Source organism: Rosa rugosa, chromosome 2 (genome assembly GCF_958449725.1).
Source record: "Rosa rugosa chromosome 2, drRosRugo1.1, whole genome shotgun sequence".
NCBI lineage: Eukaryota > Viridiplantae > Streptophyta > Magnoliopsida > Rosales > Rosaceae > Rosa > Rosa rugosa.
Genome location: NC_084821.1, coordinates 52517508 through 52581823, shown reverse-complemented (window position 1 = coordinate 52581823; position 64316 = coordinate 52517508). Strand labels below are relative to the sequence as shown.

General features: G+C 39.0%; 7 protein-coding genes and 1 long non-coding RNA gene across 24 annotated transcripts; 4 read left to right on the top strand and 4 right to left on the bottom strand.

Annotated features, from left to right (window-relative positions):
* Positions 1 to 15613: 15613 nt before the first annotated feature.
* LOC133730978 (beta-galactosidase-like) lies at positions 15614 to 19617 on the top strand. The gene is made up of 17 exons (XM_062158466.1): positions 15614 to 15709; positions 15931 to 16043; positions 16120 to 16186; positions 16285 to 16377; positions 16492 to 16635; positions 16751 to 16839; positions 16936 to 17041; positions 17148 to 17235; positions 17334 to 17452; positions 17557 to 17718; positions 17821 to 18038; positions 18129 to 18235; positions 18317 to 18426; positions 18514 to 18747; positions 18847 to 19058; positions 19137 to 19416; positions 19510 to 19617. The coding sequence occupies exons 1-17, from the start codon at positions 15614 to 15616 to the stop codon at positions 19615 to 19617; spliced, it is 2346 nt and encodes a 781-aa protein (XP_062014450.1).
* Positions 19618 to 20841: 1224 nt separating this feature from the next.
* LOC133732200 (uncharacterized) lies at positions 20842 to 23801 on the bottom strand. 5 transcript variants are annotated; one of them, XR_009856979.1, is made up of 8 exons: positions 23720 to 23801; positions 23479 to 23544; positions 22989 to 23163; positions 22748 to 22861; positions 22521 to 22584; positions 22086 to 22124; positions 21438 to 21557; positions 20842 to 21186 (listed from the first exon to the last, which is right to left on the bottom strand). It is a non-coding gene; the product is annotated as an uncharacterized LOC133732200 (long non-coding RNA). The 5 variants fall into 5 exon arrangements; XR_009856977.1 differs by lacking the exon at positions 22086 to 22124 and having other exon boundaries at positions 23479 to 23588; XR_009856980.1 differs by lacking the exon at positions 21438 to 21557.
* Positions 23802 to 24563: 762 nt separating this feature from the next.
* Positions 24564 to 27507, bottom strand: LOC133733827 (vesicle-associated protein 1-3-like). 9 transcript variants are annotated; one of them, XR_009857921.1, is made up of 6 exons: positions 27374 to 27507; positions 27120 to 27270; positions 26978 to 27028; positions 26635 to 26853; positions 26382 to 26478; positions 24564 to 25576 (listed from the first exon to the last, which is right to left on the bottom strand). XR_009857921.1 is itself a non-coding variant. In XM_062161467.1 (5 exons), the coding sequence occupies exons 1-4, from the start codon at positions 27423 to 27425 to the stop codon at positions 26470 to 26472; spliced, it is 228 nt and encodes a 75-aa protein (XP_062017451.1). In that variant the 5' UTR covers positions 27426 to 27507; the 3' UTR covers positions 24564 to 25576; positions 26382 to 26469. The 9 variants fall into 9 exon arrangements, 1 of the variants encoding a protein (XP_062017451.1); XR_009857927.1 differs by having other exon boundaries at positions 26382 to 26436; XR_009857922.1 differs by having other exon boundaries at positions 26635 to 26848.
* A 10448-nt stretch (positions 27508 to 37955) lies between these two features.
* On the bottom strand, positions 37956 to 39230 carry LOC133729262 (uncharacterized). Its single transcript, XM_062156759.1, has 2 exons — positions 38714 to 39230; positions 37956 to 38184 (listed from the first exon to the last, which is right to left on the bottom strand). Exons 1-2 carry the CDS (start codon positions 39047 to 39049, stop codon positions 38161 to 38163), a joined length of 360 nt encoding a protein of 119 aa, XP_062012743.1. The 5' UTR covers positions 39050 to 39230; the 3' UTR covers positions 37956 to 38160.
* Positions 39231 to 41831: 2601 nt separating this feature from the next.
* LOC133728234 (ras-related protein Rab11D) lies at positions 41832 to 44411 on the top strand. The gene is made up of 2 exons (XM_062155637.1): positions 41832 to 42186; positions 43699 to 44411. Exons 1-2 carry the CDS (start codon positions 41966 to 41968, stop codon positions 44132 to 44134), a joined length of 657 nt encoding a protein of 218 aa, XP_062011621.1. The 5' UTR covers positions 41832 to 41965; the 3' UTR covers positions 44135 to 44411.
* Positions 44412 to 46340: 1929 nt separating this feature from the next.
* On the bottom strand, positions 46341 to 49648 carry LOC133730977 (cation/H(+) antiporter 15-like). Its single transcript, XM_062158465.1, has 3 exons — positions 49553 to 49648; positions 47724 to 48794; positions 46341 to 47576 (listed from the first exon to the last, which is right to left on the bottom strand). The coding sequence occupies exons 1-3, from the start codon at positions 49646 to 49648 to the stop codon at positions 46341 to 46343; spliced, it is 2403 nt and encodes an 800-aa protein (XP_062014449.1).
* An 877-nt stretch (positions 49649 to 50525) lies between these two features.
* Positions 50526 to 55754, top strand: LOC133728233 (uncharacterized). Of its 5 annotated transcripts, none has more exons than XR_009855690.1 (6): positions 50548 to 51137; positions 51270 to 51553; positions 51874 to 53451; positions 53842 to 53907; positions 54723 to 54903; positions 55342 to 55754. XR_009855690.1 is itself a non-coding variant. In XM_062155635.1 (2 exons), the coding sequence occupies exons 1-2, from the start codon at positions 51247 to 51249 to the stop codon at positions 51996 to 51998; spliced, it is 441 nt and encodes a 146-aa protein (XP_062011619.1). In that variant the 5' UTR covers positions 50526 to 51246; the 3' UTR covers positions 51999 to 52780. The 5 variants fall into 5 exon arrangements, 2 of the variants coding, with proteins under 2 accessions (XP_062011619.1, XP_062011620.1); XR_009855691.1 differs by having other exon boundaries at positions 50551 to 51553; positions 51874 to 53167; positions 53382 to 53451; XR_009855692.1 differs by lacking the exons at positions 54723 to 54903; positions 55342 to 55754 and adding an exon at positions 54162 to 54623 and having other exon boundaries at positions 50546 to 51553.
* A 2082-nt stretch (positions 55755 to 57836) lies between these two features.
* On the top strand, positions 57837 to 58451 carry LOC133730976 (uncharacterized). The gene has a single exon (XM_062158464.1). It carries the CDS (start codon positions 57837 to 57839, stop codon positions 58449 to 58451), a length of 615 nt encoding a protein of 204 aa, XP_062014448.1.
* Positions 58452 to 64316: the final 5865 nt, after the last annotated feature.

The window sequence follows — 64316 nt, the reverse complement described above, 5'->3', positions numbered from 1 at the left end:
ATGCATACTACAAGAACCAATGAGCAAGTTCAGTAATGTTTTTAAAAAATGATTTTAATAAAATAATTTTTTAAAATAAAAACGACAAAATGAGATTGTATTATAATACTTATTAAAAGTAGTGTACTCTTACACCCACTTTGTTTTGTAACTATATAATCTTGTTGAATTACATCTAAATCTGTATCCATAAGCATATGCAACATTATTGAAAAAACAACACATTTTTGAAGGTTATCGAATTTTTTCATGGCATATAGTTTGTTCTAAATATCTAAACAATGCATGGACATCACAAAACAAATACAAGAATAATCTCACAAACTCACCTGAGATACTGTTGATTAGAGAAACAATTATGAGGAACTAAAATGGAGCAAATCTAAGTAGGCAAAAGCATATTATAATTCTAAAAAGATATTGACTCCATTAACTAAAATCATTTATTACAAATAGATGTATACACTTAAATTAATGTATGTTTAGCTACCTTTTTAATTAGGAAAATTGAAGGCCCGAAAGAAAGCCGATTGGATTTGGATTAGGTTTATAGTTTCAAAATTATTGTACTATAAATTGTCAATGAGAGGAGCAACGTACTACACCTGCACGACGAACGAAGAAGGTTTTTATCTTTAATTGGGTACAAATCAGCTATATCTTTTAAACCTTATTTTTTTTTGGGTAAAAAGAGGTCATCCCGATATTGTATTTCAGCAAGCAGTACCAACACGACACACCCCAAGGGGCCGTCAGAAAGAGCCGTATTACAGAGTACCCTAAAAACCCATTCTAGAAGCAGAATAAGAACCCAACATACCCCAAGTACACCCACCTTTTAAAAATTAAGCACCTTTATTCTAACAAAGATCTAGCAACTCCGAAGCAAACATAAAAAATTCAACGAAGCAGCTGATCTTTGCGACCTGAAAATAAATCAAATAGAAACAAATGAAGTAGGCGAGTCCTCGCCCACTCCCCCTTCAACTGAAACCGAGGCCACAATAGGACTAGCCTCCTCAACTTGCACCCCTACCACCTCAATGATATTGGCATCTGCAGTCTCAGAAGCCTGACTATGAGTCTTCCATTTTTTCGGACGTTTGGGTTTCACATCAAGAGTCAAATCCCGAGCTAGCTTGGACTTATTCTTACTGCCCTTCGGTCTTCCCATCTTCTTCTTCTTGGGAGATATCAGAAGATGACCATGCTTATGTTTCAGAGCCAAAGTTAATCCATCCTCAATTGAGAGTCCCTGTTCTGGAAGAGCCAAGAATCGCTTCCCGGTTCGACCAGATTCATTCAATACCTTCCATTTCTTCCCAGACAGAGAAGCCAACTCCTGAATAGTCACATCCTCATCCATAATAACAGGTGAAGGAGCGACAACCACAAGCATTTCCATCTTCTTCATAACATCCATAACAGGAGGGGAGGAAAAAGTACTCACCCAATTCTTCAGTAATGCATTATCTAGCCCCGCTAGACCTTTCTCCACTAAGCTGGGATTTCCCACACCCTTGGAGTGCAGCGATGCCTGTCCTTCCACCGAAGCCATGTCGATCAGTTTGGCACCGCAATCTTCCTTAGAACCAATAATCATGGCATTGCTCCCAGTCCCGATAGCCCCTGCGCCAGACAACGACACCACACCCTTGGGCATCGAATCACCAGAACCCCGGGACGAGCTAGGTGAAAAAATAGAGAGATCCGCCAATGCCGCCGCCGGCGGCTGAAGCATGAACTCTTCTCGTTCCTTCACCAGAAGCTGATCGCAACCCGTTGCATCATGCTCAAAGAGCCCACAATCTCTACAGAATCCCTTCACCTTTTCAAACACTAGATCGAGTTCAGGTTCAACCGTGGGAGCAAAGGTAAAGACCCTCCAAACCCTAACCCTATGCCTCATGTCAAACACAAGCCTAATCCTCTGTTCTTCCTCCTTTCGGCTAAGAGCCGTTTGGTCAAACTTTATGACCCGCCCAATGGAGGATCCAATCAACGCCAAGGCCACCTTATTGCGCAGAGCCGGAGGTAATCCCTGGACAGCCACCCAGGTCTCCAAAGTTTGAAGGGGAATAGCCTCCACAGCACCGAAACCATCATACTCCCCCACAATCAACATGGTATTCCTATAGAACCAAGGTCCACCATGCAGGATCCGGTTTCTTTCCGCCTCCTGAGAAAACTGGAATACATAACGATCGCCAACATCGCGAATGGTAAGCCCATTCTTAATCCTCCAAATAATAGGAATAGTACCCTTGAACCCTGGAAATTTCGCTTTCGGACCAAGCAAGCGCCCCACCATATACCAGTGATCATCGTGAAGAGCAGCTGCTCCCGCCGATCCTAGATCAACCCGAGCGGAATCAGCCAACTGGAACGCAGCAGCTAAACTAGCAATGGCATCTGCCATGGATCTTGAGTTGAGATTTGGGAAATTTTGTCGAAGTAAGATCCTTGAGAAACCCTAGCACAGAGCGGCTATTCTACTTGATAGTTTTTAGTTTTCTTTATTTTGCTTGGTAGAAAGTACGAAGATATTGTGGAGTTCCTTGCTTTCCTACTTTCTGGCAGTTGGTTTATTTTCTCAAAATCAAATATTATTTATGTATGTAATTTTAAGATTGACAATTTAACATGGGAAGTGAAATTCACACTCTTCATTATTTTACAATCCACATTCCATGTTTCCCTTTTTCGTATCTTAGGTTTTGTCTTTTTGTAGTGTGGATTGTAAAAATGTGATGTTAAGATACTAAAAGAGGAAAAAAGAAGTGTAGATTGTAAAATGAAGAGTGTGAATTTCACTGCCCTTAATATTTCTAATTTCCCCTTCCTCCTCTAGGCACGTCGTCTTTAGAAAGAAGAAAAAATTACTAGATCTAGTGGATCCAATGTTGGAAAGAAACTTCCACAGCAAAGACACAAAGCGGCTCAGTTGAGTGTGCAACAAATAGGCCTATCATGTCCACGATGGTGAGCATATATAGTTGAAGGCAAGATACATGTCCCTTAGTTGGTTCCAATGCTTCAAGAGATTAATACAATATAGTTTAGACCCTTGTTCATGGAGATATAGGTGGCAACTCCTTATATAAACATCTAGTTCTATTTTAATATATTATTGATGGTTTATTACTTTTTGATCTCATATTAGAGGTGGCAAACGAGCCACTTAGCCCGAATACAACACAAGCCCGACACTTTTAAGAGTGACCTGACACAGTCCAAGCACGACTAATGGTGGGCAGGGTCGGCGCGACCCATTCTTGTGGACTTGTAGTAAGAGACAACCGCATATATGGTCTGTATGACAGTTTTAATGTTTAACGTTTTAGTAAATAGGCCGGCACGAATTCAGACAAGGTAATAAACGGGTCGGCCCAAGCACAAAACGAAGCACGAATGGGCTTCCTCTAGACCCAAAAACAATTACACAAGCAAATCGGATCAATAAAATTATGATAATATATTAGACTTAATTTGTGTATGAATGTAAACTAAGCAAGATATAAGTCAAACCATTACAAAACACTATTAGAAATAAACATAACAAGTTTTTTTTTTTTTTTTTTTTGGCAAAGGTAACTAGGAAGGAAAAACAGAAACAAACAGACCAGACCTCAACCCCTAACAGGCGGGGGAGGGGGTAAACCATCATACAGTAAAATACGAGAAAGAGAAGAAGGAGGTCGTTGTAACCAAGTGACCGGGCACTTCTTCTGTCTAGCAAGCGAGGCTACTAGGTCAGCAGCTCTGTTTGCTTTTCTGCTGGTCCAACACCAGCTGAATGAAGGTGAGGCCTGCGCATAGATGCGGAGGTCGCCGACTAATGGTTGGACTTGCCAATCCACTAGGAAAGAGTGATATGTGATTGCTTTTATTAAGGAGAGGGCATCTGATTCTATTGTGATTAGTGCATCTTGAGGGAGAGAAGAGCAGAGGGGCCGCACCAGTTGTAAAGCTAGAGCTTCAGCCACGCTTGCGGTCGGGGCAGAGGAAAGCAGAGAGACTCCGTTAATCATGGACCCAGATCTATCTCTAACAATTGCCGCCAAACCACATTCAAGAGTGTTCATATCCCAGGAAGCATCAGTGTTTATCTTAAAAGCATTTGGATTTGGAGGGGTCCAATGGGCTGATAGAGGATCATCCATCGTATAGTTACCTGCTGCAATATGCTTTTTGTTGTGAAGCTTAAATTCAGAGAAAGCCTGGGTCGCTTTGAAAATAACTTCGGCAGGGGAAGGGGAGATATGGTTAAAAACAACGGAGCACCGATGCTTCCAGATTTCCCAACATAAAAAGCTAATAGCAGAGCAAGTGTCCCTATTATAAGCAGAGGTGTTACCCAGATTGTCATTGAGGTGGTGAATCCATCTATCAAAGGAGGTTAAGGATGCATTGTCGACTTTGTAGCTTAGAGGGTGGCCAAACCAGACTGCCGACGCCCACGGGAAAGAGAAGATTGCATGTTCTAGTGTTTCTGACTGGGAATTGCAGATGGGGCAGAGAGGGGTCCGTGCAAGATGTCTCTTGAAGAGATTAGCCTTTGTCACAATCGCATTTGTGACAGCTCGCCAAAAGAAATTTTGGATCTTGGGCAGAGTGTGAAGTTTCCAAATCCAATTCCAAACCAGTTTCGGAACAGAGTGAGATGATTGAGGGGGAAAATCCTGTGGGGGGTGCATTGCTCTCTGTAGATGATAGGCTGAGCGGACCGAGAACGTACCGTTTTTTTCATAAGGCCAGATGAGCTTGTCTGAATGGGAAGGAGAAATTAAGGGAATAGCCATTATTGCATTGGCTTCACTTTCAGTAATGTGCTCCTGAATATGTTGTAGGTCCCAAGAACCTCTATTCCAATCGATCAGAGAGTCAACATTGCCAATTAGGGGCTGTGAAGGAGAGGACAACTTGAAGGTGGGAAGCGATGGAATCCAACTATCCAACCAGATAGAGGTGTGAGAGCCATTTCCTATCCGAGAGAACCGACCTCTGTCAACAAGGCAGCGGCCTGCAAGAATGCTGTTCCATATCCAAGAAGGTGATGCTCCTTTTATGGCTTCCATGAAGGAGGAGGTTGGGAAGTACCGAGCCTTGAGAACACGAACCCAAAGAGCTTCAGGGTTATTTAGGATCTGCCATGCCTGCTTAGCTAGAAGGGCTAGGTTAAAGTCATTAAAGTGACGAAAGCCCAGACCTCCTTGAGATTTGGCTAATCCAAGGTGTTGCCAGTTCTTCCAATGAATACCTCTTTCCCCATCCTTTCCCCACCAGAATTTGGCAATGATAGAATTTATATCATTACAGACAGATTTGGGAAAGAGGAAGCACGCCATCGGGTATGCCGGGATGGTTGAAATGACTGATTTGATGAGGGTTTCCTTTCCGGCCTGAGTTAGGGAAGCCTGCTTCCATCCTTGTAATTTACTTGAGATAGTATCTCTGATGTATGCTAGAGCAGTTCGTTTGGACCGACCCCAAACTGTGGGAAGTCCGAGGTATTTCCCCGGGTTTGTGACCACAGTCATACCCAAGGTGGTTTGGAGCTGGTTGATTAAATTCGGAGGGGTATTGGGGCTGAAGAAGAGGGAGGATTTGTCTTGGTTGATCATCTGACCTGAAGCTGCACAGTAAGCTTGGAGGATGTGTGAGAGATAATTATAATTGTCTTCAGAGGCCTTGATAAAGAATAGTGTATCATCAGCAAAAAGAAGGTGACTTATCACAGGGCCATGAACTCCAATTGACACCGGGTTGATCTGATGAGTCAAGCAAGCCTTTCTCACAATGTTTGAGAGAACATCACTCACAAAAAGAAAGAGAAAAGGTGAAAGTGGATCACTTTGGCGTAGACCTCTCGAGGGAATGAAAGCTTTAGAAGGTTTTCCATTGATGAGGATCGAGAGAGAAACAGAGCGCACACAATTCATAATTAACACAACCCAATATTCCGTAAAACCCATCTTGATCAGCACTGCTTCAAGGAAATCCCATTCTAGCCTGTCATATGCCTTGTTCATATCTAGCTTGATGCCTAGCTGGTAGTCAGTGCCATGTCTTAGCATTTTGAGATGGTGAAAGATCTCGTGAGCAATGATAACGTTGTCATAAATTTTCCTCCCAGAGACAAAGGCAGACTGTTGTTCCGAGATAAGGTGCGGCATGAGAGGTTTGAGTCTGTTGGTGAGGATTTTTGCCAAAATTTTGTAAGAGAAATTGCACAAACCAATGGGTCTGAAATGTGAGGGGAGCTGGGGGGCTTTAATTTTTGGGATCAACACAATGTGAGTTTGGTTGATAGAAGGTAGGATAGAGCCCGAGGACATGAAATCAGAGGTAGCTTCTAATATAACCCTGTTGATGAGGTCCCAATATTTCTGATAAAAGATTCCTGAAAAGCCATCAGGACCTGGGGCCTTTAAGCCTCCCAGTTGTGTAACAGCATCATGAATTTCCTCCATAGAAACCTGGGCTAGGAGGGAGGAGTTCATTTCCGGAGTAACTATCGGATCAACTAGGTACAGAACGTCTTCCCAATCTCTCGGACCGTCCGATCTATAAATCTGTTGAAAATAATCAATGATAGAGTCAGAAATTTCAGGTTCCGAAAGAATCCACTGATCAGTTGAATTTTTCAATCTCAGAATTTTGTTCCTTTGTCTCCGCTTGATTGTGGACTGATGGAAGAAATGAGTATTCCTGTCACCGAGATTAAGCCAATTGATCCGAGATCTCTGGTGCCAAAAAGTTTCTTCTAAGCCCCAGAGGAAGTTAATTTGTGAGGAGATATCTTGGAGTCTTTCTCCATCATTGGTTGGTTAGGATGTCATCCATTTCAAGAGATAGTTATGCAATTTTCTCCTTAAAGTCAGGAAAAGCTGTTTTGCTCCATTTTTTCAGAGCAATCTTACAAGAGTGAAGATTCTGGCTCCACTGATTCATCGGTGGTCGAATCGGAGAGTGGTGCTAGTTTGCAGCGATGATTGAGGCACATTCCTCATTCGAAATCCAGGCATGTTCAAAGTGAAACAGGGCAGGTCCTTTTGTTTCTTGTGGATCAGTATCCAGGAGGATTGGCCGGTGATCAGAGCCTATCTTAGGCAAGTTAAAAGTCTGGGACTTCTGTTGGTTTGAGCACCAGTGGACATTGCCCAAACATCTATCCAAGCGTTCCTTCAAGGTCACTTTTTTATCTCGAATGCAGAACCAAGTGTGCATAGGACCTTGAAAGTGAAGGTCTCTCAATTCAGTTTGAGAGAGAAAGTTTCTGAAGAGATTCGTTCTCCATTGGTGAGGAGGAGCCCCTCCCCATTTCTCTGAACCACACAACACTTCATTAAAATCCCCTAAGCAGAGCCATGGTATGGTTTGGGGGGGGAAAGTGTCGAAGCATCGAATAGCAGAAGGATGTTTTTTCATTGATGTGAGGGCTTCCATACATCCAAGTTATTTTACAAAGGAAGTCTTCAGAAACAAAATGCACAACAGTATTAACATAGTTCTTGCAGCTAGGAAGGATATCAACAACAACTGTATCCTTCCAAAAAAGTGCAAGACCGCCACTACTACCAGAAGGGGAAACAACAAAATGATTAGCACAGTTTAGATCTTTTTGCCATTTAGAGATGACAGCATCAGGTTGCTTAGTCTCCATCAGAAAAATCATATCGGGGTTGTGTTTTCTCTGTAGCCTTTTCAAAGCCTTCCCTGTCAGTTTAGACCCCAGTCCCTGACAGTTCCATGAGAGTAGCCTCATGGGGAGCCCGTAGCTGCATGAGGCCAGCTACCAGAGCATTTTTCAGATTGCTGATTGAAGTTTTCAGTTAATTCGTCCATCGAAATCAGAGGATCAGCAGGGTCCTCAAGAGATGAATGATCATTTGGCAGGACTTGTAGGGACTCCTAGAATTGAATTTGGACCTCATACAGATTGTCAGTGTCTGAGAAAGAGCTACTGACCTGGGTTGTGCAAATAGTTGCGACTGAGTTAGTCATCCTGCCACGGCCTGAACAACCTCTCCTACCACGACCTCTAGCTCGAGGGGTAGCTTGACTGTTCCTTGATCGACCTCTTCTAGTATGAGGGGCCGGAAGCGTCTCCGAGCCATCTGTGTTGTCTTCGATTTCAGAAATGGGCTTATTTCCAGATTTGGGGATGGGTGGCATCCCAGCTTCAAATTTGAAAGTGGAGGCATCATCAGTGCGAGGTTTCTTTGAGGTTGTGCTTGATTCCGGTTCATCGGAGGATTGGCGTTTACGAAGCTGCAACTGCTGGAATTGGTAAGACAAGATTCGGAGGGGACCCTTTAATGGTGGGGTGTTTTCAACGGAGGGAGGAGAAGGAGGGGATAGGATATTGGAGGTGGGGATGTCAATAATGGTTGGTGTAGAGGTGACAATCTCCCAGAGTGGGGAGTCAGCGGTCTGGGTTTGCAAAGGGGGCTCAAAACCCTCAGGTTGTTGGGGTGAGGTAAGCTCGGACGGGATGATGGGGTTTCCAAGATGGTATGAGTCTGCAAATATGAATGGGAGGGGAGGGGTTGTGTATTCAGTCTGGGATGGGATCTGAAGGAGGGCTGAGGGGTCTAATATCATTGGGTCCAGGAAAGGGTATATGGGTTGAGAGGTGGGCTCAAGATGTGGGAGTTGGTTGGGAAGATTCATGGTTTGGATAGCTAATGCTATGGGCTCAAAAACTTCCATCGAAACTTGTCCTCCCATTTCTTGAAGTGATAGAGCAATGGCTAGATCTAGGTCTTCCACATCAACTTCAGGTTCAGTTGGGGACATTTCTGGTGGTGTAACTGGGAGGTCGGGGTCCATTGGGTATTCAATAATGGGTTGTTTACCTTTATCTGTGGGTGGAGCAGGGTTGCTACTCTGACCCGTCTCGAGGATCTGAAGAGGCATATGGTTGTGGGGTGGGTTTAGGCCCATCTGAATATGAGGTGGGGTTGTTGATTGCCTGGGGTGTGCCTCTTCATTTGCATGGTAGCCTTGTTCCCATACCGCTTCATGTTGCCTGCTATCCCACCGCCTTCGCCTATTATCGAAACGCTGATTTCCAAACCTTTCCCAGCTCCGCTGGTTTGGAGTAAGGGCCGGAACCACTCTGCGTGCAGTTGGGGTCGCCATCTAAGGACCAAGACGATGGGCAGAAGGGTGCTAGCACATGTGCAAGAGTTTGCTCCATGGCCCAGCCGGCCACAGAGATAACAGAAATCAGAGAGGCGTTCATACCTCATCTCCACCCAGATGTCTTCCATACGGGCAGCGGCCTCTCCCGAAATAACGACAGTGTTTTCTGGTGTGTGCCAGAAACCAGGGAGCAAAGGTTGGCTAGAGTCAAACTGAACTTGCACACGTACAAATCCTCTCCATCCCTCTAAAGTCAGAGGGTCTTCAACATCCAAAACTGTACCAACTTGGGAGCCAATGAATCGGGCTATCGAGACGGTCATCTCGATCGGGGAAAGGCCATGGATTTGGATCCAGTAGTTGATCATTTGTAACGGAATCTGATCAAGGCGGCTGGCTATGGGCCATTGATGAAGGCTCAGAGGGGCTCCGTTGACGCACCAGGGGCCAGAGGACAGGACTGTTTGTGCTGCTGCTGCAGTGGGAGCCATGATGGCATAAATCCGGCGATTTCCAAAGGGTTCAATGGTGAAGGTCCCAAAGTTTGCCCATGCACGATGAAGTTGTCCGATGGTTGTGGAAGGGTGCATGGTTCTATCTGAGATGATGAGGCCCACCAAGAGAGTGTCGTTTCCTAACACATCTCCATTAATGGGTAGGTGCAGGTGGAGCTCACTGTTGGGTTGCTGGGCCATGTGTGATCGATCAACTATAATATTCATGTATATGCAACTAGGCTTTTTCTTTTTTTTGTTGGGAACTTGTATGCAACTAGCTATTTGACTATTCTTCGATGATAGTAATTATATTGGTTCATGAAAATTGATTTCTATCTTTGCACCTGTAGTAAGAGGCAACCGAATATATGGTCTGTGTGACGGTAAGAATGGTAACAACAACCACGCTTGATACCAACCCATAATAATCATGCTTGATCCATGCTATCCATCTCCGTAGCCAACGCCTCTTATAATAGTTTCTCACTCTCCAAGAAATTTTTGTAAATGACGCAAAAGAGGTGGAGGTTGTAACAGTACTATTGCAAATGTCGTAGAAGAAACCATCCATGTCCTCCTTGCTGATGAATAATTCCGAAAGAATGCATTTTTCGGTGAAAATCTCCACATCTTTGGTTGATTTAATAAGGTCATTCATGATCCTGCAATAAGAGGTAATTTGATACCGATGGGGACCCCTCGATTCGCACTCTTCCATCGCAATGAGGTTTCCCAATAGACATAAATTAAATATGGGTGAAATCTCCATTACTCCGTTGACGAAGGTTATGGTGAGGAGATTGTCATCGCTCTGTCTACATTTGAAGTCGACTCCAATTTGCATAAGCTCCATTGCACAAAGGAGCGAGACCCAATATGGTAAAGCATGTATATCGTCTATGTTGTCTGGTTCAACTCTAAGGAGTCGATAAGTGTCAAGTAAATGTCGGTTGTTGGATGTCCACACCTATATAAGATGACGGCTGTTATTATTTAAAAATAATTTTCAAAAATAGATTGTATTATAGTTACCCACTTTGTTTTGTAACTACATAATCTTATTGAGTTATATCTAGATCTGTATCCATAAACATATGCAACATTATTGAAAAAACTGTTTGGCTCCAATTTTGTTGCAGCTGGTCAACAGTCTCTTTTCTGCGCGGGCGTGCCAGCACCGTTCGGGTGCGGTCGTCGGGGGTGTCCCTTGACCTGACTTCTATCAAGCGATTGTAGACGAGGAGAGCACCAACCTCGTCGTGGGATTCTTTATGCCTCGTGGTGAGGACTTTGCTGAAGTTTCTTCTTGTTCACAAGTCGATACTCAATATTGCAGATTGAGCAGAGCGAAATCACCGGGAAGTATTGAGATCTTGCTAAAGCGTGACTTTAGCTTGGCTGGGTTGTTAGGGCGTTACCCTTGCTTGGCTGGTTCTGTAACCGTTGTGGTCGCGGCACTACCGTCGGCTCCCGAGGAGACTAGGACCGAAGCACGTTGACAGAGGGTTTGGTGGCACTGAAAGTCGGCTTCTGAGAAGACTAGGACTAGGAGTGTGATCACCGATAAGAGAAAGAGAAGGAGAGGAGTTGCTCTTAGAGAGGTTGCTCTAGAGAGAACTTAGATCATCTTAGAGATGTTGTTGAATTGTGTTGTTGTTCCTTGGTCGCGGCACTACCGTCGGCTCCCGAGGAGACTAGGACCGAAGTACGTTGACAGAGGGTTTGGTGGCACTGAAAGTCGGCTTCTGAGAAGACTAGGACTAGGAGTGTGATCACCGATAAGAGAAAGAGAAGGAGAGGAGTTGCTCTTAGAGAGGTTGCTCTAGAGAGAACTTATGGCACGTTTACTTACTTGGAATGGAAAATAATCATGAATTGGAGACAAGTGGAATGGGAGAAGAAAGGAATCGGTATTGATTCCGGAGGAATGATTCCTAAACCCATCTCCCCCCTTCGTAATCGAATTCCTGAGTATTCAGGAATCGATTCCTGATAAATAGGTGGGACCTACACCAATTCCCATTCCTTCATGTGTTAGTAAACACATGAATTCTTTTACCTGGAATCATTCCGATTCCTTTATGTGTTAGTAAACACAGGGGTATTTTTACTCCGTAATCATTCCATTACATTCCATTCCATTCCAAGTAAGTAAACGTGCCCTTAGATCATCTTAGAGATGTTGTTGAATTGTGTTGTTGTCCTTTTGATACTTGTTGTAGCCTCTATATATAGGCTACCAAGCAACACTATTTGGCCTTAAACAACTCATAATGGGTTAGGTTTTAGCACTTAAACATTAATGGAATGTTAGGTTTAAGCACTTAAAACACTAATGGAATGTTAGGTTTAAGCACTTAAACACTAATGGAATGTTAGGTTTAAGCACTTACTGCTCCAATTTTGCTGCAGCTATATCTCCACCAAGAACTCAAAATGGGACTTCGACCTCTTCACATCAAATGATCCACAATGAGTGTAGATCATTGTGGCAAATTTTTAGAGCTTTCTTCCATGTGGTTGGGCCGGAAACGCTGCTGGACCTCTTACAGGTCCAGTTTTCCAGTTTTGCTTCTGCAGAAAATTGGACTGATTGTTTGAAGGCCTTCCACTCAAAACTAGCTCTGGAACTCTTCATAATAAATGATCCTTGAGCTGTCTAGAATGGATTTGCAGAGTTTCAACTCATTTCGAGTTCATTTGATCAGTCTGCCACCCCTCCTTCCTTGTTTATCTCGGTTTCTCCTAGCCGAAGTAGGAAAATGTGCTAAAGTTGACTTTTCATGCTTCCATAGTAGGCTTTATTTAGCCTCTAAATATATATTTCGAACTTGTCGACAATATATAGCTTGAGCCACTGACTTTGGCTCAATTTCTCCAAGACGTGCCTTGTCAGGCAAAAATGCTCATTTTGAGTCCAAACAAAAACAACACATTTTTTTAAGGTTATCGAACTTTTTCATGGCATATAATTTGTTCTAAATATCTCAACAATGCATGGACATCACAAAACAAATACAATTATAATCTCACAAACTCACCTAGGATATTATTGTTATTGAAACAATTTTGAGGAACTAAAATGGAGCAAGATCTGAGTAGGCAACAACACATTAGAATTCTAAAAAGATATTAACTTCATTAACTAAAATAATTTAGTACAAGTAAATGTATATAGTTCTATACTATATTAATGTATGTTTAGCTACCTTTTTAATTATAGGAAAACTGAAGCCTCAAAAGAAAGCCAATTGGATTTGGATTAGCCAACCACACAAACAATCTATATTGATCGAGAAATAGATGGAATCAAAATTTCCTAGCCAAGTCACAGCCTTAGTCTAGGTATAACCGTATAACGATAGGTTAATTTGGCATAACTCCATACGGAATCAAGAATAAAGATATTAAACAAAATATCAGATTTTGGAATGGCAAAACTTGATGAAGATGATCAAACTAACAAAGACAACAAAACTACTAGAACTTAGTAAGTCTCGTTGTTCTCAACTTATTATCTTAGTTAAATATTCGACTAAAAGACCCTAGATTTGTATGTTAGTACGGATTAGACCTTATTTTGTAGGATTCAGTTAGAATAAGACGCTAGTTATCTGTGATTCATTCGCAATTAATACAACATTCATTACAAAACTACTTGAATGATATTCATTACAATGTCAATTTCACTTACACAGATAATGTTTATAGTTTCAAAATTATTGCATGTACTAAATTGTCAATGAGAGGAGCAACATACTACACCTGCATGACGAAAGAAGAAGGTTTTTATAAAGCAGCTTCATCTTTTAAACCTTACTGGTATCGTCTATTCTATTTGATAGTTTTTAATTTTCTTTATTTTGGTTGGTAGAAAGTACGAAGATATTGTGAAGTTCCTTACTTTCCTACTTTCTGGCAGTTGGTTTATTTTCTCAAAATCAAATATTATTTATATATGTAATTTTAAGATTGACAATTTAACATGGGAAGTGAAATTCGCACTCTTCATTATTTTACAATCCACATTCCATGTTTCCCTGTTTCATATCTTAGGTTTTGTCTTTTTGTAATGTGGATTGTAAAAATGTGATCTTAAGATACTAAAAAGGAAAAAAGAAGTGTAGATTGTAAAATGAAGAGTGTGAATTTCACTACCCTTAATATTTCTACTTTCCCCTTTGTCCTCTAGGCACGCGTCGTCTTTAGAAAGCAGAAAAAATTAATCTAGTGGATCCAATGTTGGAAGGAAACTTCCACCGCAAAGAAACAAAGTAGCTCAGTTGAGTGTGCAACAAATAGGCCTAGCTAATATGTCCGCGATGGTGAGCATATATAGTTGAAGGCAAGATACATGTCCCTAACTTGGTTCCAATGCTTCAAGAGATGAATACAATATATACTGTGTTTAGACCCTTGTTCGTGGAGATATAGAAACATCTAGTTATATATTAATATATTATTGATAGTTTATTATTTTTTAGTCATTTTAGAGGTGGCAAACGAGCCGCTTAGCCCGAATACGACACAAGCTAGCCCAACACTTTTAAGAGTGACCTGACACAGTCCAAGCATGACTAATGGTGGGCAGGGTCGGCACGACCCATTCTTGTGGACCGAGCTAGGTCGACATGGCACGAGCATGACTTATAAGATATTTCATCCATAAAAATTTTGTAATGTTTCTAAAGATATAAGAGATTTTACAATGATGATTGACATTTTTATTCAAATCTCATAACAATTCCACCTATGTTATTCAATTAGTGTTGCTAAAATTTTACAATAAAATATTTATATCCTTATTTATTGGCATAACACAAGCATGACCCGAAACGATATACGCTCAGGCCAGGCCGGTTTTAACGTTTAATGTTTTAGTAAATAGGCCGGCACAAATTCAAACACGATAATAAATGGGTCGGCCCGAGCACAAAACGAAGCACGAATGAGCTTCCTCTAGACCCAAAAACAATTACACAAGCAAATCCTTTTAACATAGCCTATTTGGGATCAATAAAATTATGATAATATATTAGACTTAATTTGTGTATGAATCTAAACTAAGATATAAGTCAAATTATTACAAAACTCTAATAGAAATAAACATAACAAGTTTGATCGATCAACTATAATATTAATGTATATGCAACAAGCCTTTTTCTTTTTTTTGTTGGGAACATGTATGCAACTAGCTATTTGACTATTCTTTGATGAAAGTAAATTATACTGGTTCATGAAAACTGATTTCTTATGAAACACTCAAGTATTGAATATTAATTACATTCCAATTCTATTTCCGCAACAATGCATGATTACAATCGTTAATTAAGATGGTAATTTGTATCCACCTACATATCAATGGTAATTTGTATCCACCTACATATCAATATACAACTACGTACAATTAGAACTCCACTATAATCAGTTCCCCGGTTGCAATATATAAACTGCCCCCTGATCGGAACGATTTCTTCACACCATCTTCACCCTGGGGAAGTTTTGTGATTCCTGCTAACTTGGCAACTATGCATTCATATAGATTTTTGTTTCTTGCTTCTAGTCTCTTACTGTGTCAACTATGTTCTGCTTTGCCGGTGGAGGTCGATCATGATGGAAGAGCCATCACAATCAATGGTGATAGAAGAATCATAATCTCTGGCTCTATTCACTACCCACGTAGTACTCCTGAAGTATGTTCTTGTGACTTATATGTTATACAAGCTATTTAAAGTTAGTTAATTGTATTATATTTTGGGACCTTTTTGAGTATTAACACATCCATATGATACATTAGTGTATACCAATAACATACCCCTATGTACTGCTAGACTGCGTTTCTACTAGTTTAAGTACTGCATGCAGCATGGAATAACTAACTGTTTACTATTCTATTGCATGGAACCGATCTACTTTATTTACTATATATGTGATTGAGACTGACAGCAGCTTGTGTTTTCTCATAGATGTGGCCGGAATTGATCCAAAAGGCAAAAGATGGAGGCCTTGATGCCATTGAGACTTATGTCTTTTGGAATGCACATGAACCTCTGCGTAGGCAGGTAATGAATTATAGCCACTCCAATCCAATACGACAATAATAGGGGTGTGAGTTAGATTGCAAAGTCCTATTCCAACAAACTTCGATTCTGTGAAATTTTGGATTGGAACCGAAGCAAATACCTTATTCCAATCCAACCGAACCAAAACGTACATAGCCCTAGCTATCTAGTATCCAACCAGTCATAACAATCATATGTTTTTTGCCTTTGGTTTTGTGTAGTATGACTTTTCAGGAAACCTGGACCTGGTGAGATTCATTCAGACCATCCAAAAGGCAGGGCTGTATGCTGTTCTTCGGATTGGACCATATGTTTGTGCAGAATGGAATTATGGGTAATGCAATATTCTGTGTCTAATGACCTACTCACATGGCTTAATCATATAGTTAATGTTCTCTCTTTGCCTACAGAGGTTTTCCTGTGTGGCTGCATAACGTACCAGGCATCAAATTGAGAACAAACAATGATATCTATAAGGTATACGTGCATCTGACGTACATTAAGTAACTCACGGTTTTATTTGATTTGTTTTATTTTGTTCAGTTTCTAATTAATCATCTTAAACTTATTTTCAGAATGAGATGCAAAACTTTACAACTTTGATAGTGGACATGATGAAGTATGAGAATCTTTTTGCTTCACAAGGGGGACCTATTATACTTGCCCAGGTTTTGAATTTATTTACAATTGTAAATTAATTGGTGATTGCACACTGTGTGACTACAATTGTATCCCGAATTAATGTTTATCAACATTTTTTTTTTTTTTTTTTTTTTGAGTAGATTGAAAACGAGTATGGGAATGTTATGCGGTCGTATGGCGACGAAGGAAAGAAATATATACAATGGTGTGCTGATTTAGCTGAATCTTACCAGATTGGTGTACCATGGATTATGTGCCAACAGGAAGATGCTCCACAATCAATGGTATGATTAAGACTAATATCAAGTATGAAATATGTGACAGTGAACACAATAGTCTTGTGCATATTCATATCAATCGATATCTCCAAATTAACTATTGTCATTGTTTTATCTGCAGATTAATACTTGCAATGGCTGGTATTGTGATCAATTTAAGCCTTCATACAACACTAGCCCGAAGATGTGGACAGAAAATTGGACTGGATGGTTAGATAATAATTCAAGTCAACTATTCTATCTGCTTATTCGTGCTAATCTTTATGACTTGTAAAGGAAATTCATAACTGCGATTTGTTTTTCTAGGTTCAAGGATTGGGGCATGCAAGATCCACACAGAACTGCAGAGGATCTCGCCTTTTCTGTTGCACGATTCTTTCAGTTAAATGGTACCTTCCAAAACTATTATATGGTAATCAACAGGCACCCTGATAGCTAAACTTTTCTGTACTTACTAGCTTCAAAGCTTTCAATCTGTGTTATGTGATATTAATTGTGTTTATTTTATATGCCTGTAGTACCATGGAGGAACAAATTTCGGTCGTTCAGCAGGAGGTCCTTACATCACCACATCATATGATTATGATGCACCATTAGATGAATATGGTGAGATATTTTCAAAAAGAAGCAATTATATTCCAGATTTTTTTTTTCCTCCAAAGGGTTATTCATCTTAGAGTGATGCTTATGTGAAATGACAATAGGTAATTTGAATCAACCCAAGTGGGGGCATCTTAAAGAGCTTCATAAACATATAAGATCAATGGAGAAAGTTCTGACTTATGGTGACGTAAGACAGGTTGACTATGGAAACAGCTCGAGTGTGAGTAACATTTCTGCTGTCAATAAATATTTCTAAGTTCTCATGATCACTACTTATATCTCATACTCTAACAACATGTTTTGATTCTCTAATGTACGTTGCAGGTGACAGAGTACAGCTACAGAGGAAATCGATCCTGTTTCATTAGTAACGCAAACACAACAAGCAATGTAATAGTGAACTTTGAGAATAATAAATATTCTGTTCCTGCTTGGTCTGTTACTATCCTTCCAGATTGCTATACTGAAGTCTACAACACTGCAAAGGTGAATATTGTACTCTAAGAAATTAACTAGGTTTGGGTTTATATATAAGCAATATATTTATCTACAGTGAAATAATAACAATCATTATTAAATCTCATACAGGTTAATGTGCAAAGATCAATAATGCAGAAGGTGCTAAATGAAGCCGATGCTAACGATCCAGAGGAACCTTATGGTTTAGTTTGGGGCTGGAGGGCTGAGCACTTTACACACCTCAAGGAAAATGGATCAGTTCTGCATAGCAATCTCACGACTAATCAACTCCTTGATCAGAAAGTAGTAACAAATGATACCAGTGATTACTTGTGGTACATTACCAGGTAATTCCTTCTTCTATATATCATTTTTTTTCGTATTATGCTCTGCTTTTTTTTTTTTTTACCAATTCTGATTAAAATTTTATCTGTTAGTCTGGATAACAATGCAACTGATCCCAATTGGTCCGGCAAAGAAATTACGCTGAGAGTGAATACCAGTGGACATGTCCTCCATGCTTTTGTTAATGGAAAACACATAGGTAACCTTGAATTCAATCTGTTACTACTAGTTTTCCCCTTTTATGTTTCTTTGGTATAACTTTTATCCTATCTAATTTCAGGGACTGAAGTTTCTGGACAACATTTCAATCCCTTCACTTTAGAGAGAAAGATTAAGCTAAAGCATGGAAAGAATGATTTATCTCTACTCAGTGTCACGGTTGGCTTGAAAGTGAGTATTTATGAATCAACACAATTTCCAAATTGAAATCATTGAATTTCTGTGCTCACAATCTAACCTTGCTTTTGTTTGTTTCAGAATTATGATCCACTCTTTGATGAAGACAATGTTGGGATTCATGGTCCTGTTCAACTGATTGGCAAGTACAAGAATGGTACTGAGGTGACAAAGGACTTGAGCAAAAATGAGTGGATATATAAGGTTGGACTTGCTGGAGAAGAAAAGGGCCTTTACCAAATTACTGGTCATGCTGCTAATTTCCACTGGCCTACAGATAAACTTCCAACAGAAAGAATGTTTGTTTGGTACAAGGTACTACTACTAATTAAATTTGTACGATTCTTCAAGATAAGATTTGAAACTTCAGTATACAATCTAAAATTTTCTTTTTGTATTCTAATTTTTCTTTAGACAATCTTCAAAGCTCCTCTTGGGACCGATCCAGTTGTGGTGGATTTAATGAGTTTAGGAAAGGGTCATGCTTGGGTGAACGGTCGAAGCATTGGCAGGTATTGGACAAGTCACACTGCAGATGAAAATGGTTGTACAGCAAAATGCGACTATCGTGGAACTTACAGCAATAAGAAGTGCTTGACTAATTGTGGGAAACCTTCCCAAAGATGGTAATCATATGCATGTTTTTCTACTGCAATGTTACAGATAAAGATTTTATTGGTGAACTACTGACCACTTTTGTCCAGGTACCATATACCGCGATCTTTCCTCCAAGATGACAATAATGCACTAGTTCTCTTTGAGGAGTTTGGAGGCCAGCCGTTCAATGTTGAATTTCAGACTGTAACAGTTGCTAAAGCTTGCGCAAATGCTTACGAAGGTAATGTCTTGCACTTGTCATGCCAAGGAGGAAGAGTTTTATCCGATGTTAGATTTTCCAGCTTCGGTGATCCACAAGGCGCTTGTGGGGCATCCTTCACAAAAGGCGAGTGTGAATCCCCCACAGCTTTATCATACATCCAAAAGGTATCTTATTAGCTGTTATCATCTAGTTAGCATTTGGCGCTGCGTATGTTTTCTTAGTAGTAATACTAATTAATTAATTTTGCAACACTGCAGGCATGCATTGACAAAGCAGAATGTTTAATCGATGTCTCTGAAATGACTCTTGGACCAACAGGCTGCAGAGACATGAATCGCCTTGCCGTCGAAGTCGATTGTTCTTAGAATATCTCAAGCTCAAAACATTATAGAGTTAATATTCTTAATTAAGTGCTAGGAGTATAGTCAAACAAAATTGTTTGATTGGGAAGAGTAGTTCATATGTAGGAGGATTAATGCAGTTACTCTACATAGGGTTTTTTTATGATCACAACTATGTTTAGTAAATCAGTTCTAAATACTTCTCTTGGTTTCAACTTGGCGATGATTATGGTGATCTATAGCTGCATACATTTGGTGCTTTTATCCGCATATATATATAGCTAGAATAAAATCAAAAGCCACTTTCTGCAAAAACCAAACAAAACATTAACCATGCATGATTGAGTTAGAGCATTAAGAGATTAGAGAAAATACTAAAAAGAGATTGGATTATCAATCATCACAAATTCCACTGAAAATGGCAGAGCAAATCCTAATTTAAGAGAAGCGGTTAGAATTGATTTCTAAACATAGTTTCTTCCACCTTAATCATCTCTTCATTTCATTGCTACCAACTGTTACAGTCTTTCAAACACTGGACTTTGGCTTATCTTTTCGTGGATTCTTGAATCCTGTCACTCTATTGTGCAGAAGTGTCAAACAAGTATGAAGTATCAAAATAGGAAAAAGATAAATTAATAGAAAAACTCCAGAACTAAGAAAATACATGGTTCCCCCCAAAATCAAAGGGCTACATCCAGGAGCAGAAATAGTAAGCAGGGTCGGTCCTGAGATTTGGGTGGCCTGAGGCGAATATGATCTCGTATAAATAGACATTAAAGGGTGTTCAAGTAACTTTTTTTGGGTAACTAGTAATACTTTATTCATATTGGTTTATTCTATTGTTTATTTGGACAAAACAAAGGAGAAAATAAGAAAAAGTTCAATGTGTATTTCTTTATTCTATTAATTAAATAAGTCGTATATTTGGACCCAAAAAAAAACTCTAGGCTAGCGACTTTGAATATACTAGAAATTGGCAACACACCATATGAATTATGTGAGTTATGTAATCAAGATCTCACTCTCAATACTAATTTAATTAGGAGGGAGGGGCAAAATGATAAATCAATATTGCTATTAGGATGGCAACTTCGTAATAAATAAACAAATAGGGGCAAATGGGTAAATCAATATATATGGCCGGTACTGTTCATAGAGCTTTAGCGCTTTAGTATATACTAGCAATGACCCCCGCGCTTTGCCGCGGGATTTGTGGTTGCTAACCATTTATAATAATAAAAAATATGAATGAAAATGAGTTGATTCTTGATCAAAGTGATAGAATAAGAGTTTCTTGCCTCTAAAAACGTTTTCGAGTTTACAAAGGATATCAACGCTGCAGGTTTGCTTTTTTCTGTTTTCTCAAATGTCGTATGTAAAACAGCCACAATCATAAGCTAAAAACGTAAATTGAAAATGTTATAACCGTACAAATTACAAAAGTGATGTTTAAACCTGACGTATATTTACAAATTGCAAAATTGAAGTTAATCTCTGGAACTGCAGGGAGGTGACTTATGACTGACCACCACTTGATGTGCCTTTGGCAATGATTTTAAGATTCGAACTTCCCATTGAAGCTCCAACAAACTGTGAAATATAAACAGTTAAAAGTTTGAACTGAAATTTTTTTAATATATGGAGAAACTACAGTATTTCATCTTAGCTTGGAAAAACTTTTGGGAACTACTCTAAAAGGCCAACATTAGAACAGCCAGAAACAGGTTTAGTCATATGAAAAATGCATCACATTTATGTGTTAGAAACTGAAAGGGTGTGTGCTGTTATATGACATTGCATCATACATTCTGATATGAAAATTCAATAGATATAACTTTTACCTTCGAAATATCTGGATGGTCAAGCTTATGCCAAACAACAACAACAACTTGCTGAAACAACGCCCCAGGAGCAGTAGTTGCAGCAGCAATGGCAATATTGTTCTCACCCCAATCCAATATCTATAAGCGAAATAGCTCACCATGAGAACATTAATAAAAACAAACACAATCACCTGGTGCCTGAGGTTTCATTATATAATAATTCAAATACGACCACTTTCTTGCATATTTTAAAGCTGGTAAATGAAACATTAGACTTACACCACACACAATCACACAAAAGAAACATCTTGGATGGCTGTAATCAAGACTCAAGGTACACCATGGGATAATAAATATTAGCATTATGCAAACAACCTAGTTCAATATGTTCTGCAATGGAATCCCACAAAGTTATTTGCTTATTTACTGGAAATTAAAATTTCAATGCTTTCTTAATCGGAAAATCTAACAAACCAAATCTTCTACTAATCCTAGCCTGATAGAGATAATTTGACTCAATTTGGAACAAACAGACCAAAAATATATCTATCTTTGTATTTCATCTTTGCTTTGATTTGTAAGAGCACCCTAAGATGGTTGTTGAGAATCAGAAGTTTAACAGAAGTGAGAGGCTAATTATATAGGGTATGGGAACTACAAACTTACAAAATTAAAACTAAAGTATCGCCAAATCCAAACAAAGGCCTGCAAATCGCAAAAACGTAGACGTAACTCAAAAGTTTACTCATTTTAAATACCAAAGAAAATATAAAAAAAATAAAAAATAAAATAAAATAAAAAAACCATGAAAACAAAAATATGACAAAGATATGGTTTGACATGAACAATGTAACAAAAAGTGTGAATATCGATCAGCATTTGGCAAATCAAAGAAAAAGGGATAAAGAAAAGCAACAAATTTGACGCAGAAACTAAAACTAAAACTAAAACCAAGCATAAAATCAAAGTTGAAAAACAATAAGAATGAAGACCGTCCATGCAATTACTAAAGCATTAACAGTTCCACACCCAATAAAATCTAAGATATCAGTAAAATCCTGAAACAGAAAGAAGCAACAAACTTTCAAGTTAAAAGAGTACCTTCTGAAGCTGAAGAAAAACTCCTTTTCCTACTCATGTCCTTGAATCAGCAAAGCTAGGTGCACTGCAGAAAACACTGCATTTTGTTTAGGGAAATCAGATAGAGAAAGAAAAATGCCAAAGAACCAACTATCCACTCACCAAAACTCCAACACTGAAAAATTTCAATCAGCAAAGCTGAGAAGTATCCAAATCTACACAGAATACAGAAATCCATATCAAAATACCTTTCTAGGCCAGCAGAACACCTTGGTATCCACGATCAAGCCTCCGATGGCAACTCCCCCCCCCCAGTGATGGACCTCGACACCAAAGGCTTCAGCTTCAGCTTCAGTTCAAACCTAATGTCAATTGTGAAGCTGAATGTTAATGCATCATTTTGTAAAGAAGTGATGTTCTGGTGTAAGTGTTACTGGACCAAAACTAACAAACTAATAGGCAATGAAATTAGAAAGCAAAAATGATTACACTTTGAGAGCCCGCGCTTTGCTGCGGGTAGTATAACTGCATTAAGTGGTTCTTGTCACTACTTCCAAAGCCAAAAGCCACGCTGGTTTTGATGTGTCTGGATGTTTGTGGACATCTTTAGTAGGTTTGTTCTTTAGGTTAACTGTAGGATGGCCTTAAGAAGGTGAAGCAGCATCTATATATAACAAACAAAAGAAAAGGTCACTAAGTAATATGATCAGAAGTGAATATCAAAAAACTAATAAACCATTGAGATGACAGAACTTTTATACTACATTTTCAAAGAAGCTACTTTAGAATCACCAGATTACTATGATTAGATATTAGGATGCTCAGGCTCATTCAAAAAAGAGCATACAACCCTTGTTCACACTTTTAGCATATATATTTTGAAGCTGATCTGGGACACAGAAAAAATGGTTTTAAATTTTTTCTTTCTACTTAGATTACTATAATTTTCAATGAAAGGGTCTATGGAAAAAATAAATACCTTTTTTCATATCTGCTAGAGCATCAGCCATGCCTTTTCGACCTGCTGTGCTACTCCCAGCTCCACCTACAGCAGCACAAAAATGAGCTTCTTTATATTTTGGGTGAGAACTGAAAAGGCCAAACAAAACAATGATGAAATTCACACATCATAAAGCTAGTTACAGATAGGTGTTCAATAATCAAAAACCAAGATATAAAAGCTCTTTTGGGCAAAAAATCTAATGAACCATATAACTTACCCTTCTATATACATTAATATCAAGGCCAATCTTGAGAAGATCAGCAGCATGTATTCAGTACAGCGTTCCTCTTCTTCTTTATGCTCCTTATATCAGATTTGCTGCAACAAAAAGACCCAAAACAAAACTTAAAAGAAACAGAAAACCAAACTCTACATAAACTTGGACAGAAAGACGAACTGGGTTTAAATTTATCATTAAAAGCCACAGTCACAATATATGCTGACGAATAACAAAAAGAAAAGGGAGTGTGTCAATAACATCTATGAGGTTCCAATATCTTATCTAATGCGTACGCAAATCACTATGGTTGAAATTTAAACTGAAATATGTGTTTCTGGGTTTACAAATCCTATTCAAGCTTAAATTCAATTGAAATAAGAGACCCACAGTTTATCAGATTCATGTTTTAAAGAGAAAAAGCCAAAAGAAAGTGATTGATTGATGATACCAACTCAGTTTCTATGGAGGTTGACGTTGATCGGAGATCGCAAATAGTGGAGGAGCTGGAGTCGACGTAAATGGAGAGTTCCCGAAGCCACTCGTGAGCCGATGTTATATACCCAGACTACGAATGGTACGAAGGTAGATTGCCAGAACAGTGATTAGATAGATCTAGAATCTGATAGATATTCTTGGCCTTTTCAGTCTCTTCTACTCAACAACATGAGTCTGAAAGTATAAAAAGACCAAAGCATAAGAACACAATCAAACGATGCAAACATGGCAACCCGTAATTTTTAAAAAAAGGAAGGGCAGAAGCGTCATTTAATTAGGCCTCGAATGAACAGTGCCACGCGAATGAACAGTGACGCGCCAGTGAACAGTTGACGCGCTTTAGATAATAGATAACTAGAAGGATTACCGCGCGATGCCGCGGGGCAGAGTTATTACGTTAAGATTAGGGAAGGGTGTTCCCACTGTCAATCAGCAGACCAATTTATATCCATTTTATTTGTTAACGTTATAATATGAAACTAAAAAATTGGTTCGCACAAAGTTGATATGAAAAGGGCGTTCATATGTACAAACCATTAATTTATCAAAAAATAGTTGGTCTCATATTTGCAGAGTATAGAGTATTTGGTCAGACTGGAAGACATACAGTGCAAAGTCTGATCTATGGGTCTACTATGATCCGATGGTCTAATAGTTTCATTTGGTTTGAGATTAGAGCATATGCAGCAGATGGATGAAGCGCACAGTGAACAAACTAAAATACACTAAATAGCTTCAGGCTTTATAGGTGGAAACCCAAAAGTAATGAACTATCTGCATTGATGAACAGTACGTGTCACTTTTACAACCTAAATCTTAGTTTAGCTTTTAGATTTTAGCCTCTAAAGGTGCAGATTTCTCTCCGGTTTTTGTTTTGATTACTAATTTTGGGAACCCACCACCTAAGAGTAATAACATTAATTATCCTTGCATACTCCAAATCATCCACAATTCCAAACTTGTAAGACATAATTCCCAAGCATCGAAATCAATTTAGCATAGATATTGATCAGCACTAAAAAAAATAAAGAATGTTTGCTAAATGCTTAGCATACTCATGTGCACCAAAACTATGTCATATTTTTCATCATCAGGATCAACATTCTCATTAAAAAAAAAAAAAAAACAACAAATTTCCAACTCTATCTTCAGCTAAAATATCCATAAAATTAGGTCATTCAATGAGGATTATTGTTTAGAAGGAAACTATGATTAGGAATATGAATATATCATCATCATAGAACTGGGAATCATATGAAAATAGCAGAGAAGCTTACCTAAGCTCTGACTAAGTTATGACCAGAAACTTCGATTGAAAGAAATGCGCTAAAGCCTTGGCGAGTATTTGATGATAAAATTCTGTGGCAATTAAACACACATTTAGATTGGCTTTAAGGAAAAATTGAAGCATAATAATGTCAATGCAAAATAGGATTGCAAATCAGACACAGAAGCAAATCAAAGAAGCAATTAAGAGCAGTTTACTGAAAAAGGAATGGCTTTTAACAGTTGAATATAGGCAATGCTGTTATGTTTTTTTTTTAACAAACCCAGTCTTCAAACCATGTTTCATTATAGCCAATAGAACTCCGTAAAACTAATAAATTTAGAAGGGAAGCAATTAAGATATAAGCTATCAAATTTTAATTTTAGAAGGCAAATATAAGAAGTAGAACTCTGACCAAAAATTTTGTTTGCTAATAGGCATGGCATTCAAGCAATTCAGAAGGAAAGAAGTTCTGGTTTTTAATTTCAATCAAAAGCAGAAAAGGACAGGGATAGCTATGAAAGAAATGACTAAAATGCACAATAAGAAATTAAAAGCTCGGAGGTATTAAAACCGAGTCTATTTTTCCCAAGCTTCAGAGTGTCTTCATGATTAGATATAAAAATTTGACAGCAATGAGAAAAGCAAGTTTGAAATACCATAATAACAATTTAAATTTTTTTACAGAAGAAAGGCAATTGGCATGAACAGAGACAAAATCAAAACCAATCCAACTCTTAGGAGAATAATGTTATCCAAGATAAACAATACATGAAGATGCATATGAATATGAAATGTGATTGATTGAGACTGAGATGAACCAATGGTATAATTATTAAAAAAAAAAATTAAAGCTTTTTTGGGAGGTGAAAACCCAATGTGAAAATAGTAAATTACCTGCAAGTTTTTTTTTATAAGCTGTTGCTGGTTCTCCAGGATCCAAGTTCATGATCTGTTAGGCCATCAAATTGAAAGTGAACAGCAATCACTTCATCTGTAAAAAATTGATTGATGTGTTACATTTAGGAAAAATTGTATGCATATGATAGCCATGATCCCTGTTTAGAGGCTTAGCATAAGAAAAATCAGAAGAAATCTGATCTGAAAATTGAAAACGGTACCATGTAACGCAAAGCTGTTCATAATTTACCTCTCCATTCATTTCATATGAATTTGTTGCTTAAATTAATGAAATTGATGACTTATAAAGTCCCCCTTGAAATCATCAGATTTTGAATCCATTGATGCAAGTGAGGGTTAATGAGGTGTGGGAGAGAGTTAGGTTCTTGTCATCCTCATGTGCTTCCATTTCTTTAAAATTCAAAAAGTACACCCTCTCTTCTATTGTTCAAAGTACCAGATATCTGACCTAAAAAAATGCAAATCAGTCTCTCTTAATTGCAAAGAAAAACTCAGAAACAGGATGAGGTATATGTGACAAAATAGTAAACACATAATGTAAGACTTTAGTTTCTGCACATGAAGGCATTTACCTCTGCAGATCTCTCCAGAGCTTCAAGCTGCTCCAAAAATCCTTTTGCAGCCTGAAATCACCAACAAACGGCAAACCAATCAATATCTTTTTTCTGAATACGGAAATTATTCATTATATAGCCGTATAATTAAAGTACTCACACATCAGTATCCACAACATTGTGTAATGCAAGTACCACTTCTAGAGTAATTTTCTTTATAGTTGCACCATCATTGGTTTTTACAAGCTGAAGGAGAAACTTGTCCTTGCATTGCATGTCTGGAGCAGCCTCTTTCTGTGCTTGCACTGTAACTAAATCACAACACACAATTTTTAACATTAATTTTGTAAGGTAACAAATTCACATATTCAATAAACATGACCAATACAAAACAAATGAAAGAGAAAAAGCAACCTGTACAGAAACTATATTCGAGCAATATTTCTTGCACTTGTGTCAGCAACATGTCTTCTCAAACTCTTGCTTTTTCCTGGTTCATACCAATAATAATTTCAAATACAAATTTTTATAACCTAACTCATACCACAACAGAAGATTGGCGAATCAATGACTTATTTCTGACATATCTCTTTTACTTCGAATTCTTCTTCATTGACTGTAGGCTCTATTTTATCTAAATCTCCTACTTCTTGACCTACTAGGCTTATCACTTCCACTTGTTTTGTAACTTCTTTGGGAGACAGAAAATATTGCCAGGTAGGTCTTGTAGCAGGGTGCTGATAAGGGTGGGTTGGCCAATTAGCCCAAACTTTAGCCACAATTTCCTTGGCAACTTCTCTAAAGTCTTGAGGTGCCTCAACCTTCAGTTTGGTCTGATCAGTTATACCATTCAAACCAGCATAAGCATTTTGATCTCTTGAAACTTGGTTGTGAACGTTTCCGTTATAAGCTTGTGGCTTAACTTGGCCAAAGTTGAATTGGTTGAAGCCATAACTTTGTCCATTACAACCATATGCCGAAGTATAACCATATTGGTTACCATTGATGTATTGCCCATTGTAGCCATATGTAGGGTTAGACAAACCATTACCATATTGACTATCTTGGTTATATTGACCATAATTGAAACCATTGGTATACCTCGGCTCATGATAATTTTTATTGGTCAATTGAGAGTAACAATTTTGGCTAATAGAATTGTTAGTTGGCTCAAACATATATATTATAGAATTATAACCTTGCCAATTACCATGACCCAATTGACCATTCATATTTTGGCCGAAGGTTTGGTAGTAACCTTGGCCTATATTAAATTGCTCCGAACCATAATTTTGACAATTATAGCCATGTTGGCCGAGAATTGAGTCGGCCATATTCAGTTCATAAAAATTATTTTGTGACCAATTGAATTGCATGCTACGAACAACACCTAAAAATATTTAGTGTCCCACTGGGCGTGCTAAAAAATGTTGCCTCTGAAAACCGTCTTGGCCAAGGTAGCTGAGGGATCAAGGAACAAATGTCCTTCTTGGTGAGTAGATTGCGGGGCGTGCCAGCACACGGCCAAAAGGCCAAGCGTGCAAATGTAGATGTAGTAGATGTAGTACGCTTTTCTGACTTCGTCGAGCGATTGAAAGCCGAGGAAGGAACAATCTCGGCTAAGGGTTCGATGCCATGGAGACAAGGACTTTCGGGCTGTTCAATGGATGAGGCGAATGATGATTGGTAACCAAATAATTACTTTAAAACTACTCCTAGTGCAAAGACCATAGAGTACGGTAATAGAAGAGCGAAGAAGTAAACTCTAGACTAAGAGCAGGAAAGTAAAGAACAATAAAGTAACTTGCAAGAATTGAAAGAGCGGTAACGTAAAGAGCAAAAAGATAAACGGCTTAAAGATAAAACTATCAACTATTACCAAAAAGTAGCAAAGGAAACAATTGAAATATCGATACTAGATTACAAGAAAAACGAAGGGAAATGACTTGAACTATTAGAGCCAACAACTAAAGAATTGAAAAGACAATGAAACTAATCTGGAGCTAAGAAAAATAAAAGGAAACCCATGATGGAGTTTTGACTGGAGATGTGTGTGTGTGTTGTCTTCTGTCTATGCTTCTATTTATATTGGCTGCTTTGTGACTTGAACTGATCTCTTGACTATTTGAAGTTGAGTGGAATTCGGCTCCTCTTGGCTTAATGACTCTATCTTGATTTGGCTCCAATACTTATCGTCGGCTGACTTGACGCTGGACTCTATCTTGATCGGCTCTGATGGTCATTATCAACGGCTGGAACTAATCTTGAAGCAAACTAACTTGGATTGAACTCTCCTTATCAGCTAACATGAACTTCAAGTCGATTGAAATACTAACTTGATCAAATTTCATCTTTATCACTGATCGACCTTCTCTGTCTATTGGCTATTATCTTCCCAAGTTGTTGAGTCCAAGTTGGAAACTGACTAGAGCGATTTGAACAACTGGCCGATGGGATTTTATACAATAAATCTCGATCTTTTCGAACTGATGACTACGGCCCGGCCGATAACCAACAGCCTAACTTTCGAAACCCTCTATCGACCTAGTTTTTATCTGACCCGTCTTGGACCAAATGTATTATCCAATTACTCATCGGCCGACATGTTTAGTCATTGGCCCATTCGTTCCTTGAGCGGCTTATTAGAATTTGAAGTCACTCAATGACTATCTGCACATTAGCTATGTCTGAGTGGACATGCAAATGTGGGTACAAACAATATCTCCTTCAACTCATCTGGTCCTCCTGGACCTGCTACCAACATCAACTTTAATGTCCGGCAATTAAACCCATCTCCAGCCACTATCAGTAGATCTCACCATCTCCTTTGTTCAGTCATCAATCGCCTACCTCATCAAATTCTTGGTTATCACCACTCCCGATAACTTTTTCCTCACTATTCACCACTGCAACTTCCGTTAGCGCCATGAACTCCAATGCCCGCTTAACTTGAAACTGCAACCTGCCCATCATCAATAACAGGAAGTCAAGTGAATCAACCCCAGCCACTTCAAGACCATCAACATATAGTACTGTAGTTCATATCTTGGTAGGCGAAATGTATGTCTCTATATAGGGTTCTTGCTATGTAAAATCGAAACTATGTCTAGAAATCAAATCTAAATTCTTCTCTTAAATTTATACATCTCGGTTTCAACTTTTGTGCTCATGGTGATCTATAGCCTACATATATTTGGTGCTTTTATCCATATACTACAACATTTCGTGAAGGAACAATAAACTTAGTATGATAAAATGAAGTTCACATCTTTTATACTATTAGTCTACAAGAGTGATTAAATAAGTTCGAATCCCATAACCATGACTTATTTACGACGACGAAGATATAAATGTTTTTTCTTATTATACATTCTAAGGATTTTTTTTTTTGACTCACTTTTTTATTATATTTCGACATCAGACAATTCAATTCTTTTTTTTTATTTTTTTGAAAGGAACTGGGTGTCAATCTATTAAAAGTAAATATAGGTAACAATACACAATAACTACCCAGATGGCTTTGTTTGAATTGTATCATTGTCTGGGAAGCCCTAAAACTACTTAAGTAATGCTACCCTAGAGAGAAGCTCAAAGTAACTAGTAACCTTACACTAATAGAACTTAACCAGAACAATTCAAAGTTGAGCCCTAATTTATTCAATATTATTAAGGCATAGAGTGTTAGGAGTAGAGTCAAACAAAAATGTTTGATTCTTTGATTCAATCTAGGTAGGCTTTTTTAATAGAATCAAAACTATTTAGAAATCAAATCTAAATTCTTCTCTTAAATTTATACGTCTTGTTTTCATCTTGGCGATTATGGATGACCTAGCCACTTGCTCTGCTAGGGTTTTTGCATAAAAGTTTCTTCGACCAAAATCTTCAAACTTTTGTCTAGGCTCTATGGCACAGACTCCTACCGGTGCTATGGTTGTTCGTCCTCCTTCTGATTCTGCAAGGGTGTCGTTGGGCAAAGCGGGGCAGGCAACGTTGCAAGACAACAACTGGTATATGGTTGGGCGACTGCTTGGATCAAAGTCACGATTTCCCAGGTTCAAAGGAACCATTGCCTCGATCTGGCGTCTCAAATCCGGCCTCTCTGTTCATGATGCCTGAGATCGATTCCTTTTCCAATTCACTCATGAAGCTGATCGTAATAGGGCGCTGCATAGAGGGCCATGGTTCTACAGGAACACGATGTTGTTGGTAGGGGAATATGATGGAGTTGGCTTAGTGGAGAGGATTACTTTATGGGAGATGGAGATCTGGGTTGCGGTCAAGGGTTTGCCAATGGCACTTCGAAACAAGAATGCCTTATCCCTAATTGGATCTGTTGTTAGTCAGGTCATTAGATTTGATCAATCGGCTCTTCGTAGGAAGAATGAGGAGCAGAGAATCCGGTTGGTGTTGGACACTCGTCGGATGGTACATACTTGGATGCTTTTCGAGTTCTCTCCCACGGTGCAGCCTAAGATTACTCTCATTTATGAGAAAGTTAAGGGATTCTGTAGGGATTGCGGTTTATTTGAGCATGATGCCACGAGGTGTGATGTTTTTTTGATGAAAGAGAAAACAGATCTTGAGAATGGGCCACCGGAAGCGGCGATGGCCGGTCTGACGTTGGATGTGAGTGTTCTCCCTCTGGAACCAGCGTTAGCTACCATGATGGAGCAGGTGCCAATTGCTGAGGTTGGTGGAATGGGTAGGGAGCTTGTGGTGCAACAAGAGGATGCGGTGACAGGTGGTAGGTTGCATGGATCCAATTTGTTAGAAGTAGTGGAAGCCCATGTGTCACAAGGAAGTGACGTGCTGCATGGCTTCAAGGTTGTTGGAAGTACAATATGTGCATCATTGGGTTTGGTTGAGAATAATGGTGTAGGATGGTTTAAGAATTGGGAGAAGCTAGTCCCAGATTGCTCTAAGACAACGATACTGCCAACAAACGCTTTGCCCAAAGTGAAGAAAGGCTATCTGAAGCCGGGGGTGGATTTGGGTTCGGCTAGCTTCACTGCAGTGGGCACCAAGAGAAAAGCAAGCTATGATTTGCTCAATGCGGGTAAGAGGATTTTGTCACTTCCAGCTCCTGCCCTCAAAGTGGATGAGAATATAGCCTTGGTGTTACAACATAAGAATGGGCAGATTCTCATCTCGCCAAAGAAAAAGAAGAAGTTGGGTCGTCCCCGAGGTAGTAAGAACAAGCCGAAGGCTGCTAGGGCTTTGGAACCGGAGCTGCAAGAGAGGAAATCTCGCAAATGGAAGAGTCATATTGACTCTGCTGCTGTGAATGGGTCCGAGGTTAGCTTGTCCAAGGAAGCAGTTACTGCTGAGGCTGAGGCATTGGATAAAGAAGATGGAATGGAAGAGGAGGTTGCTTCTCCTCTTCCGAATGTTATTTAATTTTAGCTAGGTCGCAAAGATCATGACCTCTGAGGGTATTTTATTCTTGCTTCGGAGATTGTTTTGTTTTTGTTTGCAATAAAGGTGCGTGAATTGTCTAAAAGGTGGGTGTGCTAGGGGTATATTGGGTTCTTGTTCTTGTTAGAATAGGAGTCTCAGGGTACTCTGAGGAACGATTCTTTCTGTCGACCCCTTAGGGATGTTTCGTTTTTGTACTGCTTGCTGAATCTATAAAATGGGCTAACCTCTTTTGATAAAAAAAAAAAAAAAAAATCTTGACAATTATGGTGATCTGCATATATATACTTGCTGCTTTTATATCATAGCACTCAATCGAAAGCCTCTTTAGTTTCTGCATGCAAAGCAAACAAAACTATGCATGTATACCAAAACCCGCCGAACCAGAGAGCATCAATCAGCTCCACCACACACGAATGGGTAAAGAGATCAGAGTATCAAACATCACAGATTCCACTAAAACATATGGCAGAAAAAAATAATCATAATTATTTTGAAATTTTCTTAGGTACCCGGGTGTTTGCCATACACTCATTTTGTTAAATATTTTGGACCATTAGATATTAGTAATATATCCAATGTTCCAAAATATTTAAAATTTGGTAACCTGTTTTTTTTTTTTTTTTTTTTTTAACTAACGAGGATTAGGCGATATTAGCTCCTCTGCAATGGTCTGAAAGGGGTGCCTAAGCACCCACACAACCCCGAAGGGGACCACTACAACCGGGGGCCCACTGCCCTTCCCTCGCTAGAAATCTTATTAATAAAAGGTAGCCGAAAGGCCAAAGTACATGAGGAGGGGGACTAGGCCGAAACCACCTCAAAAAAGAAAAGCTACAAATATTAAGGTACTGCACTAGGGGACTCGCTAACTTGAACAAGAAAATAACAAACCGTTTAAGCAAACCGGTAATCTGTTCTAGCAGTGAAATCATGACCAAAAGAACTAATTAAAAATTGGGGAATTATGCTCCACCAATGTGTACCAATATTCATGGCACCATAATTTGCAAGCTTATCAGCAACACGATTTCCTTCCCTATATGTATGAGAGATATGAACCTGCTGTTGGGCAAAAGAGTTCATGCAATTCTTCCAACGGTTGCGGAGACGCCATGGGACCATGCTAGGATGACTGAAATAATGCAAAACCAACATGGAATCTGTCTCAATCCACAAAGGAAACCAGTTCCTCTCACGGGCCACCTTAATTACCTCAATAACTGCCAGTATCTCAGCATCAATAGCCCAAGAGACAGCTGCTTTACAAGAGAAGGCACCCAAGAATGTTGCATCGCTGTTTCTAAAAACTCCACCATATCCAGCATGGTCAGTATCATGAAAGGAACCATCTGAGTTCGCTTTGAACCAGCCTACTGGTGGAGGGTTCCATACCACTGGGATGTACCTAGGCGCAGAAGATAGCAAAGGAGATAGGCCCAAGAAAGACAAGATGGGGAGTGCTGATGAGGTTGTGGAAGAAGATGCAAAAGCCAAGCCTGCAGATTCTCTTAGAGATAATACAAAGAATTGCTTTAATCTGACAGGACTGATTTCTCCATTATCAAATTTCCTTTTATTCCTTTCTTGCCAGAAGCACCATAGCAAATTACACACCGACTTGTACCACAGTAATTTTGAGGAACTAGTAAGAGAAGAAAGGAAATGATCTTGGAATAATTCATGTAGGGACTCACCTGGAGGAAGATGTAACCTAAATAATTGCAGAAGCCAATCCCAAAGCGCCGCAGCAATAGCACATGTAAGGAAGAGGTGCTGTGTGGTTTCCAGACTATTACTACAAAATAAGCACTGTGAGCATAGACTAGTGCCACGTTTTTGAAGGAAATCATCAGTAGGAATCTTGTTTAGCAGAATTTTCCACGTTGTAATACTTTTCCTAGGCTGAATTGCAGCATGCCAAGTGTACTTACACCACAAGGGCCCAGGTAAAGGAGGAGCAAGGGTATTGTAAGCTTCTCTAGTTGTCAGAAAGCCAGATGCCGTGGCTGACCAGACCACTTGATCCGCCATAGGCTCTGTTGGGATTTCCACCGAATGAATTGAATGGGCTGCTTCTGGAAATGTGCGACAAAAACTTGCAGGAAGACACCATTGCCCATTATTAATAAAATTGCAAACTTTGTCATTGAGAAGCTCGTGGACCTCCAAAGCATAATTGGCAGAATTTACTAGAACCTCCCCTAACCAATTATCTCTCCAAAATCTAATTGAAGTGCCATCCCCCACTAACCACTGAACTCCTTCGAGAAGTGATGGCCACAGCTTCTTGAGCCCTAGCCAAATTGAAGATTTTTTATAATATGAACAAGGCTGCAGACTCCTTTTAACAAATCTGTCATGAAGATACTTGGCTGAGCTCGATGCGCAAGACACCACATCCCAACATCTCTTCAGTAATAAGGCTTTATTCAAGGTAAACATATTTTTTAGGCCTAACCCCCCTTGTTCTTTTGGGGTGCAGACCTTGCTCCATGTGATAAGCGCGGAGCCATCTTTGAGAGGGTCCCCATTCCAAAAGAAATTTGGTAACCTGTTTAGCCCTTAGTCAATTATTGTTTGATTATCAATTGAAAATTGACAATTACGTTTTTGCTTTCTGAAAAAGAAAATTAAAAAAACTTTTTAATCTAGGTTCACCGAACTACTATTTGTTAAATAGTCTTTATCACTAATTAATTTTATCATTGGCCAATTAATGCTTGATTATCAATTGACAATTACAGAATTGACAATTACATTTTTTTCCTTATTAAAAACAAAAACCTTCTAAGCTCACGGAATTAGTATTAGTTAAATAGTCTTTATTATTAATTAATTATATCATTAGTAGTTTCCTTAACCAAATATAATTATTTTTACATGCATTTTATGACAACCACAACAATTAATGTAAAATAGATAATCTTTGTTTTAGATGTAGTAACTACTTCATTAACTGCTTTTTGAACTAATTTACAAATATTACCATAATGTGTTATCATATAAGTAAACTATTATATTTTGACTAAAACCACGTATGTCCTCATTGGTGTGATGAATTCTCCCTTGAGTAACTAAACTAATATATTATGTAATTTCCATCGTCGAAGTCGTAATTACTTTCAGTCGACGTAATTTACCACAAACTACAACAATTGATATAAAAACGATAATCTTTGTTCTAATTGTAGTAATTACGCCACCTAAAACCTATGTACTAGTTTATGGACAATTTAACATGTGTGACAACTAATTTATTTTCGCAGTGGTAAATCTTTATGTTTTTATTATTAATGAAATGATTACTACATTGACTATACATTTTACCACAACCCCCAACAATTGATGTAAAAGTGGTAACTTTTGTTTTATTTGTAGTAATTACTTCAAAAACTATATCATTTACAAGAAGATTATCAACCATTTTATAATTTTGACAACATTTGTGTTGTGAACATGGTAAAATTAATATGAACCAAAAGATATGTAAGTACTCATATCAGTATTGTAAGGAGGTTCTCCATTTGATAATCAGTGTTCTCCATTTGATAAATGTTGTCCAACTATGATATTTACACATTTCATTACTTAATTACAATAATCACAGTAAATGTGGTTATAAGTCGTAAATTTAGTTCTACTAGGTGTAATTTATTATTTTAACAATATTTGTTACATGTTTCTGAATAATATTACATATCAAGATAGAATGTGTTGTTAATATGATAAATTTTATTTTTAAAAATTACACATGTCAACATTTAAGTGGGTAACCTGCCAACCAGTTCAATAAGTTTCTACTACATTAATTTATTAAAAAAAAAAAAGGTATGACATACATCAAGGTACCCTAAATGACCCATTTATTATTTTGTGCATGCATTAGATTGCTTCAAATTTTATTTGGCCTTAATTGGTTCTTCAGCTAGCTTTTATAATCCCCAAAGCTAGAAATCATATATAATAAATACAGGGAAATTCTACAATGTGTTAATGTATGACATACATACAATTACCTTAAAGTGATAAAATAAGTCCTCAAAGTAGTAATATTAGTCCTCAAAGTGGTAACATGAGTGCTTAAAGTGGTAAATTTTTTTAGTTACCACATGAGTCCTCAAGTGATAAAATGAGCTCTTAAAGTGGTAAAATAAGTCCTCAAAGTGGTAAAAATAGTTGATCTATGAGAAACAAAGCAGATTATCTGTCTGAGCTTGCTTGTTTGCACGTTGTAGACTTTGATAATCCCACAAGTAAATTTGTGCAGTCACTCCTCAAAGACGGAAAAGCATATTTGTTGGCCTTAGATATCTCTATCTATACTTTCATTGTTTAAATTTTCTATTTAAAATTAAATATAGGTTGGGAGCTATATACAGTTTGAACTTCTCACCTCTCAATCTCTCATGCATCTCTTAACTACCTTAGACAGTTAGTCCTTTCACATACGTTTCACCTCCTCTAACCTCTAACCCTAACCCTATATATACCTCATCTTCTCGATCAATTGTGTTCATTTCATATCCGATCCCTGCACAGGGACGGAACTAGAAATTTAAGTTGAGGGGAGCTAATTTTACCTTATGCTGTCAAGTTTTCGTAAGTTCATATAAAACTTATTACAGTTACAAAGAAACTAAAAATTTATACATAAGAATTTTGAAACTATGTATCTCTCTACCAACACTTGTTAGAGAGAAATGTCTTACCATTGCACCAAATGCATACGCCTAGTTGACAAATCAAAACTAAATTAAGAATGCGCAACTCGTATAATTATCCTTTACAAAATTTTGTATATCTTAGTTTCTACTTTTGGTCTTTGTATTGATCAATGTTCATGTACTTTGTGCTTTTCTCCATATTTATTATATTATATTTACACCTGAAGCCTCGTATACGTAGTTTCTGCAAAGACTGAACAAAAAGATGGACCAATTAAAACCAACCAAACCAGAGAGAACCAGCACCACCGTGAATGAGTTAGAGGATAAAGAAAATACTGAACTGAGATCTTAGATAGTGTCAATCATCAAAAATTCCACGAACAAATTTTTTCTTTTCTTTTCTTTTTTTGCCTTGGCTTGCTTTAAAGTTTCATTGGGCGCGCCTCGATCAATTGGTTTTTCCTATAGGTGCAACGACAACTTTGATGACTCCAAGAATGTTACATTGCTTCTTTAAATAGTTAATGATCAATCTTTCTACTAACTACAAAGGGACGCATTTCTATTTAGAATAGTTTGAATCAGACTATATAAGATAATAATTTTGTACAATCGAAAAGCAAAAGACAAGAAAAGAAGTGAGACAAAGCAAACCATATCTGTCTGACTTGCTTGCACGTTGTAAACTTTGTTATCCCAAAAGCAAATCCGTGCAGTGACTCTCCTAGCTCAAAGACGACCCAAAAGCATATTTGTTTGGCCTCGGCAGAAAACCAGTCTGAATTCCTTTTGTTAGTTTGCAGAGCATCTCTAGTTGATGGGTCACTATATCATTCAAATATATAGCTCCCAAGAAGATTCAAAACAATGAAGTCATTTCATATAAATAATGTGTGTGTGTGTGTGTAAATTTGCTTCTGGTGGCGAGAAATCAATAGCTATAAGCAAGGAAATATATAGTTGTATACAATATATAATAACCTCCACGTACATAATATTTCAGTGGTTCTTTTTCATGTCGAACCGACCCTTTAAATTTAACCCCATTTGGCCATGGTGCCTTTGTTTTTGAAGGAAAAGGGTTATAACGGCTCTATGTTGAGTCTCAAGCTGCTATTACCCTGAAGAGCACCATAAGGCCTGCAACAAGAAATGAAACATGCATTAGAGAATGGAATTGTTATAGAATCTCTTCATGTTCAACACTGTATAAATTCTCCACTTCTATACTAGAATTTATTTTTAACAGGAAAGATGGACGAAAATGATCTAGTTTTAATTTTATTTACATAGCATATATAGACACAAGAGATGGAGCTAGGATGGAAGAGAGAATTAATTACAGCATACAATCAATTAGAGAAAATCTATTCACTGATTGAATATACGTGGTTCAATTCTAAAGTACTTGTATACATTTTGAACAAATTCGAAATAATTTTTAGTCTTATGTTCACTTTTATTTATATTACTCAGTACATAATTCAAGTATTTAATTAGGGAAGCCAATATGGTTTTGACGTGAATTTTAGGATTAATAGTCTTGAGATGGAATTGTTCATATCAAAACAAAAGAAAACTAACAAACACGCAAGGCATCTCTTTCTCTCTCACAGCTCACAAGAACAGCAAATGTACACAAAAGAATTTTAAAGCAAGTTTTACTTACAGCGATCAAACAAAAGAAGCGTCTAGGCCATGCCATCTTGGCACTCTTCAGCTTGGAGTAGAATCTTTTTTCATCATCATCTTGATGATCAAAACACGAGATTATATTCCCCGGTGAGTCGAGAAACACACTTCGGCGTAGTGGAGGAGACCACAAACCACTTTGCTCATAATCAAAGTCGTATTGCGAGGCATCAAAGAACTTGCCCAGCAGCCTGTCAGACACCGATTTTGAAACCATTTGAATACTTGGACTCGGAGAAATACTGCTGTCTGAATAAGACTGCTCAGTTTCAAAATTTGAGGACGAAGCCGGTGAAGAAGGTTCCCCGGACATGGATATTGATCAGAAAGTGGAAGAAGCGAGAGAGAGAGAGAGAGAGAGAGAGAGGGCTACGCTTAGGCTCCGTAGAAAGATCGGGTCATGTAATTGTGGCAGGGACGTGAGGTTTAAGGGGTTCTCGGAGAGATTAGTATAGTAGCATTTCAAAGTGAGTAGCATCTGAAAAGTTAAAGGTTTGTGAACATGATTCTAATCATGTATTGGGGGACCCTAGCTACGGTCATAAACTTGATCAGAGATGTTCCCCTGCTCAGCTGCTGACCAGGGATTATTTGCGCAGCTGACCAGGGATTATTTGCTCAACTACCGTCCGATTTCAATCGGACGGTTGACATGTATCATCTTTGAAAAACTAAATACATGTCAACCGTCTGATTGAAATCAGACGGATTGAAATCAGACGGTAGTTGAGCAAATAATCCCTGGTCAGCAGCTGACCAGGGGAACGGGACCGTAAACTTGATACTGTATAAGGTTTTTGTTTTTGTTTTTTTTAGTCAAGTTTATAATCCAATTTTACATTTTAAAATAGGCATGAAAAGGTTCTATGTCTGATCAGTATTTAAACGTACCGAAATCAAGTGCTGAACAAAGTCTTTTGAGTTTTGAGAACACGCACGAGCTTCGATGACTCAAATCAATATGTGTGATTTAAATCAATATATGCACTAAGAATTCAATATAAGTGTTATCTCTTAATTCTTAAAAGACAAAACAAATAAGTAAATTGCACGTAAACATTAGATTTGATGCATATCTAACTAAATTCCTATTATAGTGACATGATATGAGTTTGGTGCCGCATATGATGTATGATATTGTCCTACAGTGAGATGGATGCAGGGTTTCACACATGGAATGACTTGGTTTAAAAGAAAGTGATGATTGGTTAACATGGGAACTAATTAATAAATAACATGCGCATTATGTTCTACCAATTAACAAATTTGGTCATTTTGCTCGAAAATCCTTAATGATGCTTTGATTCACATCTACAACATTAAACAATGTTTACAAATAGTCAAAAAACGTTATGATGAACACTTTACGAGGAGTTAGCTTGGAGCCGTTAATTCAACTTAATATATATATATATATATGTATGTATGTATTTTTTTTCCTTCAATTTTTTGCTTATCTCATCAAATAATTTCATGATTTCATGAAGAGATCATTTTCTATATAATCTTTTAATGACTTTTCAATGAACTAAATTGAAGACCTTTTTAAAATCTATATACGATGAAACAAATGACCAACAATGAATTTTCAACAAAAACTCGACCTAGCTCTGCTAGGGTTTTGAGCTCTGCCGCATCTGGTGGTGGCGGCTCTCACACCTTCTCCATTTTTATGGACAAAATTGCAGGCCTAGTCCTGCTGTCTTTCTTTTGCGTCTCTTTTGCTGGTTGTGTCTTGGAGCTCCCAGAGAAGAAGTTTGATGGGCAAACGGTTCTTTTGGATTGGATGAGATCGTTGGATCGCGGTGGTGAGTCGCGATGCAGTGATGGAGGGACCTCAGTTCTGAGAGGCTGGAGAATTGGAATCGGGGTTCTGCGTTTTTCTGGTTTGTCGCCGGCATGGGCTAAGCGAAGTCGTGGCTTTGATGGTGTTGCTGGGGCATTAGTAGTGGTCGTCGGCGTCGATCTCGTCAGCGATGGCTATTGCAATTTGGCATCCTCCATTGCAGGTCCTCAAGACGCATCCGCCGGTGCTGCTGTCGAGCTCGTTGGCATCAGGATCCGGATCTGGGATCCGGGTGGGCTTGGCAGATGGAGTCGGATCTGGGATCCGGGTGGAGTTTGGTTTTGGCCTGATTATGATTTGCTAGAATGGATGGGGGCTCCTGTGCCTTATTGGTATTGGATCCAGGACCCACTTCTCTGGTATTTGTTCGTGAAAGATCGTCTGCCAACATGGCCATGTTCTGACACCCTTGGCCGGCTTCGATCTTTAGGTGGGAGAGTGCCTTCATTCCGACACCAAGTTGATTTTTGTCAATTTATGTGTTGGAGTTCGATGGGTAGTCAAACCACCGACTACTCAATTCACTACACGGCTGCAATCCGTAGTGTAAAATCAGCGCTGCGTCTCGACGTTGCTGCTCCTTGCGTTATTAAGTTTTTACATTTCATATGTATTTTTCTTTCTAGGCTGTTTTTTTCATTTCTTGTTGTCTTTTGGCATCGTATCGTTGTACTCTTTCATTTTTAATAAATGGCTGACCTCCTTCGATTCAAAAAAAAATGACCAACAATGAAAAAAATACTTCTACTTACTAAACATTCAATTTTTAAAACGATCTTCAATTTGATTCAATTGTACAAATATTATAACTAAATAATAATCTATAGTTAGCCGAAATTTGAGGAAATGGGGGAAAAGTTTGGAGATGATAAATTACTGGCATTTATTTTTTAATTTTAAGTTTAACTCATTGTCGAGATCAAATTGCGTACCTACTGAAAACTGAGTTTTCACTACACTTCTTTTTTCGACTCACTTTAAAAGTCGGTGATTTCAAAAGCCAAATATGTCATTTTTCTTACAATATTTTAAAATCTCACTTAAAACTTAGGCGCCCATATTAGTAAATCCCGCTATCAAAATATCACACATACATAGATCCAAGTGTAAAATTTAGGAAAAGATTAAGAAAACAAATAAAAAAGCATAGGATAAACCGAGGAGGTCATTGTAATCACATGGGCCTTCCCTCAGTAGACAACTAAGGCCATCTCCGCTATCAAACTTTTCTGGCGCTTTTTTAAAAACACTCTCACGCTTCCCACCTCTCTCTATCCACCCAAACCCTCTCTCTCCTCTCTGCAAATCTCAGTCTTTCTCTCTCTTCCCCCAAAATATCAAAGACCGAAACTCCGAAAGGAAAGAAAGCTTGGAAGTAGAGCAATGGCCGGGTACAGAGCCGACGACGACTACGACTACCTCTTCAAGGTGGTCTTGATCGGCGACTCCGGCGTCGGCAAGTCCAATCTCCTCTCCAGGTTCACCAAGAACGAGTTCAACCTCGAGTCCAAGTCCACCATTGGCGTCGAGTTCGCCACCAGAACCCTCAACGTCGACAGCAAGGTCATCAAGGCCCAGATTTGGGACACTGCTGGCCAAGAAAGGTACTACTGCTTCTTCTTCTTCTTCTCTTCTCATCGATTCTTTTGTGTTTTGGTGGATTTTGGTGCTGAAATGAGTTTGATTTGTGGGATTTGGTGAGTTTCAGGGACAGATTTGGTGGTTTGTGGTTGCATGTGGGTTTGTTGAGCTCAGATTTGGTTAATTATGGTTTCTATTTGCTTGTTTTCTTTGAAATTGGTGTGATTAGGAAGACTTGGGGTTCTCTCTTGTTAGAATAGTAGGTGGGTTTTAGATCTTGGATGGCTCTGTGTGGTTGAAAACTCGAGATCCATGCATAGATGTTGATTTTTTTTGTCTATGGCAGTCTTTGTAGATCCTGAATTGAGTGGAATGCTTCTTTGTAATGCGAGACTTTTAGTTTCAGACCGAAATTATTAGATAAGAAACATCGGAATCGCTTTCCTGTGAAGTTTTGATTATGCCAAGTAACAGTCAACAAGAGATTGGCCCGTCATTGTTAGATGTACCGAGCAATAGAATACAAATTTGGCTTCAGTCGAAGTAGAAATTTAGGATAGAAAAAGAAAAGAGATTGATTTGTTCACAGGATCACAGCAATAACTAAAACAAGGGATGGTAATTGAAAAGGATCGGACACACCTCTATCCTTCTTAAGTAATGGCAATTTGTAAATTATTTCCACCTCCCCTTCATCCTCCCCCTATCAAAAACCCTATCCTTGCCATACCAAAAACCCTACTCAGGGATGATGCCTCCTCTTGTGACCTAGTGAATCTTCATCTAAGGGTAGTTGAGAGAGAAAGGGTAGACTAGAAAGAGCAGGACTAATCCAAGATGGCACCTGTGCCACATATATTTTAACAATCAGAAATTCAAGTAAGTTGATGGCAAGGAAAACTGTTGAAGTGTGTAGCTTGTTGTTTTCTTTTCTTATTTCCTTTCAATCCTTTATGCATGCATGGTCATTGCAGCTGATTAGTTGAGAGGCATATGTGCTTGTGTTTGAGACTCTTAAGCAATCAAATGTCAATTGATTCTCATAAAGAAAATCAAGGTCATTTTGGGTAGTTCAAATAGATTAAATTGAAGGAAGTCAGCTCAGAGAATGATAACTTGTTATATGACATTGGTTTGATGTGGGCAAGACTAAGTTTATTTGCTTATTGGGGCTCACGTTGTAGGATATTACTAAAGGGCTACTATATGCTCATGATTATTGCTTTCATTTTTAGAATTTTTTCATTGTTTAATTATTTGTTTTTTGTATCATTCTTGAAGACTGAAATGCCATTATATCAAACTACTATTGCTAATATATGGCTAAAATTTAATTTGCTATAACCCTTTCATGACTATGTTCAATTCTTATTGACCAAAGATTTTAAATCATATATTATGCACACCTACCACACCTTTCTCTTCTTAATCTCTCTCTCTCATTCTTTTTATTTTATTTATTTCGTGTGTGTGTGTGTGTGCACGCGCAAAACTTATTCAATCATGTCACTTAAATGTTCCTCTTGACTTCATAGGTACCGTGCCATTACAAGCGCTTACTATCGGGGAGCTGTGGGTGCACTTCTTGTGTACGATGTCACTCGCCATGCAACATTTGAGAATGTTGACAGATGGCTGAAAGAATTGAGGAACCACACTGATTCCAACATTGTTGTGATGCTGGTTGGAAACAAATCAGATCTTCGCCACCTTGTAGCTGTCTCAACTGAAGATGGAAAGTCCTATGCTGAGAAGGAGTCACTCTACTTCATGGAAACATCTGCACTGGAAGCAGTCAATGTGGAAAACGCATTTGCTGAAGTCCTGACTCAAATCTACCATATTGTGAGCAAGAAGGCAGTCGAAGGGGGAGAAAATGGAACGGCTTCATCTGTCCCAGCCAAAGGAGAGAAAATAAATATAAAAGATGATGTGTCTGCTCTGAAGAGAGTTGGGTGCTGCTCAAGCTAGGGCAGGTAACAAAACTGATTGAATGAATATGGCTTTTCTTTACCTTGTGTAATATTTTTCAGAGGGATACAAACTAGAGGATACGAAACACGAAGTTTTCCTCAAGTGCTTGAGCTAGTTATAGTATCCAAAATTAGTGACATTTCCTGTGAATGCTGATTAGCCCATTTAAATCGCCTTTCAGCACCAACTATGCTTTCTATGTTTGTTTTCCCCAAGGATATATTTGGTAAATTTAAATATCAAAATTGTATCAACATCACTTTATTTTTCTTTACACCAGAGTGCCCCACCTTTAATTGGATACATAATATTAGGGTGAGTTTCATATACGTGTGCAATCTCCTGCAAATAATACATTTGCGGTAAGTAGGGCTGGGGATGGGCCGGTTACTGACTGATACTGAGCCCGGTACCGAAAATATTATTCGGGACGGGACGGGACTGGACTACGTTTTTTCAAAGTTGGTACCGAAACCGACCGGGATCGGGTCGGGCCCGGGCCCAATTCGGGATACCGGATTCCTTTTTCTTTTTTTTTTCCCCACACTTAAGTACTTTAACAGCTATCCAAAACTTCTAGATTTCAATCATTCTAGGATGCAGTTGTCCTCTTAGCACTGCAACTTATAAGTCTACACAATCGATTTTGCCTTAAACCAAATCAAACAATGTAAAATACTACAATGAATTGAAGACTTCTTGAAAAGAAGAAATGAACTAGTGAAGATGGAAAATAATACAATATGTGCAAAACTGCAAATTGTAGATTGCAGATTATGAATTCAAATTGCAGTAATGCAGATTATGACAGGAAACAAGTGCAGTAATGCAAATTGCAGATTGCAGTAATGGCTGTAATGCAGTATCTCCTTTTGCCCTCAACCCCAGATCTTCAACCCTCCCTCCACACCTTCGATTCTCCTCGATTTCAAAATCAAATCGATTTCATATGGCACAGATCGAACAGATTAGCGAGTACCAAGCCTCCATGATTGTTGATGATGATGAAAAAAGCCACGAGCCCACGATTCCGGGTCGGACTGCTCCAAATCGAGCTCCTCCTCGGTTGTTTCGGATCGGTTCGAAAGTAAGGTCGAGGATGGTGCTTGAAGCCTTGAATCCTCACAATAAAGTAAGGATTGGGGATCGGGCTTGCTGTGTGAAGGGAAATTGGAAACAAATTGGGGATCGGGGATTTAGATGAAGAACAGAAGAAGAATTGGAGAGTGGAGAGTAGAGAAGAGAGCTTAGATTTGGAGAGTGGAAAGTGGAGAGTGGAGAAGAATTGGGGATCGATCGATGTCTTTGGAGAGTGGAGAGTAGAGAAGAATTGGGGATCGATCGATGTCTTCGTTTAGCGGTTTAGGGCCTTAGGCCGTTTAGGCGTTTAGTTTAGGTCAAAATGTTTTGATCAGGTGTGGTCATTCCTTTGTGTTCCCACAAACTACCCAATCAAAACCAACCAAGTAATATAAAAAATTAAAGATTTAATTTAATTAATTTTAACGGGACGGGACGGGATCAATCAGTTTCTAGTTTTCTACTAGGCTAGTACTGGTACCGGGCCCAAATAGTAAATTTCAGAATTTGGTCCCGGCCCGTACCGGCGGATTTCGGGACGGTTTCGGAACGGTACCGGGACTTCGATTTTGGATGCCCAGCCCTAGCGGTAAGTGCAGATGATTTTACGTTTATGGTTTGTCACATGCTCACCGTTTGATTGCTAGTCTAAATGCTCATTTTCATGATCATATGTATCTGAAAACGTTGCAGTTAAACTTGCTATAGGAGATGTCATCTGCATTGTGAAGATTAGGCTTTTCAGGCATCATCTTGATTATACAAATTATGCATTATGAGATGTCATCTTTCCTGAATAAGTAGTTTTATGAACTATAACGTTATGCTAGATCGAGTAATACCTAATTTAGCAAGTAGAAAAGGATCTAATTGAAGATGTGCGGTATCAATTCTCAATGAGTTCACAAATATGCATGGATCAAATCAATTATAGAGCCTGACAAGAGCTCTGCCAATCTAAACCCTAAATTTTGAAATCGAATTTGAAATCTCATTCCAATTAACATGACACATGATCACAAGTATGCATGGGTCGAATCAATTATAGTGCCTGACAAGAGCTCTGCCAATCTAAACCCTAAATTTTGAAATAGAATTTGAAATCTCATTCCAATTAACATGTTCACATTTCCTGGTTATCCGACTCATCTTGTATTTCCTCTACAGCAGCACCTTGCTGCACTATGAGAATAGATGTGTTAACCTTAAAAAAGCTAGAAGACACCAACGCCTCTGCCAGAGTACCTAGCTCATCACAGTCGCTGCTGTCCAATGCTGATGTCACTGCCAACGGGCTGCTGCTTCCATGTCGTCTTCCCATTATGTACAAATCATAATCACCCTCCATGTCGTTTATGGCGTCCAGAGTTTCTTCCCAGCTATTCACCACCTCCTCTACCAACTTTATGGAGGAATTGTGCATTGTATGGACCCTAAAACCATCCAGGTACAAGTCATCAAGCTGTTTTTGCCTCCCAGTGTTTGCCATTGCCTCTATAATTTCGTTGTCGTAGTCAGCATCATCTAAGCATGCCTCTGTATTTAAGATGAACCGAACAACTGTTAGGTCAACCCTGGAATGCCTAGCCATCCTTTTTGCATACGCTAATGCCTCACGGTCATCTGCCCCTCCAATGAAAAATACAGCAAAGCGGTGGTAGCTCACGTCATCGGAGCTAATATGGCTGCTGATGTTGGACTTGAAGATCTGGGATATACCGAGCCCACGGTCCACAAGAACACCCACTGAGCATGGTGCGTTATCAATGACATTTCTATTGACTGCCCTGAGAGCAGGGTTGGACTCCTCCATGGTTCCGTCTAGGGTGGATTGTTGATGGAACGGGACAATCACAAGGGTAATGCACTTGTCCTCCGCAAAGTTGCATATGTCCTCATGCATTGTGGCGTAGGCCGAGACGATGGTGAGTGCCTGGACACGGACATTCTCTCTTTCCTTTGCGTAGAGTTCAAAGGGATTGGAGGGCAAGGATGAGGATATTTGTCCGGCCTTGTGCTTGCTCCCTTCATCGTTGGTTTTGCAAGCATCATGGACAATGAGCATGGCGGAAGTGTGGCCAATCATTTCAACAAGCTGGACAGCGAAGACTTGGATCGGGGACTGTCTGGTTGGATTGGAAGCTTCAAGAAGATTGATGACGGCGGGTGAGTTGCGTGAGTCGTGGGTGCATGCAAGGATGCGAAGCTCTGTGTCGGATCCTATGCTTCGTATGTTCCTATATTTGTATTGCCCGAAATGCTTGGTGGTCTTGTAACTGTAGGCTAGGAATGGTCCGATCGGAATCATCAGTGCCCAAACCACTAAGATCATTGCTGGGAATGTTTTCTGGTCCAAGGTCTGCACATATAATGGACATGCAATTTAAGAATGTCCAGTTGCAGTTGCAGCACATAGATGAATAATACAGTATTTAGCTATATTGACAGATTATAATTTATAAGTTATATATGTGGGTGTATATACTGTTTCCACACACACACGTACCTTCAGGTCCCTGCCGGTGCTGAGAATAAAGAGTGCCATTAGGCCTCTGGTGTTCATGACTACTCCCAGAGCCAGTGCATTCCAAGGTTTCATTTTGTGGATTAAAGCGGCAACAAAACTGCCGGCAATCTTAGGTAAGAAAGCCAGGGAGAGAACCAGCATGAAACGCTTTGCATATTTGAATTGAAAGGGCGTATAAGAATCATGTGAACTGAATACAAACCACATGTTGGATCGTAGCCCGACGATTAAGAAGAAAAGGGGCATCATAATCCCAGTCACAAAGGGTTGGATCTTCTCTACGACCAATTTGCTGAGCTCTCCCCTCGGCATAATGGCTCCAAACACGAAAGCCCCAACGTAGGATAGTGTACCTAACGAATCAGTTATCATGGCGCATACCAGAACCCCCATGAGAACAAAGCTCACATGGAGCTCATTGTAGTTGTCTCTCTTGTCCTCTTTGTTTTTCGCTACGAAGCGGATCAGCTTTGGAAGAGCTGGGCGGAGTACAAAAACACAAAACCATACGAAGGCCAGGGTAGTCAGTCCCGCCACCAAAAAGTGGCCCGTCAGATTGGTTAGTGCTAGTAGCAAGATGAAAAGGAACCACGAGCACAGGTCGGAGATGACAGCAGATGACAATGCAAGTCGTCCAAGCTCGGAGTGGAGGAGCTTAAGATCTGCGAGGAGTCGAGCCACGTCTGGGAAGCTTGTGGTGCCGAGGGCGAGTGCCCAGAACAAGTGGCCTGAGTGTGTGTTGTCTCGCTGATTTGGGGCTTTCAGAAACTTAAGATTAGGCTTGATGTTGTCGTCTAGGACAAAAAACAAGCCCCAACCACTGGCGATGGCCACCACCATGCCTACGAGGGCAATGCTAAGAGCCTTCTTCCCGGCACGGATTACTGGCTTTAGTTCAAGTTCTAATCCCACCAGAAACATGTAGTAAACTAGGCCCAGGTTTCCTATAGTTTCTAAGCTCAGCACGCTTTCAAATGGAGCAAAAGAGGTAAACATGTGTAATCTATTCAAAATTTCCCCCAAAAGAGTTGGCCCCAAGAGAAAGCCAGCCTGCAAAAAGATTCATATAATCAACATTAAAGATCAGATGAAGATCGAGTTTGATGCGAAGAATGTTTTCAAATTTAAATATCAAACTACACTTATTCGAAGGTCCTTGATCAATGAGTTTTTTTTTTTTACTGCTGCTCCTTACATTAAGCTCCATCAGTACAAGTTAAACGCGCACAAGCTTCACCCAAAAAATGGAAAAAATGGCGGACCCTCCATGGTTAAATAGACATTAAAATGCATAATTTTGGAGTTCATAATCGACCCTTATAGCTTGCTCCATATATGTCCTGATGTCCATGCATTTCTTTTTGTCTTTTTAAGTAAATATAACGAGGAACGTATGTTTTGAAGGACCACAGCATCGAGGGGCCATAGGTAATAGCCTAATCGACCTATATGTTCAAGGCCGACCTTATATAATCTAGGTGGTAGTCTGAGTCACCTTATGGTACGTCCTAGTCCAGCTCTCTCTTCAATTTTCTCTTGATTATCATATCGGTATATATAATGAATGAAACATCTATAACATTGATCAAACTTAAAATTCAATACCAGATAGAATGATCAAAACTACTCACAAGAATTTGAGCGACAATGCGTGGTTGGTGGAAGCGTTTGAGGGCGAGCACGAGAATGCTAGAAACGAACATGATGCTCACCATTTGGACTAAGAAGACAGGGAGAATCAAGTCCGTGGGAAGTCTCAAATGTTGTAGTTGCTTACTTGATTTCCTAACAAATAGATTATAACATACCACTGTATAGGTTCTGTTGTTATAAGGAAGAGCAAATCCCAACTTTTCAACTTGAGCTGTAATGTTTGCTCTCAACGCTGGAGATATCTCCAACATTATGTACGTCGACCTCCTTGTGGCCCAGTGGTCTTGTCCAGATTTTAGCCTTCTCCGATCCTCTTCCTCCTCGTCTTAATCTCCTTGTGATTTACAACCCCATCCGTCCCCCCGGCAGCAATCTTTAACTTCTTCTCCAAATTGATGAACTAAAAGAAAATGGCTTGGTTGTAAATTTGTAATGCATGTAGGGTTTAGGTACCATGTCTCTGCTGTGTTTGGTTAAGCATTTGCCGCGTTTTCTTCAATATTGTTTTTGATTGTCCGGCTGCTAGCTCATTACCTCCCTCTCATCTCTCCTGGACAGTTTTTTTCATTCGGTTTTGTATGAAAGTACGTGTATATTTTGTTAGTTCTAACAACATAGAATCAGTTAATAAAGTTTACAACAATAACGAACCACTAACAATATCGATCTTTCTTTTTCCCATGAAGCTCATTATATTGTCCACAAATAGTAATTACAGACAATTCCGGTGGTCCGGTGGATGATGAATGTTATAGCATATACAATTAATTAAGTCGGTTTATGTTCGGAAAATTAAAACTAAAATGAGAAGAGGATTAGGTGCTGTGTTTAGGGATCACGATAGAGCTTAATTTGTTGAGACTTGAGAGCTTCTTCAAAACAAGTACAATGATTTATGTGTTAGCGTGAGTCATAGTTCCCTATTAGGAATAGATTACAAGGGAATATATTGTTGTAGCTACTTACCTTGTATATGTAGTGTAGTACAGTAGTACACAATAGTTGTAGTACGATTGTAATCTGTTTATATACACTACAGAATGGGTTTAATAATATATCAGAAAATTCATTCTCTATATCTCGTCTTATTTGACTTGGTATCAGAGCAAAGATCCGAGAGGACTTTGTCTCTTATTTTCTACTTCTAATTTTCTTAGTTCGAGGAATTAATTCAAAAACCCCATTGTTAGGGTTATTGTTTTTCCTTAAACGACGTTACTCTCCCGTCGTTATCTCTCATCCAAGAACGACCGGATCGTCTTCTTCTTGGACTTCAACGTCATCAGACCAGCCACCTCCATCGATCAGACCGGCTTCGTCTCCAGACTAGACCGCCGTCGTCTTCCTTGATTCAGACCCAATCACCTTCTTTCTGCAACAGATTCGGCATCAAACCAGATCGTCGTCCATCCTCCATCGCCCAAACCCGGCATCAGATCCGTCGTATCCGCTGTTGCTACTCTAGTCCAGTCGCTCGTCTTCAGCCCAAGATCGCCGTCACTCATCGTGCCCAGTCGGCTTCGTCTTCAGCCCGAGACCGCCGCCGCCATCTCTCATCAACCCAGATCGGCGTCATCCTCTCTTGATCCAGCCCGGCGTCGTTCTTGGTTACCAGCCCAGAATCGTTCCTCCTCCTTGATTACTAGACCGGCGTCTGCAATCAAAGCTTCTGCAGTCAAAGCGACCGGACCCGAGCTACAAGGCGACACGTGCAACAAGTCAACCCGACCCGTGCAACAGGTTCCAAAAAAAAAAAAAAAAACTGCATGTTCTATTATTATTCTTTTTAAGTCTTTTGTCTGTTTTCCGCTGCATACTTTGGGATTTGTGTGTTGTTTGCTATTGTCCTATGGCAATGGGTGGTGATGACAGTGAAGGTCAGAGTTCCAAGATCCATGAGGTCCAGAAGGTTGAGGTTTCTGTCCCACAAGGCTTCACCAACCGCCCTTGTCCTCAATGCTCTTATTGCAATGACCTTGGACATGTTCGAGAGACTTGTTGGAAGCTGAACGGGTACCCTAAAAAGAAGGGTTATCGTCCTAAAGCGAAGGCAGCTGCGGTTCAGCTAGTCCACGAACCAGACTTTTATGGTGTGGCCGGACAGGATCATCGTACGACAGGTGGGGCTACTCCTACAGCCTCTATAGTTGGTCGTGGTAAGATTGGTATGGCTTTAAAGGTTTCTAACTTTGTTAGTTCTGATACATGGATTATTGATTCTGGTGCCTCCGATCATATGACTTATGATAAATCATATTTTACTGAATTGTCTTCCCCACCAGTGTCATATGTAACCAATGCCAATGGTGAGGCTTTCTCTATGTTAGGGTCAGGGTCAATTCGTATTACTCCTACTTTAGAACTTCATAATGTGTTATATGTGTCTGACTTGTCTCATCATCTGATATCAGTTCCCCAGTTGAATATTGAGTCTAAATGCTCTGTTACCTTTTATCCTATGTATGTGATTTTTCAGGATCTTCTCACCAGGGAGGTAATCGGTCGGGGGTATCTGAGGGGCAGGTTGTTCCATCTGGATCAGACATACGCAGGGGAGAAACCAGGAGCACAGTCCCGCGCCGCTTTGACTTCGAGTTCTGATAAGCTAAGTGAAATTTGGTTGTGGCATCGCCGTTTAGGGCATCCCTCTTTTAGTCTCATGAGAAAAACCATGCCTACTTTGTTTATTGGTGTGGATGAGTCTGTCTTACATTGTGAAATATGTGTTTTGGCCAAGAGTCATCGTGCTACTTATTCTCCTAGTATTTCTAATAAGAGTGTTATTCCTTTGAGTTGATTCATTCTGATGTTTGGGGACCTTCTAGAGAGCCTACCGTATCGGGTATGAGATACTTTGTGTTGTTTATTGATGATTGTACGAGATTGTCATGGGTTGCTCTTCTTAAAACCAAAGATGAAGTATTTCCAGCTAGCTTTTCAAACCTTTCGCACTCTTGTTCAAACACAATACCATAGCACCATTAAAGTTCTTCGTTCAGACAATGGGGGAGAATATGTTAATCATGTTTTCCATGATTTTTTTAAAACCCATGGGATTGTTCACCTAGCTACATGTCCACAAACACCAGAACAAAATGGAGTGTCCGAAAGGAAAAACCGTCATTTACTTGATATGGCTTGTGCCCTTCTTTTTAGTGCTCATATGCCTAAGTATCTTTGGGGTGATGCTGTATATGCTTCCTCCCATCTTATCAATCGTCTTCCATCTAGTGTCCTTCAGGGAAAAATTCCCTTTGAGCTCCTTGGTTATAATTCCTTGTATGCCGTGATTCGGCTAAAAGCGCCAAAATTTTCAGCCAAATATTAAACTTCCCTCTCGAATGAAAAAGAGATAGAAGGCCGGTCAAACTCTGCTCACTCTCTCCCTCTCTCTCTCAAAATCTCCTCCCGCTCCAAAACCCTAACCATTGCCGCCGCTCCTTCTCCTCCACTCGCAACCCAATCCCAGCCGCCCAGCCTTCCCTCCTCGTCTTCTCCGGCGGAACCGCCTTCAACGGCGTCGTCGAGGAGCTCAAGAACTTCACCACTCGCGTCGCCCACTTGCTTCCCGTTTCAAAGCACTGCCGAGATTGTCCGCGTCCTTGAGATTGGCCGGTAAAAACACCTCCGAGGCAGTCGCCGTCCGGCAATTGCTTGGCCGGCCAAAATCTCAAACCAGCTCTCCACCTCCGCCAAAATTAGGTCGCTCTCCGACCTCTCGATCATCAAATCGGCCTCTGCCTTGCCTTTGCTCCTTGCAGCTCAGTTCGGTCAGTGATCGAGGATCGAGGGTTTTCAATTTGATTTTTTTTTTTTTTTGAATTTGATGCCAGCATTCGTTCAATTTAATCCATTTGTATATGTTATTTGGTCGATTTGGACTTGTATATCAGTTTAATTTGATTCTTTTCTTTTAAATTTACTGAATTGCAATTTCAAGTTTGAATTTTGATCGCCTACTTGAATTTGGTGAATTTTGTTCAGGTGATCTTATATTCCGTGCAGAAAAGAGACCTTCCTTGATCTTATTACTTCTGATTTGGCCGAGTTCCAGGTGATCATGTAGAGGATTATTTAGATAGATCATAGAACAATATTCTTCCACAGTTTTGACAATTAATATATTGTTTCGTTTTAATTAGTTGGAGTTGAGAATTCTAGTGGGCCATTTATTTCTGGTAGCATAGTATTTGATTGATGTATACTAAGATAGTGTTTGATTGTTTTATACTACTACAATCCAACTATCCAAGTACTGTATTTAGCTCTACTAAGATAATGTACTTGGGTCTTAGCAAAGGGAAATGAGGTGAGGTTCTTGGTTTCAATTTGTTTTTTTTATTGAAATATTTGACTGTTTGGTGAATTGGTCTCAATTCAGTGATAAACAGAATCATGAAGTTTCCTATTCATATCTGAATGGACTATTTTCTTTCTTTGGCAGTTTACAGAAGGTAGCCGGGAGCTCTGAGTACCAACTGGACTAGAGTGAGATCAGTTCATGGAACTGGTATCCCTCACATCCCATAACTATTCATTTTGATTTTTTTTGTTTAGTTTATGTAGTTATTCACATTTCTGTTTATCAGGACCATCTACAAATGTGAAATCCTCTCTGTTTCTTATATAACATGAAACTCTGAGTATCTTTGTCTCTGCATTATGGGTAGATTTTATGTTAATATCAGTTGCAGGACCAACATATGTAGCACATCTTTGAACTTTATCAACTTTATTTAGTCTTCTAAGATACTAATATGGCAGGCTTTGTACACCACATAGCTAACTCAAAAGGCTTTGTACACCATATATTCTAGTGGTTGAGCATATATATATATAGGGCATGCACATGTTAAGACCAGATACAAAGCTGCTTTATAAGTTGAAGCTTTTGTTGGTTCTCTTGCAAGGGAAACAAGAGTTAAGTAGGTGAATAAAAGAAAAGAGAGAAAACAGATCATGTTTCTGAATTGATCAGCAGATTATGAGTTTACAATTTATTATTAAATTGTGTGGAAAGAAATGGGCTGTCTACTATTGCTTCAAGTAAGTCCAGATTATACTTTTGATTTGCAGGGCATGCATACCTTTGTGTTGCTTATGATATATGTTTTGCTGCTAGTTGTGTGATTATGTTGGTGGCAAGACTCATACTATGCATTAGAGTCATTAAGCTTTATTGGTTATGTAGCTAATGTTCCATTCCTAGGTGTTTATATACATAACTACTTGAAAATTTTCCGTTTCTTATGTTAAATATAAAACAGACATTTTGGTTGGTCATGATCTTTATTGTATTTTACATTTTGGGATTTTTGAGTGCAGATGAAACCTCAATGGGAAAAAAAAAAGTTCACATTGCCTCCATGCTCAGATGCAATACAAGCTCCTCAACCAACACCATCACCTTAACCCACAACTGTTCCTCAGCCATCTTGAGTTTCTCATCCATGAAACTTACCCCATCAAAGGCTAGCACCTCGACAGCGCACACGTCAGAGTTCAGGTATAAATATTTCGAATTTCATATGTGCCGTTTTGTAAGTGGCTCCCTCTGTCTTAAATGTTATGCAAAGATAGAAATATTTTAAATCTCATATGGATAGCTTTGCTCGTATCTCTTTCTGAGTCCTGGTCACAAGTGGAAATGACATTACAAAAAGGTTGTTCACTTCCTCTGTTCATATATGTGATCTAGTATTGTTATCCTGCTTTTCCCTAGTTATAGTCTTTGATTGTGCTGCTTTCATTTATGCTGAATAGGATATTAGGATTTATTGTTCAAGCTAATATCATCCATAAAGTACTACTTTTTGATAGGTTTTTGGTGGTGGTGTAACTTTTGTTGTGGGTTGATCAATGTCAGATTATTACTGAACTTATGATATAAATTTTCTGAATTTGTTTGTCGGCTATGTAGTCATCTCTTTTCATTTTGCTGTAGGAGAAAATGAAGAAGAGGATGAAAGATTTCAGGGCAAAGCTCGTTGAAGAGGCATATCATTGGATACTCATCTTCAGTCATACAAGTGACTTTGAGTGACAAGCTTCCAATAATAGTCGAGCAAAATTAAAATCTTTTTAGTGGATGATCTTTAACAAATTACAGGGGTGTATTTTACTGGCAAAAACAATGGCATGCTTTGCACCAGGATTGATAATGTTGAAGGCATGGATGACTTCCCAGGTGTCTTGGTATGGAGGATTTAAATTGATGCCTTGATTCTCATGGACCTCTACTTAGAGAGTATCTTTTGTATATGTAATTAAGGAACTAAACATCTTCCAAGATCTTTTGTTCTTGCAGTTGAGGAACTATATGTAATAATTATTCTTTATTTAATAAGTCCAAAGTGTTATTGATAATTCTTTAGTTATGCCTTTTATTTGTTGTTTATCTTCAAGGCTTCCAGCAAGTAAAATAACAGCATATATTAGAATTGTGAAATGAACAACATATTCTTAACAATGAGGATACAAGAGCCTCACAAATATTAATACGAGAGGAATATGTGTTCCTCGCAATTCTCAATTTGTGAGGAATATGCATTCCTCGCAATTCTTAGTTTGTGAGGAATATACATTCCTCGCAATTGTTCATTTGTGAGGAAACCAAAAGTCCTCGCATATAGTAATCCGTGAGGGGGTTTAAGCGAGGAAAGTTTGCGACAACTTGATTTCCTCGCTCATCACTTTAAGCGAGGAATTTAGACTTTTTGTGACGAATTCTATTCATCACATTTTTCGTTTTCTCTTGTAGTGAGTTCTTGGTCGGTTCTAGTCGGTTTATGATCGGTCTTGGTCGGTTTTAATCGGTTTCTTGTCGGTTTTCATTGGTTCCTGGCGGTTCTTCATCGGTTTCATCGGTTGTTGGTCGAGGCCCTACACTGTCCCAGCTTTCTTCAAAGCTTCGGTGGCGCTCTTGCTCTCTCCTTCAAGACTTCCCTCACTAAGTATTGACAATCCATGAAGCAGCGGCGACAGACGACACAGCAGCTTACTGAATGGTCCATTTCCCAGTACCCCTCAACCTTCACCCATCAATTCTTCGTCGGTTTCAAATCGGTCCTTGCTCGGTTTTCATCAGTCTTGGTCGGTTTTCATACTGGTTCTTGTTCGCTTCCCGTCGGCTATTGGTCGGTTTTCATTGGTTATTGTTCGGTGCACCTTAGTGGTTGCTGTCGGTTCTTATTTCTGCGGAAAATTCTATAATACATACCCGTATCTCATACACACATTTATAAGTGTGACAACAAATTTGTTGTCAAAGTGGAAATGTTGAGTCATATTTTGTGTAATCTTAGTTCTAATAATGGTAATTACACCATTTATGACCTTGTTACAAGTTTTTGAACAAATTTGTTGTCAATGTTGTAATTTTTGTTTAATTATATGTAAATAGTGTAAATGAATATGGTAACTTTGTTCTCAATGTTGTAATTTTGATTCAAATAATTGTAATTTTTATTCAAATAGATGTAAAATGAGTGTATGATAAACATCACAGTACCATAGCTAGCTTGTCCCAATCTCCTACTTTTCTCCAACTTCACCTTCATCCGTTTTCGTATTTCTGGTTTCAAGCCCTGCCTCAACTAAAGGTACAATTCTTATTCCTTGGTAGGTTCTTCTCCCATACACCTCTTCGAATCTCTGTACCGAAACAGCAACCACTAGAAATGATCATATTAATTGTGTTCTCTTCTTGTTCATAATGTCTCTCTCTTAGCTTTTGGAATTGTTGGTCTAATTGATTCTGTCTCAATGTGTAATTAATCTTCATTTTCAGCCAGAGTACACTAATTAGTTATCATGATTATTACGTGCTTGTCCTTATATATAACCAATGAATGTAAACCCTTGATAGCCAATGAATCCTCATAGGGTACCTAGCTGAAGAAGTGTTTCCTCTATTGGTACCTTTTAACTATTTTGTTGTGAGTTTTGACAATTATTGAGCTGATTACCATAAATTGTCGGAAAGTTATATTTACCAATAAGTTGCAACTTCATTATACCAACATTGCAACCCTGGTTTAAACCATATACGGTGCTTAGTTTAAAGTTTAAACCTTAAGGTATGAATTTGTCTTTTCCCTTGAATGTCTAAACACTCTAAAGAATTTACTATTGTTGCTATATGATCTGTGTGTACGTGATCTCTCATTCTACTACCTAAACTATAGTTTATTTGGGCTCTTTTACTTATTAAATTTTCCTCAAAGGCACAAAAAGTTTTGAAATTTAATTGGGAATGTCTCTCCATGTATGTCTCTTTTGGTCTGGAAAGTATTGCGAGGCTGGGTCCTTTGTGATGATTTTTTGCAAAAACGGGGAGTCTCTCTCGGTTCAATTTGCTTGCTTTGTAGGAAGCATGGTGAGTCATTAGAGCACATATTTCTTAATTGTTCTTTTGCTGCATCAATACGGACTTGCATGATGGGAAGATTTGAATTGGGTGGTCTTCCTGGCACATTATTGGAGCTTTTGTTTAAGGGCCATAGAGTTGGTCGCAGCCCTCAACTAAAGGAGTTATGGATCGCTTGTTTTTGCTCAACCCTGTGGTTCATTTGGCAAACAAGAAATAGGTGCAAGTTTGAAGGTATTGTGCCCAATGCTATGCATGCTTGTAGGATGATCTCAGGTTATGTAAATACTTCCGGCCGCATAGCCACTGGCTGCATGTTCAACTCTATCCAGGATCTTTGTGTAGTTAAGAGATTTGGGGTTCCTTGTAAACCTCGTCGTGCACCCCGTATCATAGAGGTAAATCGGCATCCTCCTTTAATTGGATGGGTTAAAATTAATACGGATGGGGCATGGAAAATGAACTCACCGAGTGCGGGTTATGGTGGAGTTTTTCGAGACTATAAGGGTGAGGTTCTTGGTGCTTTCTCCTCCAGTTTAGATATCCCAAGCTCAGTTGCAGCTAAAGTAATGGTGGTAATCAAAGCTATTGAGTTGGCTTGGGTTCGGGACTGGAAGCATGTTTGGCTAGAAGTTGATTCATCTCTTGTTCTCACATTCCTTCGCTCTCCTCATATGGTGCCATGACAACTTCGAGTGGAGTGGGGTAATTGTCTTAATTGGATTTCTCAGATGCACTTTCATTCTTCACACATTTATAGAGAGGGTAATCAAGTTGCTGATGCTTTAGCAAATTTTGATTATTCTTTGTCTGATATGATTTGGTGGGATTCGATTCCACAATTTGCAATTTCTTTTTGTGCTTGAGACCATTTAGGTCTTCCTAATTTTTGTTTTAGCTAGTTTGTAGTGCTTTAGTTGTTCTTGAAGAGGCATGTCTCTTTAATCTTTCGAGGGGTAAGGTTGTTGTCTTCCCCTTGCACCTTCTTGATGTACTCGTTTTTCTTTTTCTTTCAATAATTTTCCCTCGCTCTGTCGAGGTTTGCTAAAAAAAAAAAAATTGGGCACTTACCTTGTCTAATAGATGGAAAAAAAAAAAAAAAAAACCTATACTTGGTACTATTTTAAAGTTGCATGATATTGAGTTGTGATGAGTTTGAAATTTAGGAACTTTTCTGTCGACTCATAAAGAAAAATATTGAAGTAATTCTCAAATTTTTGAAGTGAAATAATAGTTTGATTTGTGATGTCGACTCGTGTTGTTGTTCTAAATGGAAGAGAAATTAGCAAAGAGATCGTAGCTAGTGGAAGCATTTGATGGATATCTTAAAAATAAAAAACCGCGAATTTTAAATCTATTTTTGCACGGAATTATATCTCTCGTGGGAAAATGCAGGAAACTTCAACAATTGTGTTCTTGGGGGATCCTAGCCAGTGATTCGCATGGGCAGGCCAGCTATGAGAACATGTATGCATTAGTCTTATTAAAAATTCAATGGGCATCAAATTATAGAATTTTTGGATTAGCAGGTTAGCAGGCATTTTGGCCTTCCTGGGCCTCCTTGATTATGTCCCAGCTGCTGCTTCTTTATTTTAGCTACTGTGTTTGATGTTGTTTTTTAGTTGTTTCTCTTCTCGTTTATTCCTGATGTATTTTCTCTACTTTTCTCACCCTTGTGGCCTAATGAATTTCTCTTTTGGACAAAAAAAAAAAAGGGTTAGCATGCATTATAAAGGGTAAGATCTGATCACTAGGGAATGAGGCTTTGAAAGGATTCTACCAGATACATGCATTCAAAATCAGCAACTTTTTTACTTTATTTATTTATTTATTTTTTTAGAATGCAAAATCATTAGCAACTTCAACAGATTGAAAATAAAAATTTAAGGGTTAAAATCTGTTTAGTCTCTATACTTTGCATTCAATATCATTTTAGTCCCTTATATTTCAATTTCATCCAAAAACTCCCTGGCTTCTCAATTTCCCTCCAATAGGTCCATTCCGTTAATTCTCCGTCCACAAACTCCGTTAAGCCGCTGACGTAGCAATATCTCTCACACCAACTCAGCTCGATAATGGTGAAATGTCCAATATACCTTTCTGATTTTTCTCCCTTCCTTTTTTTCTTTTTAATTTCTTTTATTCCTTTTTTTTTCTTTTCTTTTCTTCCTACCTTCTTCTTCTTCACACCCAAACCACTATAACCACCACCGAGCTTTCTCTCCAAGCTCTCTCTTGGCAGAAGTCCTCTAAAATTCCTAAATCCCACATTTCCCATTTCAAAATGGCCAAAAAGAAAGCAATCCATCAACCCAAAGACACCACTAATCAAGAAGAAGAAGCAACCCAGCCTAGACCCACAACCACAACACCACCCAGAAGCTTGTCGCCGCCTCCATGGACGACGAGTCGTCGAAGGTCGCTGAACTCTCTGCTCCTAAAGGAGACCACGATCAGACGCAGCAGGTGGAGGCTTTGGTCAAGGCCAAGAAGGGTTTGGAATCTGAGCTGAGTAAGTTGGGAATGGAGAATTTCAGATCTTATTCACTCAGCCAAACATAGCTTGAGAATATTGTCAATTTCTTTTTCCTCTTCCTACCAACTGAACCTAAAGTTTCAAGCTTGATATTTTATATACTAATTTGTTTAACACCCATTAAACTATTTCTTTACCTCTTCTGTGTCGGTGGAGACTGGTGCCTGTAATTTTCTTAGAAAATGCCACACTGTCTCTTCTTTGTTGTTGTTTTGGTTTTAAAGTAGTCATTTGCTTTTTCACCCAAGATTATATTTTGGGTAGTTTGAGGCTATCATGAGCTCCTCCTTTGCTTCTCTGCTTTGCTGAAAAAGGTCTCTCTCTATTGTTTCTTCACTCATACGTTCATACCCAGAAGCTCAAAAATACAGGATTCCACCATGCTTAAGCCAATTTTGAGAAAATTCCATCGCAAGCCAAAATCAGAGTTACTAGATTCCATTGGGAGTGATTCTGGCAACAATAGTCCCAATTTGGGCAGTGGTTTCCAATGTACAATTGGTGGGAGTTGATTTTGTTAAGAAATTGGGTTTTCAAATTCGGTGTTTCAATGCTTGAGTTTTTTATTTTTGTTTTTGGGTAGTTAGATTTTGAAGTTGTTGGGATTGAATTGAAGGTAAGGAGGAAGAAGAAGATGAATAGGCAGCTCGGTGGTGGTCTATGGGCGATTGGGATTGGGTAATCTGAGCTCGGTGGTGGTCGATTTAGGTGTACAGAAAAGAAAAGGAAAAAAGAATGAAAGAAACTAAAAGGAAAAAAGAGAAAGGAAATTGAATAGGGGTATAGTGGACATTTTACCATCCACCTCGCTTACATGGCTCTGATGTGGAGTCTAATTGTGTGCCGCATCAGCTAGTTAACGAAGCATTTGGACGGCGATGACATATTGGACTGAAATTGTGACCTCATGGACTTTTCAGATTAAATTAGAATGTCAGGGACTGAAACGATGACAGAGTCATAGTATATGGATTAAACAGATTTTTTTTCCAAAATTTAAACAGCAAGACCTACTTTCTGCCTCCACACTCGTGGCTCACAATATCATCGATCAACTAGTCTCTTGTTATATATCACTCCTACACAAGTCGCATATGATGACATTTCCGATCTCCTACACTAACCCAGCTTCCTTCAACACTTGAACTCACTCGAGTATCGACAAGCCAAGGCAAGGAAGATAAAATGGTAGCTCCGGTCACAGATCACATAATAGCTGCTTAACAGTATGTCCATTTCCCAGTATTGGTCAGATATCACCCATCGGTTCTTAGTCGGTTTCCATCGGTTCTCTGTCCGTGCTAGTCGGTTCTTCAGTCTGTTTCCATCGATTCTCGTCCGTTTTTGATCGGTTCTTGGTCGGTTCCTAATCGGTTTTAATCGGTTTCTAATCGGTTTTCATCGGTTGTTAGTTGGTTTTAAACTTTTAATTGGTTCTTAATCAGTTTTCATCGGCCCTACACTAACCCAGCTTGCGGTATTACTCTCTCCTTCAAGACTTCATGAGCTCACTAAGTATTGACCAAGAAAGCTTCCGGCATAGACGACACACACCCATCGGTCCTTGGTCGGGGCCAAATCGGTTCTTACTCGGTATTCATCGGTCCTTGTTCGGTTTTCATCCGTTATTGTTCGGTGCCCCTCCATTCTCGGTCGGTACCCTTCGATCCAAACTGAGGGTACTGTAGATTGAATTGGAACAATAACTTGCTTCCAAACCATGGTAGCACAAGAGCAATCTTTCAAACATGAAATGAAGACTCATTGTCATGTCCACATATAGGGCAAAGAGCATCAGGAGTGAGTCTTCCTTTGAACCTTTCCAGATTGGTCAGAAGTTTTCCATGGAAAATAAGCCAAGAGAAATTTCAAAACTGGTAGTACGCATAGCTTCCATATAAATTAACTTGCAAGTAACAAGAGTGAGTCGTCTTCGCTGCTCTGTCAACTTATTTCATGATTCTGTGAGTTTTTGACCCGCACACTTATCAAACATAAAATAGAAAAAACAAGTGAGAATTAATTAAGACTTTTGCTAGACGGAGAATTGCAGGTAATATATATTTTACCGGTCGGAGACCAGAGAGTAGTTTGCGTAGCAGTATACGTACATCCATTTCTCAGAAACCTTAGGATATCACCATCGGTTCTTAGTCGGTTCCGATCGGTTCTTGCTCCGTTTCATCAGTTCTTGGTCGGTTCTAGTCGGTTTTTGATTGGTCTTGGTCGGTTTTAATCGGTTTTCATCGGTTCCTGGCGGTTCTTGATCGGTTTCATCGGTTGTTGGTCGAGGCCCTACACTTTCCCAGCTTGCTTCAAAGCTTCGGGGGCGCTCTTACTCTCTCCTTCAAGACTTCACCTCACTAAGTATTGACAATCCATGAAGCAGCGGCGACAGACGACACAGCAGCTTACTGAATGGTCCATTTCCCAGTACCCCGTCAGCCTTCACCCATCAATTCTTCGTCGGTGCCAAATCGGTCCTTGCTCGGTTTTCATCGGTCTTGGTCGGTTTTCATATTGGTTCTTGTTCGGTTCCCGTCGGCTGTTGGTCGGTTTTCAATGGTTATTGTTCGGTGCACCTCAGTGGTTGCTGTCGGTTCTTATTCTGCAATCTCATAATAAACTTTAGCTAAAAGCAGACCCACGCCGCTTCCGGCAACTGTAGCAGCCTCCGATCCAGTTGGGTTTCTATTTCATACATATGCATGCAACTTACGAGCAGAGAGTTAATATTAGACTAGGACCAAAACAACACAGAATGGCTCAGTGGTACCAATTGCGTATAGTACGTACGTAATGCTCTATTCTGCTAGTGGGGTCTACATTTAAGAGATGTTATGCAAGGAAAAGAGTTACTTATAAAATTCAAAGGGAAACTGTATTCTGTTTAAGCAATTACTTTTATTATGATGATATCGGTGGAAAAACAACAGTAATCTGTCCTCAGAATTATATTACAAAAACTGTGTACTCATAGGTCCCAATATAAAGAAACCAAATGAAGCCAATGAACACATTAAGCAAATGCTTGGTTGCATTGGTTAATTCATTTGAAGTTTAGATCCAACAGCCAATGTTGTCCCTAATATAGTCAAGATTCAAGAACATGGAAAATGTCCTCATCGCACCACAACAGATACAATAAAAAGAACCGGCAACAGTTAAAACCTTATTAAATGCTCAAAATTTCAACAGCATTAATAAATTGGGAATTGAAGTAGAATTTTAGTAACCGCTCTCTTATCATGGGTCGGGAGCTTCTTTCTATCATTGGAGTTGGCCGCAGAACGAGAACCGTGCACCTTCCTTTTTCTCCAACTTCACCTTCATCGTTTTTGGAACAACGTACTTTCAAGCCCTGCCTCAACTAAAGGTACAATTCTTCCTTGGTAGGTTCTTCTCCCATCTCTTCGAATCTCTGTACCGAATCAACCACTAGAAATGATAATATCAATTGTGTTCTCTTCTCCTTCATAATATCTCTCTCTTAGCTTTTGGAATTGTTGGTCTCATTGATTCTGTCTCAATTTGTAATATATTAATCTTCATTTTCAGCCAGAGTACATTAATTAGTTATCATGATTATTACGTGCCTGTCCTTATATATAACCAATGAATTATGTAAAGCCTTGATAGCCAATGAATCCTCACAGGGTAGCTGAAGAAATGTTTCCTAGCTCTATTGGTAAATTTTCCTTTTAACTGTATGATTGTGAGTTGTGACAATTATTGAGCTGATTACCATAAATGTTTGGAAAGATTAATTTACCAATAAGTTGCACCTTCATTACACCAACATTGCAACCCTGGTTTCGAGTAGAAACATGGTGCTTAGTTTAAACCTTAAGAAATGAATCTGTCTTTTCCCTTGAAAGTCTAAAGAATTTACTATTGTTGCTATGATCTCTGTGTGTGTGTGATCTCTCATTCTAATGCCTAAAATACGTACAGTTAACTTTGGGATATATATTTTACTTATTAAATTATTCCTCAAAGCCACAGAAGTTTTGAA

Coding starts and splice junctions, on each gene's coding strand:
- LOC133728233 (XM_062155635.1), top strand. CDS start 51,247: ATGGCAATGGGTGGTGATGACAGTGAAGGTCAGAGTTCCAAGATCCAT. Junction 51,563..51,873: donor AGTTGGTCGTGGTAAGATTG/GTATGGCTTTAA, acceptor GTGATTTTTCAG/GATCTTCTCACCAGGGAGGT.
- LOC133728234 (XM_062155637.1), top strand. CDS start 41,966: ATGGCCGGGTACAGAGCCGACGACGACTACGACTACCTCTTCAAGGTG. Junction 42,187..43,698: donor GACACTGCTGGCCAAGAAAG/GTACTACTGCTT, acceptor TTGACTTCATAG/GTACCGTGCCATTACAAGCG.
- LOC133729262 (XM_062156759.1), bottom strand. CDS start 39,049: ATGTCCGGGGAACCTTCTTCACCGGCTTCGTCCTCAAATTTTGAAACT. Junction 38,185..38,713: donor GCTTCTTTTGTTTGATCGCT/GTAAGTAAAACT, acceptor TTCTTGTTGCAG/GCCTTATGGTGCTCTTCAGG.
- LOC133730978 (XM_062158466.1), top strand. CDS start 15,614: ATGTGGCCGGAATTGATCCAAAAGGCAAAAGATGGAGGCCTTGATGCC. Junction 17,236..17,333: donor TGCACCATTAGATGAATATG/GTGAGATATTTT, acceptor AAATGACAATAG/GTAATTTGAATCAACCCAAG. Junction 19,059..19,136: donor GGGAAACCTTCCCAAAGATG/GTAATCATATGC, acceptor ACTTTTGTCCAG/GTACCATATACCGCGATCTT.
- LOC133730976 (XM_062158464.1), top strand. CDS start 57,837: ATGGGAAGATTTGAATTGGGTGGTCTTCCTGGCACATTATTGGAGCTT.
- LOC133730977 (XM_062158465.1), bottom strand. CDS start 49,648: ATGTTGGAGATATCTCCAGCGTTGAGAGCAAACATTACAGCTCAAGTT. Junction 48,795..49,552: donor ACAACAGAACCTATACAGTG/GTATGTTATAAT, acceptor ATCTTTTTGCAG/GCTGGCTTTCTCTTGGGGCC. Junction 47,577..47,723: donor GCACCGGCAGGGACCTGAAG/GTACGTGTGTGT, acceptor TTATATGTGCAG/ACCTTGGACCAGAAAACATT.
- LOC133733827 (XM_062161467.1), bottom strand. CDS start 27,425: ATGTTGCTGACACAAGTGCAAGAAATATTGCTCGAATATAGTTTCTGT. Junction 27,271..27,373: donor CGAATATAGTTTCTGTACAG/GTTGCTTTTTCT, acceptor GTTGTGATTTAG/TTACAGTGCAAGCACAGAAA. Junction 27,029..27,154: donor AGAAAATTACTCTAGAAGTG/GTACTTGCATTA, acceptor TGGTGATTTCAG/GCTGCAAAAGGATTTTTGGA.